Raw genomic sequence first — 72,089 nt, 5'->3', positions numbered from 1 at the left:
ACACATGACGGTAGCAGCTTCAATAAACCTCAGGATCGTTGTCTTGGTGTGACAATGTTTGTGTCATGTTTTAGTATTATTAGTTTGTCAACGTTTTGAAGATATTTAAAAAAAAAAAATATGTATATGTGTTCAACCTTCATCTTTGTTTAATAAAAACCATTCCTTGTAAAAAAATACATATTTAAGATAAAAATGTAATGGTTTAATATATAATGCTTCCTGGCATTGAACATGATTGTCCGCAAAAGCACATTTTCCATCATTTCGAAAGGAACACAAATTGGGTGGTATTGGAAGGCCTTATATTAAAAATATAATTTCTAGCTTCTGTCTATACTTATATAGAATGCTGAAAATTCATTTCAGATAATCATATAAATAAACCATCCTGTATTAGCGGTACTGTTACACAATGTTGATGAAAATTTTATTGGAGAAAATCTTTGCAAATACTTCATTATGGGACGATGTAGTTAAATACTTGTTAGAGTCAAATATAATAATGGTCTCAAATCATTACCCTTGATCCCTGTCTAACCCCTATACCTTCATAGCTCAATACAGATTTACTTATCAATTGTCTTAACTGATGTCGAATTAATTGAAACAGTAAAGTTTTAGTGATTTATTTCAAAATAAAGACGTTTAGAGAATTACAACGTCAACACATAGGTCAGTGTAAAGTCTGCAATTTGATGATAGTAAGGACCTAGATTTGTAGAAATATGAATTATGTCACATATCTGAGAAATGAACACATATTTGAAATAATTAACACTGTAAAACAAGACTTGAAAAGACATTTTATTTTGTCAATATATGGACAACGAAAATCAAGGGACGACAAAAGTGATATCTGACCTACTACCAAACTGATGTACATTTAAGGCATTAATATTTCCATCTAACTTAACAGTACTTGTATCACATTATATGTAAAAAGAAAAGAAAAACACAAAAAAACATAAGAAACTTTACTGTAAAAGGAAAAAGGAAAAACAGAAAGAAAAAAAAAAGGGTGGATTATACATTGTTTAAACTAAAATCCATAGAATGTTTTAAAAGTTTGTCAAAATGGAGTTCATAGCATGTTTTTTAACAAAATATTAATTAAAATGATAGGTCATTTATCGTGCTTATTTTCACGCTATAGAATGTGCAAAATTGACAGATTTTTTTATAATAAAAAAAAAAATATAATTATATTTTATAATAAATTTCAAATATCAGCTTCCGACTTTTGACGTTTTTACTTTCAGCCAAACAAAGGTTTTCATTATATCAAGATAACAATGCCTCGATTCACAAAGTTAAATCTGTAAATGAGTATATTTCAACAGGAAAATTTATTTTAATATCAGATACCAAGAACATGGTGAAGACAAAAGCAAATTTTGTGCTATTTATACATATGATCTTCCCTTCGTAAAATCCGATCGATAGAAGTAAAATAAGGAGTATTAAAAAATAGTAGAAAACGAAAAAAAAATACTATTCTTATAGTTACGATAAAGTAAATGAAGGTTATGGATTGCTGATCTACGTCAAGCTGTGAATTATATTTATATTCAAGACAATAACATGTAAATATTCAATGAATATTAACCCTGTATTGTACTAGACCTGCACGCTGACTGGATGTTAAAATTTTCACAAGGTACTAGTTGGCAGGAAGAAAATGTATACGTAACATGATTGGGATTTATACAATTATTTTATTATGAGTTGTAGACATGCAAATCTAATTTGTCAATTAAATGTTATATTTTGATATAAAATCATATTTGACTCAATATATGGACAACGAAAATCAAGGGACGACAAATGTGATATCTGACCTACTACCAAACTGATGTACATTTAAGGCATTAATATTTCCATCTAACTTAACAGTACTTGTATCACATTATATGTAAAAAGAAAAGAAAAACACAAAAAAACATAAGAAACTTTACTGTAAAAAGAAAAAGGAAAAACAGAAAGAAAAAAAAAGGGGTGGTTTATACATTGTTTAAACTAAAATCCATAGAATGTTTTAAAAGTTTGTCAAAATGTAGTTCATAGCATGTTTTTTAACAAAATATTAATTAAAATGATAGGTAATTTATCGTGCTTATTTTCACACTATAGAATGTGCAAAATTGACAAATTTTTTATATAGGATTCATGGAAAACACAATTTTTTGCCATTAAACCAAAACTACAACATATAATTTCGAGATAAAACATGTGAAGATAGCTCTAAAGTTGTGCGCTCAGATAAGAAAAAAAATGGAGTCACGGGACTCGCTTTCTTGCTACATAACAAAATAGGTAAATTCCTAACTCATACTATTGCAAACAAACCTTTATCTGCATTAGCTTCGTTTGCGTTTGAGTTGCGTCTCCTTATGTGGCAAAGTTGAAAAAAACGATTTAAACAAAATTATTCCCTATTTGTCAAATATAAATATAATAAAACATGTCAATTTTTATTTTTAAATGAAAATTCTTACACATGATTTAACTCCTACTCTCAACATTTGCACATTTTGATAAAGATCTAGACCATCTAGGAAGAAAATAGGATCAGATCTGAGAAAGTACACATTTTTGACGTTGGACATATCATGTTAAGACCTGTCCACTAAAATTTAAAAAATACAAGAAAAGACTTTTCATGTTTTTTAAATTTCACATATCAACTTCCAACTTTGACATTCCTTACTTTCAGCCAATCGAATGTTTGACATATACCAAGATGACAATGCATCGGTTCAGAGAGCTAAATCTGTAAATGGGTATATATCAACAGGGACATTAATTTTGATATCATATGGCATCAAATATATACAAGAACGTGAATAAGTCACAATAAAATTTTATGCGATTTTCACATATGCCCTTCACTTTGTAAAATCCCATTCATGGAAAATAAAGAAGACGTAAAAGAAAACATTCAAAAATAGAAAATGTTCTATTATATAGTTACGGTCATATACATGATAATAATAGAATACTGCTCAACATCAAGCGGCTAAATAAATGTAAAATCAGGACAAGACCATGTAAATACACTAGCAATATTAACCCTGTCTTGTACTATACCAACGCGCTTACCGGATGTTTTCGTGTTCACATGATACAAGGAAGAAGTTTTCGTGTTCACATGATACAAGGAAGAAAGAAAACACAGTAGGGTTTAGAAAAAAAGAAAATGAATTATTTCTTAACGGTAAAATGTATGATTCTAATGGATTGCTGCTCAACGTCAAACGGCAAAACAAATGAATATTTAAGAATATGTAACTATGAAATTAATATTAATCATGTCATTTACTATACCCACACGCTTACCAGTTTTTTCGTGTTCACAAGGTACAAGTTGGCAGGAAGAAAGTAACACAATAGGGATTCATACAAACTTTAATCATAGCAGACAGACATACGAGAGTGTACTTCTCAAATAAACTTTTACATTTTGATATGTAATCATATTTGACATTAGTACACCGTTGACCACAGTTTCGCTGAAACATGTATCCTGAAGCATATACACTAACATGTACAAACGAGGAAGATGAAAACTTCGTGATTTAAACCTTGAATCGATCCGTAAACAATACTTTTGGATCTACCTAATGCATGAAAAGCCTTACTTGTAACTATAAAATTGGACGGACATGAGCCAGAATACAAATTCAAACCAATTCTGATCAAGTTTTGATACAGCTCACTTGAGTCAAGTCTAAAAATTCCGCCACGTCCACCAGGAAACCTAAGCCTGGCCTGAAAAAGATTGGAAGCAGCCTTCTTCATGGAGACGCAACGCTCGGCGTTTCGGTGACTGGATTCAAATTCTCCAAACAGCGGCCAGCATAGACTACAACAATTAGGCGGAAACCAACTGTGTACAGAGGTAAACCAGTCGAAGTTGTTATTAACATTGACACCCGTCCGTGTAACTCTTAACATCGCCTCAATTACAAGACTTCGAAAACATGACGTTGCAAGAGTAGTAGAGTTGACCTTGATGACCACTCTGGCCTACTTATCACACTGCATATGTCGCCCTTGAACATAAAAAAGAAAGTGTCTTTAGAAGCTGCAAAACTATCACAACTACTTAACAACCGTACCAGCATCAACCCCGCAGTCGGAACAAAAAATAGCGAAAAGACAAGGAAATACGATAGTCCAAACTATTTTTAAGGATCCTAGAATCCCATTCAACATCATCATCAACATCATCATCATCAGGAAGATGGAAGATGGAACAGTATATAAGAAATAAGAAATAAACAGGAAGAAGAGATACCATCCGACCTTCTTCTCTCGTGGCTAGGCTAAGGAATACAATTCATACCAGATAACGTGTCCGTGTGACAATAAGTGAACTTTCGATTAATGGAACAATTAAACCTTTGAAACATTCTTTAAATAATTTAACGTATTTGATTATTCAATTCCTTAATCGACGTCGTTATATGTTGCAAGTTTGGTGTATGTTAGACCTTGGATAAACTTGGAAGCTAAACAAGGTAAAAGAATATAAAACGTAAGAACTTTTATTCTTTTCTTAATGAACAATCAAGATATTTTCACGTCAAAGTAAAAAAAACGCCTTTTGAAAGGATGGCACTTATTTAAGAAAAATGTAAATTTTAAAGCAAATGTGTCGGCTGAATCAAAATGTTTGATATCTGCCTTCTGTTTACAAGAAATGATTCGAACAACAACAGTTAGAAACATTTAAATCGGGATTTTGATAGTATCAGTTTAAGTGTTAAACATACAAAATATGACTATAATTACAGATTAATTCTTATATTTTTAGAAATAACATTAATACTTAAAAGTTTAAATATGCTAGTGTGTCGTTGAAGAGTACATATTGTAAAAGTAAAATATATGATGATACAACATTTTCTGTACACGAAAATGCAGGTGTAATGTAACACCATACAACAACATTTCGATAAAGGTAAAGCTGTATAAAAGAGAAAAAAACTCTTATTTTTAAAACTCCAAAAGTAACTTATACCTCTATTTTCAAAACTCCTGAGATGAACAATTTATTTTTCGATACACTAAGAAAAAGAACAAAAATCGAACTATAGTCTGTGTATCTTTGTTCTGTTATAGAACTTAGTGTTTTACATAAGTGAAGGTTGTAACCTTGAACAAATATCACTGACAATAGTATACCAAATAACCGCAATTGTTTTAGTTGTCGTTATTTTATCATTTCACGCAACATTCTTTGCATGTAAGAAGGTGTTATCATATATATGAGTTGCATCAATATTCAGTGATATAAACAAAATAATTTTATAATAATTTTTTCATGGCCGAAACAAGAGGACAAGATGGACTCTTTACCTGTCTTGTGGTTTTGTTTCCGTTGTGGGCAAGTTACTTATGACCTGTTTTGATTCACCTTTTTACGCAAAGTTTGTCGAGTTTCACCAACACAAATTACATTTAGTTCCAAAAAAATGCATTGTCCGTTGAACAACCCAGAGGCTTAACCCGTTTACAATAAATAGTTGTTCCTTTTAAGTTGCTAGAAAGATCAGAAAATGTATATAATTTAGATTTGTTTAATACTTCTTGTAATGCCTTTCATAACAAAACATGCCTACTGCTACCAATTATCGTAACTCGCAGGATAAAATTCGAATATTATTGCCCACTCCATGCGTAAATTTTCAACAAATATATGGCTTTCACAACTTAGTTTTTAATTAACTCCAGCAAAATTATCATTAACACTGCACATAAATAGTATAATAGGTTAGGATTTAGCGCCTACAATTTTCAAGTTGTCGTTATCTGTGTATACTGATTAAAGTAACATTATACATGTAATTTACATTTGAAGTACAATGAAGTATTATTTCATCCTATTGTGTATACTGTATACACAATAGGATGAAATCATACTTCATTGTACTTCAAATGTAAATTAAATGTATAGCGTTACTTTAATCAAAGATTAAAAATCATGGAATGTCTCTCGATAAACAGACACATCTTTTTGTTATCCTTGTTTTGCTTACAGATTAATTTACTGTATATAATAGTTTGTTACTCCTGTTAGGTTATGGACTCGTGTTTATAAATTGTGATTTATTCACATTCTCCATTGGGTTTGATTTTTCATTCTATTATAAGGAAAACCAGGACCATTATCGAATTAACAATTAGTACTACTTGCTTGGTTTTGTAACAGCGTGTATCTCTTTGTGCAAGTTTCCGAAACACATGACGTTAGCAGCTTCAAGAAACCTCAGGATCGTTGTCTTGGTGTGACAATGTTTGTGTCATGTTTTAGTGATATTAGTTTGTAAACGTTTTGAAGATATTTAAAAAAAAATATGTATATGTGATCAACCTTCATCTTTGTAAAAAATTACATATTTAAGATAAAAATGTAATGGTTTAATATGTTATGCTTCCTTGCATTGAATATGATTGTCCGCAAAAGCACATTTTCCATCATTTCGAAAGAAATACAAATTGGGTGGTATTGAAAGGCCTTATATTAAAAATATAATTCTAGCTTCTACATTTTATTCATCACTTTACTGATATGGAATACTGAAAAATAATTTCGGACAATCAGATAAATAACCCATCATATATTAGCGGTACTGTTACACCATGTTGATGATAATTTTATCGGACAAAAGCTTTGCGTATGCTTCATTATGGGACGATGTAGTTAAAAACTTGTAAGAGTCAAATATAATACTGGTCTCAAATCTTAAACCTTGATCCCTGTTTAACCCCTATACCTTCATAGCTCAATACAGATTAAGTTATAAATTGTCTTAACTGATGTCGAATTAATTGAAAAAAGTATAGTTTTAGTGAAGTATTTGACAACAAAACTAAAAAATAAAGACGTTTAGAGAATGACAACGTCCACACATAGGTCAGTGTAAAGTCTGAAATTTGATGATACTAAGAACCTAGATTTGCAGAAGTATGAATTAGGTCACATATCTGAGAAATGAACACAGATTTGAAATAATTAACACAGTAAAAAAAAAAACTTGAAAAGACAATATATTTGTCTTAAATTTCAAATATCAGCTTCCGACTTCTGACATTTCTTTCCTTCATCCAAACAAAAGTTTTACATATATCAAGATAAAAATGCCTCGATTCACAGGGTTAAATCTGTATTTGAGTGTATCTCAACAGGCACATTTATTTTAATATCAGATACCAATAACATGGTTAAGGCACAAGCAAATGTTGTGCTATTTATACATATCCCCTTCCCTTTGTACAATCTTATCGATGGAAGTCAAGTAAGGTGTATAAAAAAATAGTTGAAAAACGAAAAAAAATACTATTCATATAGATAATATAAAATGAATGAAGGATATTGATTGGTGATCTACGTCAAGCTGCAAATTATATATATATATTCAAGACGAGAACATATATAAAATATATTTAATGAATATTAACCCTGTATTGTATAAACCCGCACGATGACCGGATGTTAACATTTTCACAAGGTACTTGTTGACAGGAAGAACATGTATACGTAATACGATGGGGATTTGTACAATTATTTTATCATTACTTGAAGATATGCATATCTAATTTGTCAATAAAATGTTATATTTTGATATATAATCATATTTGACATAAGTGCACCTGTGACCACAGTTTCCATAAAACATGTATCCCGAAGCATGTAAACTAACTTGTACAGACAAGGAAGATGGAAAATTCGTGATTTTATCCTTGAATCGATCATTTTTGTAAACAATCATTATGGATCTACCAAATAAATAAAAAGCTTTACTTGTTACCATGCAATGGGATGGAAAAGGATACAAATGAATATTTGGACCAGTTCTTACCCAGTTGCAGTACAGCTCACTAGGAACAAGGCTGAATAATCTGATACGTTTTCCAGGACACCTGAGTCGTCCCTGCAAAAGTAAACAAGCAACCATCTTTCAGGTGACACAAACTTCCAGCAAACAACAAAAATTAAAGGCTAGAGTAAACTATAGTAGTCATACAGGAACCAGGAACTCAACTCACAAAAACTAGGTACAGTCAGGAACCAGTCGAATTTGTCGACAAGGAGATTTTCACCCGTTAGTAAAATCCCCAAAAAGCATATCAGCGCATAATTACTAGGATTGACTTTTAATTTTTACATCGACGACTTTGACCTACTAAACAAACCACCGCATATGTTGACCTCGAACCAAATTCGAGAAAGAGACTCAAGATGCTGAAAAACTATCACCAAGGCTAAACATTCCGTACCAGCAATAGAACATAATCAGTGCAAAATGAAAATGAACAATTTAAGCAGGTCCAGCTCTGCTCCGATACTGGTATATACGACAGTCAGCTCTAAATTAAAGGATATACTGACCCTAAAAACCCAATCATAATCATCACCAGTAAGATTAAAAGGAACATAAGAAGAAAGAAAGATATAGAAAGAAGACATGTATTCCTCTTTTAGTTAGTAGGAGAAGGAATACATTTATCATAATAATCCATTCTTGTCAAGACCGGAAAGACCATTATACCATAATGTGTCCGTGACAATTTGTGAACTTTCGAACAATGGACCATGTGGACATTAGAATCATTTTTCAAATTATTTTACGTACTCAATGATTTTTTGGTACTTTGTAGACCAAGAATAAAATTGGAGTTCGAGCTCAAACAACGCAAAGGAATACATAACGTAAGAACTTTCATCTTTTTCTGAATAAATAATTTCGAGATATTTCAACGTTAATTTAAATAGAAGAAATAGCTTTTCAATGGTCGGAAACTATATAACGAACAGTTGTAAATTTAAAGGGAAGTTTGGCTGCTAAATTAAAAAGCAGAACATTTGCCGCTTCTGCACAAGAGATTGTCAGAATATTAACACCGGAATAGATTTTATTTGGGTGTTCTCAATATTGGTTATAACATTATGCATATAAAATCTGTATTAGAATTATTGATAGTTTTCGGGTTTATTCTTATATGTTGTTTACTAATAGAAAAGATCTCAAAGTTATGTTATAAAGTCGAAAACTCATATTTTGCTTTTATAAATTTCACATGAGAATCTATGTATTAAAAATTCTTTACTATTCCTAAAAAATATGAACTTTGCTCCGAATATGTCTTGTACAATTGCTACTGATATTGCGAAAGAATCTAAATTTAATCGAACTAAAGTCTGTGTATCCTTGTTGTATCATTAGAACCTAGTGTCTTACACATGTGAAGGTTGTTGTTTTGAACAAAGATCACTGACTATAGTATACCAAATAACCACAACTGTTTAAGTTGTCGTTATTTTGTCATTTCACGAAATATTTTATGAATAGGGAGAAAAGTGAAGTCATGATCTTTTACAAAACATTTTGTTCAAAAAGTGCTTTATATAAACGTTAATGCTGTCATTTTAATTGAATATTTCTTATTTTAAATCTTTATCCGTTTGACATATGTTTAATAATCAAGCTTTTGTTGTGATTTTTTTCTACAACTCAGTGAAATATACAGCCTGATATTGATTGATGAATGTCAATGGTTTTCTAGAAATAATTTTATCTTAGGGGCAACATTTATGTGAGGCAAAATGCGTAATTTTTTTTCTGGAAAAAGGGATAGTTGTATGAAGTTATAGGTTTTTAAACGAGTGATGATTAAATATCACTTGATATCAACTCAATTAAATTTCAATATACTGATAAACTCGCTGTGATTTTTTTTCCCCCAGTTTTGTGTTTTGTATTGTTAGTATATTTTTTATATTAATTAAACGTACGGTTTATACTAATTTTGCTAATTATCTAATATAACAGTTAATACATTCAATTTATGGGAAAGACATCTACATTTACATAAATCGATGTTAATATTTAAAAGATTATAGAACTTGCGACAGATTAAGGATATCTTTGTATATATAATCTTAAGACAGCTTCATAGCGAGGTCTGATGCATCACATAAAAAAGTCAAACAAGGATCATAAGTCATGTCCTAATATATATATATCTTATAACAGGGGTTAGGACAGCTTAGTGAAACTAGCCAATGTATGATGAAACAAATGTGTATTACTAAATATTTATAATTATTTAAAAGAAATTTATTGATATTTTATGCATAAAAAGAAATATCAGTTGTTCGTTTTATCACAGTAAATTATTTACAGCTGTCTTCGATCCTACAACTGTAACCTTATCTAATGACACAGATAAACAATCTACATGCTATACATGTTATACTACTAGCATTGTAATATGGAGGATAACAATATCAAATTAATGGCAATTTTTTTTTTAATTTATTGAACTATTAAATTAACTTTTGACTCTTCACGTTGAATGATCCGCAAAAGAGTCAAAAATTAATTTTATGTTTCATTAAATACAAAATAAATTATTGCCATTCATTATTAACAAATTTCTAGCAAAAATAACACTAAAGGAATATATCATATTAAATGTATGTATACATGTATTACCAGTAACAACGTACACACATGTTGGCGTATGAATATACAACGTCAGAGTGGGCATGTCGCCATAAAAATTGACAAAATTGAAAACAAAAGTAATACTTTTAACCAATCAGAAGAGAGTAAAAACACCATATTCATTTATTTGCAATTGATTCGTGTACTTCATGTTTTATACTGTTAAACCGTGATTATATAGGTTGGTATGTGGTAGCCGAAAACATTCTTTTTCTTCATCTGAATTTTTCTGTTATTTCATTTTTTTTGGTCTCAGAATTAAGGTGGACCATTTAAATGCATATAACAATTTCGGGAAATCTCACCTTCTAACTATATTGCTCTCGTTCCAAACTTTCATGTTCTCATTAATTAAAAGTCGAACGAATGAACTTTCCACCTAGCGGAATATATATATATATATTTGTCTCGAAAAAAAAATCATATATGGACCAACATTTGAATATGAAATTACACGATTTAATAAGCATCCCCCTCCCCCCAAAAAAAACACGACAACAATCATGAATAATCAAAAATAAAGCTAACAATCGTTTGAAATCTTACCTGGTAATGTTTAGCCATCCCGCTAACTATGTTGCTCTCTTTCCAAATTTTGATATTCACATGTAGTATTTAAAAAGTCGAACAAATTCCACAACTTAGCGGCAAATGTTTTTTTAACCAATCACTTCCTTGTATTTTTTTATTAAACTTTATGAAAAATGAATCCTGTTATTGATTGATACATCCTGTAATTGGTTGATACATATTTTAACCTCCATTTCAAAGGCCTTCAATAACAAAAAAAATCTTCTGCCATTTCTTGTCCCTGTATGATATATGCTTTATATGCACTTATATATAGGAATATATGATCAAAACTATCAGCAATAGCTGTAAAAAATAAAAGTCCGTAAAATATTAAGAGGCTGTCCAAATAAATATCAGGCAAATCCTATGATATGGGTGGCACAACATAATTTTTAGTTCCAATGCAACGTTTGCATCATACAAAGGATATTTATATCAAAGATATTTTTGAAAAAACAGTGGATGACTCAGAAAATGATTTTAAAGTCCACTAACAACGCAACAAAATTTTGTACAAAATGAAGAGTTATCTCCCCTTTTCAATGAATTTTCAGTGCTTTATATTATTTTTTTTCTCTTTATTTGTTGCAGTTGATAAAAAAAAACAAAATTTAACTTGAGAAAGAATAAATTTGTGATATGAAATAGATAAAAAAAAATTGAAAACAAAATATGTCATGTGCCATCCACTTCCTGGTTTTTCCATGGACACCCTCTTAAGTAAAAAAGCAATTTTAAGTCATAAGCCATATACATGTCAATAGGTCAGTAATATATTTTTTTTATTAAGACACTTTGAAATGGTTCAAGAATTTTTATCTTCAAACCGTAAAAGTATGAGTATGATTGTGTACATTTTTCTTCATTTACCGTAGACTTTTCTGCAAATTCTCTATTTGCCTTAAACTTGTGGTGGATTATAGTTTTTCTGTTTACATGTAGAATTACCTTAATCTTAATGAGAATGTAGATGTTTGAAAAATATATTGTGGTCGCCTAGCTATTTTTCAAGTAAGAGGTCAAAAATGGTTAAATGTGCATAGATTCATTAACAAACACGGTATTTGTGATTTCAAAGAAATCTATGATATATAATTTTGAAATGAAATACATGAATGAGAAGATAGGTTTTAGAAGAAATTAAAAAAAAAAAAATGGTGTCACTGACCTGGTGTTCTTGCTACAAGTTAAAATTGAAACTTTCTCTATCATTTTGTTATCAAATAATTTGAGTAATCTCCATTTAAATGTCTCAGTTGAAGAAACGCAAATATTAAGCATTCAATTACCTCTATTTCCAAGGCGTTCATAACATTTGCAAATGAATAATTTCAAATTTATCAGTTGGAACTCTTGGTTCAATAGCTCCAAAGCAAGTATCGACCCTTTCTAAATAGGAAATTCCAGCTAAGGAATTTGGTATCTATTTATTATCTTTGTCTATGTCTTGTATGCAGGCAGCATAAATATGATTAAAAGAATTTGAACCTAGATATTTATAACATTATTATTCAACTTAATGATATTTTTTTACATTGATCGGAACAAAAATGAAATTGTAATGTGTTTGTCATAATGATGTGAATCACAAAAATGAATAGAAACAGATGCTTGTCGATAATGGGTGTAAACTATTATGATAATTGGATTTCCTACACAACAGTGGTATTTATTTTTTGAAAGATAATTTGTTTTTATCACTGTCAAAAGGCACTTAACCATACTACATAGAAACAAGCGCAACATTCATTTATCTAATATTCATATCTCATTCCGTTCGGATTAAAATTAGTTAAGATTAAGCTAAGAATTTCGTAAAATTATAAAAGAACACAAGTTTAATTGAATTCATGTTTCAATTTTAGAGACAATAACTTATAAATGTTATAATTTAAATGATCCCTAAATACCATCAGCCCCTGTATATACACGTCACACATGTAAATTCATTTATTTTTAACCCTAAAATGTATGTACAATATAATTCAGTTGAATCAATATTGACTATTGATGGATTTGTAAATAAAAAAATAAAATAAAAAATAAAAACATATTGTGAAAAATGTCTTGAGTCGTTTAAGATTTAAAATATCATTATAAATACAGGTAGTATGTTAACAATTTATTGAGCAACCGTAATTAAAAAAAAACAATTGAAATGCAGAAAAAAAAATAAAGAAATATAAAATATCTATTAAATAGTCTTTTCATATCTTACTTGGTAATGTTGATATATTCCTCTCACTCTATTGCTCTCTTTCCAAACTTTGATGTAGATATGCAGTATTTTAAAGGTCGACAAACTTTTAAATCAGTGACATATGTTTTATAAATCAATCACTTCCTGATAATTTTTCTACAACTCAGTGAAAAATACATCCTGTTATTGATTGATAAACATCAAGTTGTTCCAGAAATAATTTTATCCTAGGGCAACATTCATGTAGTTCAGCATAATGCTTTAATTGTTTGTCTGGTAAAAACTGAAACGTGTAAATAAAAAAAAATGTTTCACAACGATATCAACCTGAGTTTTTTAATACTGTGTCAATTAAGCTGACGATTACCTCTATTGCCAAGGCACTCAATATCAAAAATTATAGTCTGACGTGGCTGGTTCTGGTATGCTCTAAGTTAAGCTTAAACTGTGGAAGGAAAACCATGATCAAAACTATCAGAAATAGCTGTCATAATAAACGTTTTAGTTATATGCAAGGTTAAGTTTCTTATATCATTTTTTGAAACGTCTTCAAAAGGTTCGTATATTTATATCGTCAAACCAAATGCATATAAATGTGAATATGTAACTTTAAATTAAATGGGTTCAAAAGCATATGGTAAGGCAACAATTTCAAAAACTTGTAAACAATAAAAATGTTTAAAAAAATATTTTAAGTCTTATATGCAATATACAATTGTATAAGTCAGACATTTTGTTTTCTTCCTTTATTTGTTTGACACTTTTTTTAACTGATTCATTTATGTATATGTTTCAAACGTTTGCATACGAGAGGGTTGATGTACGTTGTTTTTATTTACCGTAGATACAACCTCCTTTGCTTTTATTTGTTGACAATTTTCCTGTTTGCCATAGAATAAATGTGTTTTATCGGATATCATATTTTTATTCTTTTCAAGAATGTTGATTTTGTTTTAATGTAGTAAAAATTAATGGTCACCTAGCTATTTTTCAACCAAGAAGTCTTATTAAATATACATACTTTGCGAAGAAATCAAAGAAACTATGATATATAGAATTTTGAAAACAAATATGAGAAGATAGGTTTAAATAACCTTTACGAAAAGAAATGATTGGTGTCAGCGACCTTGTTGTCTTGTTATAAGAAACATTGAAACTTTTCGTTATAAAAAAAGTAATTTGAGTTAACTTGCTTCGAATACATAAATTGATAATTTGATTCTAATGAACACAATTATTTGATATTTGACAAATCAGCCTGAATAATGCAGTTTCTTTTTACATTTATAACTGTGTTTTTTTTTCTCAAATAGTTCTTTTCTTTATTGGTCAATTTGAGGATTAAAGCAAACACTAGACTTATTATGAACTGATATTTTCCAATCCAAGATGGCGATGTACAGTTATCTACCTTAATTAAGACAACCAAACCGGTTAGTTAATTTATAAATGTATCTTACCATGTTAAGGATAGCAGTCAATGTATTAGGCAGATTCACAATACTTCTCTTATTACACATAAATTTATATCAATTTATAGATATGTTTAATAAAATCATAAGTAGAAGTGATCATCTGTATTTAAAGGTATAATGTTACTCGTTCTTTTTTCTGTGGATACTTTATATTTTATTTTTTGGACTGCATTCGTTGTCATCTGTAAACCATACATCAACATAGGTCACCCAACGCAAAATGGTGTCAGTATCATTTGAAAATGGATTATTTCACTTCACCACTTCGAATTCTTGGTGCAATAGCTTCCTTCCAAGCGGAGAGTATGAAACAGGTAAATCCTGTACGAAAATTAGGCTTAAGAATTTCGTATCAATGTAAACTTCATTTGAAGCTTCAGTATGAGAACAGTCTTATATGAATTAAGAATCAGTCCCTAGATATGTGTTTATTTATTATTAAATTTTTATTTAACATGTTTAATCTCGTTTTGTTAACGTAGAACGGAACTTTTAGAAAAAAAGATATTTACGTTTTGCCAAATTCACGTGAATACAAAGCGTAAAAAAATTGACTTTCATTTACAATGTTTGGTGACTGTCATTATGAAATTCTGTCGATACGTTTTTATCGATATGCATTTTTCGTAAGACCGTACTTTGACTTAAAATGGTTTCTTTTTTTTTCTTAATTGAATGTAGAGTCATCGCATTTGCAATCATACTACATCTTCATATATCTATGTAGGTTACAGAGATTTTGTGAAAAAGGTTTCATAATGATAATTAAGCTCCCTACGTGAAAATGGTATTCATTTTTAGAGTGGGAATGTTTGTGTGTGCTTGTCAAACGGCACTGTTGCACACCTAGAAACAAACACAACATTCGTTTATTTCTCTTTGTATCTGCTATCTCGTGCATAGTTATCGCGATATCCCAATAGCACGATTTCAATTCTGGCTAGGGAAGAAGAAAAAATAATAACATTATTAAAATTCCGAGTAGTTATTTATTTTACATGTTTGGTGTATAGAATGAAGTTGCTTTATTTCGCACAGCAAGTTGTGTAAAGCAGTCCTCGGTTGTACATCTGTATTAGTGTTGAAAGAATTTCAGTTATAAGTGTCATTATTCACACAACTGTGCGATCTTTATTTTGTTTAATCATGTGTCAATTCAAAATCTAATTACCTCCATGTCGAATGCCTTCAATAACAACAAATCTTGCTTGTCGTGTCCTAGTGTGAACTGTGCATAGCATACATTTCCAGAATAGCTAACTACAATCAAAACAATCAGAAAAAGTTGATAATATGTAGCCATTATGTTGCTTATATTGCTCTCTTTACGAACTTTGATGCAGAATTTAAAAGGTCGTGAAAAATGTTCAACTAAGAGCCATATGTGTTATTCTAATTTTTCTATACTTCAATAAAAAATACATCCTGTTATTGATCGATGCATTCACTAACTTCTATTTCCAAAGCCTTCGATAACAAAACAAAATTCTAGTGTGTCTTGTCCCAGTATGACCTGTGTTTAAGATGCACTTTTATATAAGAATAGCACGATCAAAGCTATCAGATATAGCTATAAAACAACCGTACTTAAAATATATAATTATGTAAATACAATAGTTTTAAATGATATGCAATGTATATTACCCAGACACATTTTTATCTATTTATTTTCAACGTAAATTGTAACTAAAAAACTTGTTGATGCTATGTTTTTTGACAATTATGTTTGTTTGAAATGTGTAAAAAAACGAACGCTTGTTGACAAATGTCGGTGACTATCATAGTGAAATGCTTTTGATACGTTTACATCGAATATCAATATAGTGTGTACAGCGAAAGTTTTATGAAAAATGTTTGGTACTTATCACTGGGTTTCCTCCACATTAGTGGTATTCAATTTTTGGAAAGAAAACATGTGCTTGTCAGACTAACGTCACCTTTCCACACTTGAAAACAACTACCACTTTCGTTGATCTGCTATTGATATTTCATACATTTAAGATTAAGAGCAAGCAAATCTTTTGAAATAGTTATAAAAGAAAAAATATGGAAAGATGATCAAATCCATGTATGAAATAAATTACCTTTTGGCGACAAACACTTATAAGTTTTATAATTGAGATAAACCCAAACAACAGCACCCGTATGTTCATACATGTACACATGTAAAGTCATCATTGTGTGTAAATCAGTTGAATAGCTGTTGTTGATGGATTTGTTAATTACAAAACAAAGTATTATAAAAAATGGTGTTGAGTCTTACAAGATGTAAAATGTCATTTTGAATATATTTAACGATTTATTGAGCAACCATGATAAAAAGAAAACATGGCGAACATGCACAATGATTAAGGAAAAAAAGTTGAAAAATATTAATTAATACATTCTTTTAAAATAATTCTTGGTAATGCTGAGCAATCCTGCTCACTCTATTGCTATCATTCCGGACATTGATATTCACGTGTAGTATTAAAAAGGTCGAACGATTTTTCAACCAAACAGCATATACGTTATTAAGCAATCACTTCCTGTAAATTTTTCTACAACTAAATGAAAAATGCATCCTGTTGTTTATTGATTCCTTCCTTAACCTCCATTTCCAAGGCCTTCAATAAAAAACATTTCTTCTGGCAATTCTGGTCCCGGTATGAACTGTGCTTTATACACACTGATATAAAGGAATATATTATCAAAACTTTCAGAAATAGTTGTAAAAAAATAAACGTCCGTAAAATAATTTTAAGTCATATGCAATATTCTTGTTGATAGATCAGTAATATTTTCCTTATTTATTTGTTAAGACCATTTTTAAATTGTTCGTGAATTTTTATCTTTAAACCTGTGAAATATAAATGTGTTGATGTTAATTTTTCTTTATTTACCGTAGACTTTTCTGTAAATTGTCCCTTTGGCCTTGAATTCAGATGAATCATTAGTTTATCTGTTCACTGGTAGAATTATTTTAATCTTAACCATAATGTAGATTTTTGCTTGTATTTGAAAAATAATATTATGAGAAATAATGGTCGCCTAGCTATCTTTCAAGTAAGAAGCCCACAAATACTAAATTAACATAGATGTTTCATGAAAGAATAGTTTCATTGTGATTTCAAAGAAATTTATTATATACTATTTTGAAAATAAATATAAGAAGATAAGTTTTAGAATAATCTAAACAAAAACAAAATGGTGTCACTGACCTTGTTTTCTGGCTACAAGTTAAAGTTGTAACTTTCTCTATCATTTTGTTATAACAAAAATGCCTTTGAGTTATTCCTTTTTCGACAAATAAGTTGATAACATGATTCGAACAAACACAAATTGTTGATAGTTGACAAACTTGTTATTCGGACGGAGAGTTGTCTAATTGGAACTCATACCGCATATTCCTATATATAGTCTTAATAAAACAGTAACCATGGTAACTCATTTGTAATTGTTGTTTATTTCAATAAACAATTTTACCCTTTAATGTATCTATAAAGCATTCACATACATCTAATCCCAAGGCTTCCAGTAACAAAAACAATCTAATTGCGTGTCCTATCCTGTTATTATCTTTACAAATCATAGCAATTGATAAGAATACTACAATCAAAACTATTAGAACAAGCTGTAAAAACGTACGTAAAATAAACATGTATCTATAATCATTTTATAAATCATACGCATCTATGAGTTATTTCTAATACGTATACATTTTCCATCGTTTTCATATGGTTCGTGTAGTTTTATGATCAAACCGTATGTATTTGAGTGTAATTAGAAAAGCTGGTATTGATAAACCGTAGATTCAGCTTCAGATAGATTGTTCTGCAATTTCATTTTTGCCTCAGTATAAGGATAGATCATTTGTTTATATTGCCGTAGATAGAATGTTCTTATTCTTTACACGAATCCAGATGTTTGCTTTTTTTTAAAACAAAAATATTAAGTGCTATTAAAGCGAATACTATGCCTATTAATATTTTTTGAAAACAAATATGAGAAGATAGGTTTAAATAACATTTACGAAAAGAAATGATTGGTGTCAGCGACCTTGTTGTCTTGCTATGAGAAAACATTGAAATTTTTCGTTTTAAAAAAAGTAATTTGAGTTAACTTCCTTCGAAAACATAAGTTGATTATTTGATTCTAATGAACACAATTATTTGATATTTGACAAATCGGCCTGAGTAATGCAGTTACTTTTTACATTTGTAATTGTGTTTTTTTTTCAAATAGTTCTTTTCTTTATTGGTCAATTTGAGGATTAAAGCATAAACTAGACTTATTATGAACTGATATTTTCCAATCAAAGATGGCGATGTACAGTTATCTACCTTAATTAAGACAATCAAACCGGTTAGTCAATTTATAAATGTATCTAATCATGTTAAGGATAGCAGTCAAGTTATTAGGCAGATTCACAATATTTCTCTTATTACAAAAAATGTATATAAATATATAGATATGTTTAATAAAATCATAAGTAGAAGAGATAATCTGTATTTAAAAGTATAATGTTACTCGTTCTTTTTTCTGAAGATACTTTATATTTTATTTTTTTGAAAAATGCAACACTGCATTCGTATCTGTGAACCATACATCAAAATAGGTCACCCAACGCAAAATGGTGTCAGTAACATTTGAAAATAGATTATTTTACTTCACCACTTCGGATTCTTGGTGCAATAGCTTCCTTCCAAGCGGAGACTATAAAACAGGTAAATCCTGTACGAAAATCAGGCTAAAGAATTTCGTATCAATGTAAACTTCATTTGAAGCTTCAGTATGAGCACAGTCTTATATGAATTAGGAAAGCAGTCCCTAGATATGTGTTTATTTATTATTAAATTTTGTTTAACATGTTTAATCTCGTTTTGTTAACGTAGATCGGAACTTTAAGAAAAAAAAAAGATATTTTCGTTTTGCAAAATTAACGTGAATACAAAGCGTAAAAAATTGACGTTCATTTACAGTATTTGGTGACTGTCATTATGGAATTCTGTTGATACGTTTTTATCGATATGCATTTTTCATAAGATCGTACTTTGACTTAAAATGTGTTTTTTTTTAATTTGGACCTGAATGTAGAGTCATAACATTTGCAATCATACTACATCTTCATATATCTATGTAGGTTACAGAGATTTTGTGAAAAATGTTTCATAATGATAATTAAGCTCCCTACATAATAATGGTATTCATTTTTAGAGTGGGAATGTTTGTGTGTGTTTGTCAAACGGTACTTTTCCACACCTAGAAACAAACACAACATTCATTTATTTCTCTTTTTATCTGCTATCACGTGCATAGTTGTCGCGATATCTCAACAGCACGATTTCGATTTCTGGCGAAGGAAGGAAAAAGAAAAAAAAACATTATTAAAATTCCGAGTAGTTATATATTTTACATGTTTTATGTATAGAACGAAATCAAGTTGCTATATTTCTCACAGCAGTTGTGTAAAGCAGTCTTCGGTTGTACATCTGTAATAGTGTCGTTATTTACACAAGTATGCGATCTTTATTTTGTTGAATCATGTATCAATTCAGAATTAAATTACCTCCATTTCAAAGGCCTGCAATAACAACAAATCTTGTTTGTCCTGTCCTAGTGTGAACTGTGCATATCATACATTTCCAGAATAACATACTACGACCTAAACGATCAGAAAAAGTTGATAATGTCTAGCCATTCTGTTTACTATATTGCTCTCTCTCTCCGAACTGTGACGCAAAATTTAAAAGTTCGTTAAAAATATTCAACTAAGAGCCATATGTTTTATTTTAACTTTTCCACACTTCAAAAAAAAATACATTCCAACAATACAACACTTGGAAATGTTTATATATTTTTGTCACTCTATTGCTCTATTTCCAAACTTTGATGTTCATATGCAGTACATATTTAAATGGTCGACTAACTTTTACTCCAAATGACATATATTTTTTTAATCAATCAATAATTTGCTGTTAATTTTTCTACAACTCAGATAAATATACATCCTGTTATTGATAGATAAACGTCAAGTCGTTCCAGAAATAATTTTATCTTAGAGGCAACATTCATGAAGTCCAGCATATTGCTTTATTTGTTTGCCTGGTCAAAAGTGATTATTGTAAAGGTAAACATAATTCACATTGATATCAACTTGACTTTTTAATCCTGTATCAATTCAGTATCGATTACCTCTATTTCAAAGGTATTTAATCACGAAAAATATAGTCTGACGTGTCTGGTTCTGGTATGCACTTAGCGAAGCATAATTTGTGGAAAGAAAAATATGATCAAAACTATCAGGAATAGCTGTAAAAAATTAACGTTAGCCATTTATATATAGTAAGTAATTAAAATTGTTTTAAGTCATATGCATAGTAAAGTATGTTATATCGGTATTTGAAACGTTTTCAAATGGTTTGTGTATTCCATATCAATCCAAATGCATATGATTGTGTTTATGTAACTTATAACTTAAATGATCCAAAATAACATGCATATACATGCTAAACACGGAAAGTCATCAAATTTTAACACTTATTTAAAAAATTTAAATATTTAAAATGAATCTCAGTTGAATGCATTTCCACTGTTGATGGCTTAGTTAGTTCCCAAATAAAAAAAAGTACATAAAACAATCATTTGTTGAAAATGTGGTCCTTCTTTTTTCATGTAAAATTTAAAATATCGTAACAAATATATTCTTGTAATGTTGATCCATCCTGCTCACTCTATTGCTCTTTACTCGAAATTTGATATTCACATGCAGTTTTTAAAAAGTAAAACAAACTTTCGATCACATATGTTTTATTAACTTATCACTCTCTGTTAATGTCTTTACATGTTAGTGCAACATACTTCCTGTTATTGATTGATAACTGTCATTTTGGTTATTGAAATTGTTTTCCTATTTTTACATTATTCAATTTACTGTGTGCTTGTTCATATTCTTGACGCCAGTCTTTGCTTCTTTCTGATAAAATTCACATACCCAAAAAAAAGAAGCTTAGACATGGAAAAATATTATTAAACTCGTTTAAAGAGTATCTACACGTCTCAATCTTCAAAATCGCTAATCTAAAAATACCACCATCGCTATCGATTTTTAACAATAAAAATCGTGGTTACCCTTCTATCGATAAGTGTCATGCCAAAACATGACTTACATGTCCCCGTGTTTCCACCAACAAAAAGGTAAGGTTTCACATTTGATGGTCGCACATTTTTTTTTAAATTTTGAAACTCATATTACTTAAAAAACAAACAGTATTATTCATTTACTCACATGAAAGCCAAATATATAAAAATGTAAATATCATTAAAAATACACCTATGTCATATAATAGCTGTAATTCCGAATACACTTATTGCCCGATTTTCCATGTCATAACAGGAGACCTTCACATCGTTCACGACCGAGAGTTAAAATCATTCCTCAGTACAGAAACGAAATATCGTCCCCCATCAATTATTAATTGGAATGAGTGTCGTAATATCATCCAAGACTCACTCCGAACACACTGTGTGAAATGGGTAAAACGAGAAAAAGCTGACAAAAATATTTAGACTTTTAATTCAGTAATGAATATAGTTGATATTCGAATACAACATTTTAAAGAACATTTTACTCTAAACAACAACTATAAAAACCCTCTTTCGTGTATCAAACACAAACTTAATGAACTAGCCAAGTTATTTATTTTTGTCCCCGCTGATAAAGCTGCTTATAATATCATTATTGTTAAACGTAAAGTTTATAATGAGGTTCTGCAAAAGGAAATCACGAATTCACCAAGATTCCAACTGACTTTATTTTCAGAAAACGACATTTGTAACACACACAAACTTTTAGCTACTTCTTTACAAGCAGAACCAAGTACAGCGAAAATCCCAATTATGTACTTGCTAACAAAGCTACAAAAAAAAATCTTACATATATAAATTAATTTCATCTTCAAGCCATTGCTTCACTTCTAAAGTGTCTATTCTACTTACTAGTACACTTGGTACAATAAAAAAATCTGATAAAAGATTGTTTAAATAAGGCCTTTGAAATTGCATGCATATATTGGTGATTTTGAATCTGTTCAAAGTTTTGATTTTTATACCCTATATACCATTTTGCCTCATATTCTTTTTACGAAAAAAAATCACATCCCAAATTAACTGTGCATTTAAAAGTCAGAATGCGATTACATATGTTCAAACTCTTTTAGGTCATTTCTTAGAAGCAATAAACAAAATAAATATGTCAATTGGACATGCTTTGATACTATACATTATGCCTTTGAATTTTAAAGAGATTCCATGTATCGTCAAGTTATTAGAATTCCAATGGAAACTAACTGTGCACCACTTATTGCGGACCTGTTTTTGTATTGTTATGAGTTTCCATTTATGCTAAAATTAGCAAATACCTATCGAAACAACATTTGATACAAAACATTAAAAATACTTTTAGATATTTGGATGATATATTGGCTCTCAATAATGACGACTTCAGTACAAATGTATGTATACTTAAGAAATTTATCCTATTGAACTTACTTTAAATAAAGCTAATACTTACAATTACCACTGCCCTTTACTCGATCTTGATATATCATTAATGGAAATATTAATATAAAAATGTATGATAAAAGAGATGATTTTTCATTTCCTATTGTTAATTATCTATTTTTAGATGGTGACGTTCCTTTGTCACCATCTTATGGTGTTTATATATTTCAACTTGTACGATTCACTCGTGTTTGTAACAACGTATTAGATTTTAGCGTCAGAATTTTATGAATTACTGAAAAATTGTTACAGCAGAGTTTTCGATACCAAAAACTAGTCAAAACATTTACTAAATTTTATCATCGGTATAAGGAATTAATTCGTAAATATAGCATGCACACATTTTGTACGTTCAGGTATTTCACATCCAATCTTTTAGGGTAATATTCTTTACCAAACACAAAAATGTCAGTTTTCATCTCAAAAGCTTGAAAACCTTTGAACAGACTTATTAAGCAGGGATATAGCTACAAACTGTTGCGTATTTTGGCTTTAATATTGAACCACTTAGATTTTGCATCGGAACTAGACACATTTACTTAAAAAGCAGTTGTTGGCATGACACGGGTTATGTTCTTCTCATATATTTTATGATAGTATGATACTAAACCACTAACGGGAGGGATTGTGCCTGATATTCATATGATGAAGACATAATCTTTCAATCTGATTAATTGAGGTCTGGAGCTTGCATGTCAGTTAACTGCTAGTAGTCTGTTGTTATTCATGTTTTATTGTCATTTAATTTATTTTCTTTTGGTTTTTTTCTTCTGACATCGGACACGGACTTCTTTTGAACTGAATTTTAAATCTGCGTATTGTTATGCGTTTACTTTTTTACATTGGCTAAATGTATAAGGGGAGGGTTGAGATTTCATAAACATGTTTAACAGCGCCGTAATTTTGCGCCTGTCCCAAGTCATGAGCCTCTGACCTTTGTTAGTCTTGTATGATTTTTGATTTTAGTTTCTTGTGTACAATTGAGAAATTTGTATGACGTCTATTATCGCTGTACTAGTATACATATTTTTAGGGCCAGGCTGAAGGACACCTATGGGTACGGGAGTTTTTCGCTACATTGAAGACCCATTGTGACCTTCGGCTATTGTCTCCTATATGGTGGGGTTGTTGTCGCTTTGACACATTCCCCTTTTTCTTTCTTAATTTTATGTTGATTTATTATCAAATTTAATTGAACATGTTGAATCTCGTTTTGTTAGATCGAAACTAAAAAAAATCAATAAAGATAGTTACGTTTTTGCCACATTAGTGTGAGTAGAAAGAGTTAAGAAATTGACACTTGTTTACAATGATTGGTGACTGTCATTGTTGAATTCTGTTGATACGTTTTTATTTGTCGTTAGGCCGTACTTCGATTTATAATGGTTTATTTTTTATAAATTTTCAAATGAATGGAGAGTCATAGCATTTGCAATAAAACCACATCTTCATATATCTATGTAGCATGTGTAGGTTACAGAGATTTTATGAAAAATGTTTCTTGACGATAATTAAGCTCCCTACATGATAATGGGTTCAATTGTCAGAAAGAAAATTTATGTTTGTGTTTGTCAAACGGCATTGTTCCATACATAAAATCAAAAACAACATTCATTTACTTCTCTTCATATTTGCTTTCTTGTGAAAAGCTTTCTCCTTATCCCACGATATAGCACGATTTCGAATTCTGACAAGGGAAGAATAACAAATACCATTATTAAGCTGCAAATTTGAGTAGTAATATATTTTAAATATTTTATGTATAAAATGAAAAAAAAGGTTGCTTTATTTCTCACAGCAAGTTGTGTAATATAAAAAAGAAAATGTGGTATGAATGCCAATGAGACAACTATCCACAAAAGACTAAAATTATACAAACATTAACAACTATAGTTCACCGTACAGCCTTCAAAACCGTCTTCGATCGTAATTCTACAATATTGTTCAAGAATTTAAGTTGATACTTATAAGTGTCATTATTCACACAAATGTGTGATATTTATTGTGTTTAATCATGTATTGATTCAGAAACCAATTACCTCCATTTCAAAGGACTTACATAAGAATACACATATTGAGTGTCCTGTCCTAGTGTGAACTGTGCAAAACATACATTTCTAGATAGGCATACTACAATCAAAACGTTCAGAAAAAGTTGGTACTGTTTAGCCATTCTGTTGACTATAATTCTTTTTTTCGAACGTTGACGCATATGCAAAAGGTCACGAAGAATATTCAACTAAGAGCCATATGTTTTATTAACCAATCACTTGCTGTAAGATTTTCCATGCTTCAATGACAAATACCTCCTGTTATTGATTAATGCATTCACTAACCTCTATTTCCAATGCCTTCAATAACAAAACAAAATTCTGGGTTGTCTTGTCCCGCTATGATATGTGGTTTAGATGCACTAATAAATATACATAACACGATCAAAACTATCAGATATAACTATACAAAAATAAACATATTTTTTTCTTATCCATTTATTCAGAACGTAAATTGTAACATACGAAAAATGTTTTTGTTATGTTCTTTAACAAAATGTTTTATTTAGAAAGTGTAATAAAACAAACACTTGTTGACATTGTTCGGGGACTATCATAATAAAATGATTTTGATACGTTTTAATCGGATATCCATATAGAATGGACAGCGGATGTTTTATAAAAAAAATGTTTCGTTCTAATAACTGGTTTTCCTTCACATAAGGAATATTTATTTTTTAGAAAGAAAAATGTGTTTGTCAGGCTAACGTCACCTTTCCACACTTGGAAACAACTACCACGATCTGCTATTGATATCTCAAACATTTAAGACAAAGATCAGGCCAAACATTTTAAATAGTTATTAACATTAACATTAGATGGAACGATAATAAAAACATGTTTGAAATGATTTCAAGGTACAGTTTTGCAACAAATACTTATAAGTTCGATAATCAAGATAGATTCGAACGAACCATCTGCACCTGTATGTACATCACTCATGTATATTCATTGATTTCCAGCACAAGAATACATTTACAATGAAATTGAGTTGAATGGCTTTCGAAAGTTGATGGTTTTTTAAATTACAAAGCAAAATCATTTGTAAAAATTATGTTGTGTCTTATAAGCTATAAGATATCGTTAAACATTATAATGTTAAATGTTTATTGAGCAACTATTACAAAACTTAACATGACGACATTGCACAATAATAAAGGCAAAAAGTTGAAAAATATATATTGAAACAAACCCATAATATTTTCCTGTTCCTGTTGATCCATCCTGCTTACTCTATTGCGGTCTCTCCGGAAGTTGATTTTTACAAGAAATGTTTAAAAGGTGGAACGAATTTGCAACCATGCATATGATTTTTTCTAGCCTGTCTATTTCAGTGTTCCGATATACTGTGTACTGTCAAAGTAACAACTAGAACTAGCAGTTTGGTCATTTAATGACATATATCCTACAGATCAATATCTGGTAGGAACACATGGTGTTACTTATTTAACACAATTAGTGTTAGATAATAAAGATACAACAACAACACCGAGTTAAAATGATTTTCCATTTCGTGAAGATTACTCTGTGAAAACAAAGCTGAACGTTTTATCTCGTTCTATTGTTATTGAAAAATTAAGCTTCTCAATATGAGAATCAAGTCTTGCACTTCAAACTCGAGCAAATTGATTTGCTGTGGCTCTTGTCCTTTGCGAGTATGGTCTTGAGTAAACGATGATAGTCCGTCGAAAGGAATGATAAATGGCTGATCCGTGTTATGAGAGAGCCATATCTCTTGCACGTTAAAGACACCCTTGTAGATTTCGTAAAAGAGCAGGCTTATGCCGCTACAAGGCAACGCTTGCACCCACAAAGTGGAAATGGAGTATATAAGTTTCAAAACTTGTTTCCCAATCCACTTTCAATAAATATGTTTAAACTATCCTGTCGCAGATCATGTTTTTCTAAAAGCTTAAAAATTGTACATATATTGTGTAACGTGCAAACAAAATATGTTCCTTCAATATATTTCATTCATATGTACATTTGTACTTATAGAATGCAGTCATATCTTTTTAGTAGTATTGAGAAAATGTATGGACAGGTTAAAAACCCAATATAATTCAATCGATGAACACTAATCATTGAAACACCCTTTGGACAAATTGCATACTTATGAATGACTAAACATTTTTTGAATGAATTGCAGTAATATATCAATGTAATGTTAAAAAGAGCCGAACATTAAGGCAGTGAACGATATAGATTAAAATCCCAAAAATAACTGGCATATGATTATTCTCCAATTAATTCAATTATTTTCAAATAATCATCAAACAAATCAGTTTATAGAAATTGATATTACAAATCAACGATTTATTAACATAGTACATGTAGTATCACAGAAGATATAAACCATTGCTACGCTCCATATTACAGCTGTTTGTTAATTTAAGTAAATTTAGTATGTCAAACCGTTAAAGATATCGATATAGGGAGGACAAAAAACATCCTATCAAGATAATCTAAGATTGTGTCATATGTACCTTTATTTAGGTCTGGTCAAGAACAGACCTGTCTTAAGGTCTGGTCTTGTCTGTCGCAGCCCTGTCCAAATGTCTTTTTAGAAGTAGACATCTCCACGGGACTGGTTCATAACAGACGTGTACACATGTCTGAACCGAAGATGACCTACTGCAGTCCTAAAATAACTTGACTCATTTAAGTTAACTTGGAAAGCGGTCAACGAGTCTGCTCAAAGGGTGTTGTGCAGTTCAGGACTGCATCGGTAAAACACCACTTCAGCTTGCAATTGATGAACTACGTTTTTGCAGTATAATGTCGTCGCCATAGTAGCTGAAATAAAATTACAATTGACCACTTTGACTGTATTAGCATAAAACTTTGCCTTACAAATATTCTTTAAGTGTTCAAAAATGTTTAGTTGGTACATGTTCACTGTATATAACAAGTGTCAGTCCTTCATTTTCCATATGCCTCAACAAACATATTTCAGAGTTTTGGGAATGATTTCAAACATTAATTTGTTCATATTTTGACAGATTGAGACATATTGAACTGCAAAGTGTTTAAAAGTAAATTACAACTATGCAGTGCTACTTGTTACATGTACTTTGATGATAAAATGTCGTTACAAACGGTATGTCCTTTAATGTTTCAATAACGGGTAAAACTTATGCATGTTGTTTGAAATACCATAAGAATACCAACATTTTTTTTTTTTAAATCATCTTAATTGTGTTCAAAACATTTTTTTTTGTATGTTTTAGACCAAGTGTTCTATCATGGACAAAAAAGTTGAAAGCTTTAAAAATGTATTTTGATTCTTTCTATAATAAAACGTAACATCTCGTAAAAGTCGTTATAGAAATTATAATATTCTAACTGTATTACATTTGTTGAATTCCCTCGTGTACAGTTATGTACACTGGAATAAAACCATTCAAATAATTATATTAATCATTATTACACGTCTTGATCAGGGTTTTTTTAACGCTAAACGGGTGATTTTAACAAGATGTTGTTCAAAAAGTCTCTATTTCAAAGTGTATTTTCTTATTCAAGCTATTTTTCAATTTCTGACATGTAATTGTTTGACAATTATGACATAGAACTGTTACAGATTGATCCATGAACCATGTTTGTCAATATATTGATTGTTCACATGTAGTCAAAGGCTTGTGGAAGGGGGGTTGCTGCAGACTCATATATAACATGCATCTAAACAACCTTTTAATTTAGCAAGTACATCCACTATGTAAAAGATCTCAATCATCAGTCATCAAAGACATTTCAGAAAGTCTGTCAACAATTTGAGACTCTGATCATCAATCGCCATGCATATGTTAAAAAGTGTGATCCACAAAATGTTCAATACGTGTGTATATGTTAAGTAGTGCTGAAGTAAAACACTTATAATAATAATAACTACAAAAATAGAACAACATTTGACTAAACAAAATATTTTCATAAGCGTACACCAAAACGTTGTGATTGTTTTAAAAGTGATAAACAATAAAAATGCAACTAATGACGTAACGTTTCATTTGGTGTACGAACAATGAGATTACCCGTTATCATTTATGTTATGAAGAGGTGAATTGTTTAAGCACTGAAAATGATTATTTTGATAGTACAGTTGTATGTAAATACTAGTCAATTCTATTCATAAATGCAATATAGACATCAAATTATGTAGATCTCAGTTTACCAAAAGTGTAAGTCAATTTACATCTGTAAGTTTATCAAGTTATCATAAACATTTTGGTGAATACCAGTAATATTATTAAAAATGTAAATAATATTAGGTTAAAATTTCAAGAATTATGAATATGAAAATGAAGTAAGACAACAATTTATTAAAAACCCAACAAAACATATTATTAAAAAATATTCTAACTTCCTTATGATATTTAATTCTAGACATTCTGTCTGACAGAACATTGTAAAACTGCCCGAAGTAAGTGTTCGCTGTCACGATTGCGTGATGTATGATTAATTAATTATAGAGGCCCAACATGGGGATGTCCTAGTGATCATCAAATAATCACAAATGTTTTGCCAATATATTCACATTATAATTAATTATTTTTTTAACAAGATCAACAAATAATCAAAAATACAGACCTAGATTGTCAAATAATCATAAAATATTTGGTCAGGTAATAAAATGATATAACTACAAACCCCATGAAGAGGCTCATCATAGAAGATTAAACTTAAACTTCCCTTAAGAAAGGTAGGAATCGTGATATAATAAATACTGTCGACATGTCGTGGTTGCATATAGGAAGAGAAAAGATCAACAGGTGTGTTTCCGAACATACTGTTCGAATGTTAGAAGGTTTAACATTACATGAACAAGAATAAGTTATTCCAAGACTCGTATCCTGTTGTTGTTTACACGCTTAATACTTGTATATTACGAAGGCATACTTAATATTTAACGGAAGTCATTTTTTGTGATTTCAGATTTCCAACTGCTGCTCAGTTGCCACCTTGTGAATACCTCTCTTAGGATTAACAAATCAAAGTAATAAAAATCAAGAGATAGTAATAATAATTAACTAAGAAGCATCAGGTGGGTTCTTAAAAAATGTAACTTGTATCTGTAGTTTATATTACCGTCAAAAATCTATATTCAAATAGTTTCCGCTGAACGTTTAACAAACACTATATTTTTAATCTCATTAGTTTGTCAAGCTTTGACGCTGGTCTGCTGGTCTAGTTATTGTTACATGTATCGTTGAGATTAAGATTGATGTTCATACTTATTATTACGGAAAAGCGGTAAAAGACACTAGATTTGTTTGTTCAACTTCTCCATAAGGAATACGCTTGTTTTTCCGTATACAATAATTCAATAGGTTATTTAGTTCGATAGGCAATGACTCGTTCTTGTTACGTTGCAATATTTGGGTTCACAATGTACCATACAAATAACAAATCAAATTCTGTGACATGTTATGATCTACGAGGAACATGTATAGTACAATGGTCATTGAAGAACGGAGCTAACATATAACATGTATAAGTTATAGAAGATGCCGAAGGGTAGACAACCCCGCCACATTTTTTTATGTGTCCGCAGAAATTGAGGAGCTTGGATTTCAGTTGTTGCTGTTTGTCCATGTTTGTTATATTTAATTTTCGTAATTCACATTTTTATAAATTAGTCCGTTAGTTTTCTCATTTGATTTGTTTTATATGTTTTATGTCGGATTCTTTTATAGGCTTCTGTGCGATATTGAGTTGTTCCTATTGTTGGAGGCCTTACCGTTGCTTTAATTACTTACATCCACTTATTTTGCACTTTGGTGGATAGTTGCATCATTGGAAATTGTACCATATTCTCGTATTTCTATAATAGGTATTATTTCAAATTTCCGCAAAGCAACCACATGAATCACTAGAATACCTTATTGTGTATCTACTTGTAGAACCATTCTAAGAATTTTGTTTATATTTAATTAAGATTTTTTTCACCATTCCGATAGGGCATATCTATATATAGAAAATTCGTCCGAGTTAATAACAACAATTCTGATTAGTAATCTTAGTAAAGTTGTAATCATCATCTCTTAGATATTACTCATTCACGAGTTGGTTGACCGTGGACCGTTGTGGACTTTCGGTTTAACAGATGATATCGAATATATTCCTTATTCCGTTACTACATTTCCGTTCCCTTTTCATGAATCTGAGCTACCGAATTATCCTATTTACTGTTTTGTAATTGCATGAACAACACGACTGGTTGCTTGCCCTTCAGGGGGCCTGATATCACCCCCAGTTATTGGTGGGGTTCTTGTTTTTGATGTTCCCCTATTAATGTCATTTTTACCGATTATGTCTGTTTGTTTGTATACATATCGCTGTCGAAATAATGAAATTTGATGCGTCTGCCATTTAAGTGAGAGAAAAAAGCATTAAAACCAGGTTTAATCCACAATTTTTAACATAGGAAAGGGCATGTACCAAGTTAGGAATATGACAGTTGTTATCCATTCGTTTGATGTGTTTGAACTTTTGATTTGGGGCTTCACGTTTTAATTTTCCTCGGAGTTCAGTATGTTAGCGATTTCACTTTTGCAAGTAGTTCTGTGCGTGACAGAGGCGGAACATACAGGGTACATTTTTTGTAGGTAATTTTGTCACATGCACGAATACGATTGTTTCGAAATTTAGACTCTTTTTTATATAGATCAGACCGTTGGTTTTCCTGGTTTGATTGTTTTACATTAATCATGTTTGGGTACTCTATAGCTGCTGTCCGCTGTGAGCCAAGGCTACGTGTTAAAGGCTGTAATTTGACCTATAATGGGTTTTTTTTCACATTGTAACTTGGATTGAGAGTTGTCTCATTGTCACTCATACCAAAAACCAATAACCTTTAGAGACATTTGATGTGAGAAGGGAGACTACTCTGACAAATCAGCGGATTAAAGACAAATAACAAATGAATGAATTGCGCTAGTTCGAAGACATTTCGGCTAAAAATGGTTATGAATGGACAGTTCTGCTGTCTATAGACATAAATTATATTTTTTTTTACACAAACCGACTTAACGCAAGATGTCTATAAATCAAGTGTACATGTCAACAAGTGGTTAAAACTCTCTTGTCTTCTAAAAAAAGATTGAACAAAGGATTGATAATGAAAACGGGTGATATGTCAAATAGACAACAACTCTTCCAAATCCCAGAGCAATAGATTTTCAACTCAGCAAATAAAAAAGGCGGGCTTCAGCTGTCTTCTAAACAATTATTATACTGACCGCCTTTAGAAACGTAACATTAGATTATTCTTTTAAATTCCATTTTCAAAGATGCATTTTTCTTGAAACAAAAGATGAACATAATTCATTCTTTATTTCATTTTCTAACAAATATAACAGTTCGAAACTTGAATTAGAGACGTCATTTTAATGTTCAAATCATATGCATATGGTATGCAATGAAACCCTGTTCTCCCCTTATCAATAAATGTGTCACCGTCGAATGTAATGACTCTCTGTAACTAACGTCAAATTGATTGTCAGAAATTTTACATCAATTCTGTTGGGCATCTTTTCAGTTCTGTTTGTACCTACTGATTTTGCCTTTTTCCCACCAATTTCAATATCTTTTGTCAATTTTGCAGTTTAAACTCAATGCTTTGGATGTTTTTGCTGAAGTCGAATCTTTGGGATTTAAGGATTTGGAAACATGTTTGACATGAATATGTCTGTTTGGAAGTTCGAGTTGCAACCGTCTTGTTCAGGATTCAAATTCTATTGACATTGCTTTATCACTTCATATTGATCTGGTCATTGATGGTCATCAAAAAATCCTGTCTACTTGTATCGCTGTTGGAAGAACAGTAAAACGAGTTTCTGTCGTCAAATTGTCTGGTTACACCGCGTTCACGTTTTCCAGCCGGCAATATTCTTATGGACTGAATTAGATTTGTGTTGCTCAGTCTCGGTAATATGGAGTTGCAACATTGTTTCACTGATTTTGGAGGGAGTATGGATTCAAAGAATTGTTTAACAAAGAAAAACCTTTAAAAAAGTCATTTATTGGTTTCAAATCTCACTTTAGGAAATTCGCACATCTTCAATGATCCAGTATGTTCAATGATCCCTGGTAAGTCAGATATTGTATTTTCCTAACGAGATGTATGGTAAAAATGAGTAGACTTTATCTGCGGATCAATCAAGATTTTGCGTTTTAAAGTCCGTCAGTATACATACGTTCAGCGAAATGGACTTCATCGTAAACTCCAAAACATATATATGAACCAAAATTTTTAAAACAAAATCACAAGTTTAAAAGGTAGACGTTTAATCCCAAAAAGATATTTTTTTTCTGATTTCGTTATACTCATAATATTCATATGTACAAACAGACGATTGTATATAGGTCTTAATTGTAACCATAGTATTCCTGACTAAGGACTAGCACAAATATGCACAGGCTTAATCATGTTTTTAGGTAGGATTTCAAACCTTCTCTTATACTAACACGACTATTTGTGTAAAATTGTCAACATACACACCATACAAAAACAAAAAAATGACACAATAAGTCAAGGGACGATACAAGGCACTATCTTGGATCCAGTATTTTTTTTAATTTAGGTTCAAACATATGCGAGTCATATAAAAAGGTGGTCACACCATATGTTCCAATACAAAAGCATTAGTTGTCAAGCAAAAAGGGTTTCCATTCACCGGAACCCCTCCCCCTTTTTTTGCATTTTCCACTGTGACATAACATGGAATATAGTTTGCAATGTTTAGAATAATAATGATAAACCATCGACGATACAAGTGTGTAGTTGTTATGCTATTCGAACCATAATCTACACAGACTCTTCCCATAATAACTCAATTTTCGATTATACTTATGATATAAAAATGAATGATAAATACAATTGCTTCAACCTAATAAATCAAATTATGGACTATTTTTGTATTTCAAATACGATAGAAACAATTTCAGCATTAGTTTTAAACATACACACACAGAACGTACATGTACATTGTACATATAGGAGTCACATATTTGACAACATTATGCTTTAAAAGATTGAAAAGTTAAAATAGAGCAAGAAAATAAACTTCATCGAAACCCTTGAACTGATGTTAACCTTTCATCTAATCATATAAATAAATATGGACTTTATCCTCTCACTATAGTTGCACAAAACACAATTCTTAGATCGAACTCAGCAAAGAGGGGGGGGGGGGTACACCAAAGAGAAATTCAAACGCTTATGTCAAAAACAAACTGATAATGCCATGAGAAACGAAATTCGACGAAAAGACAAACACCTGTAATGTGCAGTACACAAACCTCAGAAAACGAAAGACTGATCCGAACAAGATGTCATAGTTAAGGAATGACTGCAATATGTTTTCATATCAACACTGGTGCACACTGAATACCACGAGTCTTTAAGACTTTACAAGCAGCGTTTGTAAATTGTCTATCACTGCAACTCCACAATTGAAATACCGGATTCGTATTTGCCATAATAAAAAAAGGAAGCTACACTTTTAGCTACACCTTAATTAAGTTGAGCATGATCTGATTACTTTTCGTGAGTTAGGGTTTTTGTTACAATCCTTGAGTTTGATTACCCAAAATTTGAATTTTAACCACAAAATGGAAAGTGTTTATAAAAAAAATAATATCATATTATTATAGCTGTATTCAATTCATTCAAGGCCTTGATCTGAAGGTGATTACAATTGAGATTATTTATTGTTAAACACTATTTTTCCCTTACATTTAATTTGACACCAAAAATCGGTCTCCATTTCAAAATTAAACCGATATATTATTAATACTCTGTATTTCGTTAGAAATCCTAGCACATATAGATGTTTCTCAAGACGAAACTTAGTTTTAAGCAGATTTTTTCGAATGTTCTCAAGCCGAAGATTTGACATACCCGGAAACAATTTGGAATAGCATATCATATATAAAATATCTCAAAAGTTGACATATACCTTCCTTTTAAAGATATAAACATTTTATTTATAAAGACTTTGTAAAAATAGAAATGAAATGTAACAATTCTGAATTATCATGCGTTATAAAATGTTGACAGCGGGACAGACAGACAGTGATAATTATATGGCACCACCGACTAGCCAGTTATTATTCAATGAAACAGAAATAGATTCAATGTCATTTAAACTTTATTGCCCTGAATGTAAATCGAACTAAGGTGATCCAGAATAAGTCGTCTAAGTCAATTTGTTTGCGTAACAAATAACTATCATGACAAAAAACATTTCATTTAGATAGATTAGAACGCTTAAAAGAATTGTGGCAAAACGAGGCATCTGAACATTAACGGAGTTGATATTGTAAGAGCTATGATTTGGTTCTGAAATTTACTAAAAAAAAAAAAAAGAAAATAATATTGATAATAATATTACACCGTTTTAATTGATAAAGGAACAGGATAACATAACGTAACCCCTTTGTAAAGTTCAATTATAATTGATGTTAATAAGGTATCATATACATGTTGCAATTGAATAAATTTAGACAGAAAAGAGCAGCAACCTCACCAAGAATTGTAGTGTAACATAGAAAAAAAGGAGAAGATGTTGGATAATCAATGATACAGATATCCACCAAAGGTCAAGTGAAGTGGATGTAAGCAATTAAAGGCAACTTTACGCTTTCAATGATGAGGAAAACAACACATTGTAATCGACTATAAAAGGCCAAGACATAAATTTGAAAGTATTCGATTGAGAAAAACTAACAGCCAAAAAAAATGAACGGCTTGCTCACCGAATAGTCATTCGTATGATGATATATTCATTTTTTATTACAATATTAATGACTTCGATATCTTGATAAGACATCTGCTAGTTCTCAGAAACTAAACATTTTTTTTTTACATCCACATTTTTATTTTCATTTGCTTTTCGATAATACAATAGAATTCTCTCATATTCTGAATTTTTATTTGCATTTTCGGTACTGTAGCTGCAGACATTAATTACTAAAGTGTATTAAAACGATACTTGTTGTGTTATAGTTTAGATTAAATTAGCTGTACGTGTATCAATGCTAGTTGGTTAGTTTTGTTGAATAAGTTTTATTAATTCTAATTCAATGGTTACAATGGATTGTCCACTGTTATAAGTTAACATAATATTTTTGTTAATATAACAGGAGCAGTGTTATGTATAATTAACTGTCAAAATTGAAGAATTTTTGTTACGGTTCTAATATGTTTTTTTTTGTCTGTTTACTCTCCAGCATCTAAAAAAGATGAAGAAAAAAATTAGAATATAACAAGGATTTTTTTGCATTTTTAGATAGTAAACTATATGTCATAACATTATGAAAAGAAAAAGTAGGGATTAGCGAGGAAAATATTTTAATGGCACTTAATCATTTAAATGGATACAACGAGAGGATTTTGTAAATATCTGGCAAAACATCAAAAGCAAGAAGAGCAAACATCATTAAATTAATATATACGTCATGGTAGTAGAAGTTTTTTTTCAATCCTGGTTTGGACGTTTGTTATCGATTTTTTTATGATAGCGAGAGGTAGAATACAAATATATACGAATATTACCAACCTATCGTTGGATGAAAAAATCTACGGCCGCCAGACAGGAATTACTCCAATTTTATAGGTCAAAGAAGTATTTTATCAAGTTTGTATTTGTTTACAAACATCTGAACACAGTAATATAATGAACAAACTCTTCATGTCTAGATTTCAATTTAATTCCTTCGTGAAATTTCGGAAGAATCAGATATTTTGATAGATTAATGTTTGCCAAATGTAAAACACATTTCAAACTTATGAACAATAAATGTTATTAAGAATTGGTCATCGATCGATTTGAAATGCTAAATCTGGAGAAATTTGTTTTTCATCTAACATCCTGTCTTCGAATAGTTGTACATGAAAAACATGCGCGATAAAATTTTCAATTTTGAAGGTTACAATCTTAACTTATAGACCCATAATTGAACTATGGTCGCCTATCGTTATTAAAAAGTAATGAGATATTTGTTTGGCTGTTGTAAGCTTAATATTCATTGGGAAATACCTCACAAATAGGCATAATGATGGCAATAATAAAATAACACTTACTACATGCACCAGTTTTTAGGAGAATATCATCAATGGCAATATCACCCCTCGGTCCAAAACCACAGGACCCCACTATGGTGACCTGAAAAAGAAAAGAAAACATTTTAAAATAGTATTGACATGCATCTTCATTTTTTTTTGTTATCCTTTTTTCACCTATATTATTTATACTTGAAAGTGTTTTGCATGTTGTATTTTAGTAGTAGTGTAGTTTAGTATTCTTCTCTGATAAGTTGTAAACCCTATCGCAAAAAAAGATACCCCGTGAATTGAAATTTAAATAAAAAAAAGTGGGAACACCTGTGCCTCCTTGTATTTTTTAGAAGGACCATAATTAATAGAGTAAATACAAAAAGCTTTCTTAACTTAATATAGTGGATAAAATGTACTTATTTAATATACTAAGTAGATATATGAAGATGTGTGATAAGTGCCAATGAGATAACTCTTTATTAAAGTCACTATTTGTACAAAGTTAACCGTAATTGGTCAAAGTATGGATTTCAAAATAGAGGTTTGGCTCACACCAAACAGCACGACTAAAAGGACCCCAAATTGACAAGTATATATCAAATTTAAGCAGGAAAACTAATTGTCGAATCTATATTAAAAAAAACGAGAAACAAGAATTACTTATGAACCATATCAATAAACGAAAACCACTGAACAACAGGTTACTGACTTTATTATGTAGGAAATCTAGACAGTACAGAGGGAAACATTAATTTCAATTAATTCTGTAAATATTCATTTATAAATCAGTTGTTTACAAATAAGAGGAATGCCCCTAACTTATTCAATCTTTACTTAAATTACGTACTGTAACTTTTTCTGCACTTTTATAGAACAGTAAATAATTGCAATATTAGTATACCGCTGTTCAATAGTCATTACTCGATTTAACTAAAACTAATCTGGGTCACAAACCAAACGGCGGGAAACACATCAATTATAAGAGGAAACCAAACGGAACAACATAAACATTCAACTGCTACAAAAACAAAGGTCAAAATACATAAACGCGAACCATGTGATAACAATTGCCATATTCCTGACTTTTCCATATAAATTTTATCGTCGGAAAACTATTATAATTGCAAAACAGTCAACACTGAGGTTGTGAGTTTGAACCCGCTCGTGCTGATGCACTCGACTCCAATCGTAATTGACTAGGATTGTCAGTTTTCCTATCGAAGGTCGGTGGTTTTCTCCGGGCACTCCTGCTTCCTGCAAAAATAAAAACTGGCCGCCACGAAATAGCATAAATGCGGTGCTTAAAAGAGGCGTTAAAACACAAGAAATCAATCAAATCAATAATTGCAAAAACAAATAAAGAAGAGTACAATTTTGAAGTTTTCATTTATCTTATACGTTACTGACCCCGATCCAGTTTACACAGTAAGAACTACTATGTCCATGTACATTAAGTGACCTATTGGTTACATCTTTATTCTCATGAATGTAATTTGATTCCAAATCAATAACTAAACATCAGGCATGGACCTTTCATCGAAAATTATTTGTTTTACAAATAGTTAGGATCAGTTAATTTTAATAATTTAGTTTTGCTCATTCAAATTAAAGTATCAACCATAGATCAACAACACATAACTGAGAGGGTGATAGAGCTGACCGTTACCTCGAGCAAAAAAAAAACTGAGGCACAGCCAAATTTGATAAAGTTTTTGTTAGGGGTGCAAATTTTTCAGTTATCTTTCCTAATTGTAGACATTTGGAAAGCATGATTTTGGATTTATTTTTGTGTGTTGCATATTGCGTAATCTTGTGCTTTTTTTACCATTACGCAATATCCGTTCTGAATTAAGACCATGATTTAGAATTACAAATTTTCCATTGGTTTGAATGCAGACTTTAGGAAAACCAAGGAATTAAATAATTTTCCCCAATCCACGAAAATTAGTACCCAAGAAAATGAATGAATCCACAGTCATACTTACAACAAGATTACTATATTGTGGTATGTCTATAGTTCCAGTGTCCCATTTAGCGGGATCTGTGGTTTGTTGTCCCCTTTTTTCCCAGATACTTGTCAGAAATGGCAGAGATGTTTTATCCCCAGCAAATACTTCTAATGTTCTAATGTTACTCCCTCTCATATGGTACTTGAAGGACAGACAATAAGGGCATGCTGCAATAAAAAAGCTTATAATCAAAATACTATAAATAGATCTATTATAGTTGATACTGAGATGTCTGCTGTCTGCTGTCAAGAATACAAAAATAACTTAGAATTTTGGTGTTCTTATTTGTGTCTTCCTTTTTATTCAATTTTTTATTTAAAGATTAAGTCACATTTTAGGGCACAATATGGCTTTTTGAGGGCTGATATCGATATTGGCCCAGAAGTCAAATAACCAACCTTGACTCCCGGCTTTAATTGACACTGCAAAACGTACAAATGAGTACAAAATGTGTGATAAATATGTCAAACAATATTAAGACATTATCTGTGATACGATTCATTGTGAATAGTTCAGTTTTGGAATTTTAAGAACATCCTCGATTAATTCATTGTAGGTTAAGCGTGAGATCAAAGATTTGGTGCTGACTTGCTCTGGACACAAACTGTTTTGGTAGTTGCTCTCTTAAACACCACACTGAAGGAATTAAGAAGTTAGATAACATACTTGACAGCATAGAGTTCAAACAAATATATCTGGCTAAGATTGAAAGAAATGGCACAGTTTTCAATGTCATTGTCATCAGTATCTAATCAAAGTAGCTGGCTTAAAAGCATTCATACATCAATGGAGGATTACACCTGTTTTAAATAGCTGAACCTCGCATTTCTTTGACAGTTGTTAAATTAATAATATATAGAAACAAGAGTCATCAGAACCAAAACAACACGGTTTCCTTACTCATACCACAGAACTCAACAGAACGCCGACAGTCACAGTTAAAGTTATGCGCCAAAAAGGAAAACAATTTTTATGCAAAATTCGTTATTTTAAAAAATAAATCTTTTTAATAATCTTTTTTCCGCAGTAAACAAAAGAATAAAACATAGCATTTCTCTTATTTTGTACATTAAATGTGGTTAATTATCTACATAGTGGCTTGTATGTTTCATACACCATGACAATTTGTTTGTTTCTCGCTTCCGGATATGACAGAAATAATTATTTCTAATATTATAAAACAGTGGTAACTAACGTGTATATCTCAAATTATGAGTCACCTTATAAGTTTAGCCCTTACAAGTGGTTAATACTTAAGGTGTACTATCACCAAATCGTAGTACGTCACATCCGGTTGCATACGAAAAAAGGTAAACAAATTCCCTTAAATTGACAGTTGTAGGAAAATTAATCCAACATATCATTACATAAACAAATGTCTGGGTCATAAAAATATAACTTAGGTGTTTTAAAGCACCATTATTTTTTTAATTTTGGGTTTATATATAATATTTTGGAAACCTGAGTTTGTACACAGATAAAAAAAAAACACAGGTGAAAATTAGATTTGTTAACCTCCAATGATAGTTATTTTCTTATATGCCATTACAAGGTATGTGAAATTTTGTTTCTACTACTGGTTAGGATAAAACTGTACTCATGCTGAGTATTTTTTTTTTTATTAAAATCAAAGATAAATTATGCGTATTTTGTTTGAAAATTGCAAATTTAACAAAAACTAATAGGGGAAATCATAATGGTATTACACCTAAAGACTTCAAGAAAGAATATTTCATACTATGAGAACGGTAAAATAGGATACTTACTGTATGAAATGGATAAAACGGGAAAAAGCTGACAAAAAATCTTTGGACTCTTTTTTTAATTCAGTAATGAAGATAGTTGATATACGTATTCAACATTTTAAAGAACATTTTACTATTAACAATAACCACAATAAACCTATTTCTCGTATCAAACATAAACTAAAAGAACTAACCAAGGAATTTGTTTTTGTCCCGGCCGATAAAGCTGCTAATAATATTATTATTGTTTGACGTAAATTTTACATTGGGTTCTGAAAAAGGAAATCACCAATTCACCAACATTCCAACTGACTCCATTTTCAGAAAACGAAATCTGTAACAAACATAAACTTTTAGCCACCGCTTTACAAGCAGAGCCAAATACAATGAAAGTCCCAACTATGTATTGGCTTCCGAAGCTACACAAAACCCCTTACAAATATAGATTTATTTCGTCTTCAAGCCATTGTTCAACTACTAAATTGTCTATTATTCTCACCAGCACACTTGGTACAATTAAAAACCTTATAATAAATTGTTCAAATAAGGCCTTCGAAAATAGTGGAATAAATTACTTTTGGAGTGTCAAGAACTCGTTGGAAGTACTTGATAAATTGCATGCATATATTGGTGATTTTGAATCTGTTCAAAGTTTTGATTTTTCTACCCTGTATACCACATTGCCTCACATTCTCATTAAGAAAAAATTCACACACCTAATTAAATGGGCATTCAAAAAATCAGAATATGAATATATATGTTCAAACTCTTTTAGGTCATTTTTTAGTAGCAATAAACAAAAAAACTATGTTAATTGGACATGCTTTGATACTATATATGCCCTGGAATTTTTACTAGATAACATTTTTGTTCGCTTTGGGGATTCCGTATATCGTCAGATTATCGGAATTCCAATGGGGACTAACTGTGTACCACTTATTGCGGACCTCTTTTTGTATTGTTACGAGTTACAATTTATGACAAAAATAAGCAAAGACCCATCAAAACAACATCTGATAAACAAATGTAATAATACTTTTAGATATTTGGATGATATTTTGGCTCTCAATAATGACGACTTCAGTATGTATATTAATGAAATTTATCCTGGTGAACTTACTTTAAATAAAGCTAATACTAACAATGACCACTGCCCTTTCCTCGATCTTGATATCTATATCACTAACGGAAAGCTGAATACTAAAATTTATGATAAAAGGCATGATTTTTCATTTCCTATCGTTAATTATCCGTTTTTAGATGGTGACGTTCCCTTGTCACCATCTTACGGTGTTTATATATCTCAACTTGTACGATTCGCTCGTGTATGTAACAATGTTTTAGATTTTAACGAGAGAAATTTATGTATTACTGAAAAATTATTACACCAGGGTTTTCGATATCACAAACTAGTCAAAACATTTACTAAATTTTATCATCGGTATAAAGACATCATTCGTAAATATAGCTCAACATGCAGACTTTTTATACGTTCAGGTATTTCACATCCAATTTTTTATGGAAATATTCTTTATAAAGCACAAAGGTGTCAGTATTCACCTCATAAACTTACAAAACCTTTGAATAGACTTATTAAGAAGGGATATAATTACGATACTGTTCTCAAGTCATTAAAGATTGCATATTTTGGCGTTAATATTGAGTCACTGATAAGGTCTTTGCGTCGGAACTAAACACATTTATTCTAAAAACAGTTGTTGGTATGACACGGGTTATGTTCTTCTCATATATGTTATGATGGTATGATACTAAACCCCTTACGGGAAGGATTGTGCCTGATGTTCATATGATGAAATCATAATCTTTCAGTCAGTTTAATTGAAGTCTGGAGCTGGCATGTCAGTTAACTGCTAGTAGTCTGTTGTTATTTATGTATTATTGTCATTTTGTTTATTTTCTTTGGTTACATCTTCTGACATCAGACTCGGACTTCTCTTGAACTGAATTTTAATGTGCGTATTGTTATGCTTTTACTTTTCTACACTGGTTAGAGGTATAGGGGGAGGGTTGAGATCTCACAAACATGTTTAACCCCGCCGCATTTTTGCGCCTGTCCCAAGTCAGGAGCCTCTGGCCTTTGTTAGTCTTGTATTATTTAAATTTTAGTTTCTTGTGTACAATTTGGAAATTAGTATGGCGTTCATTATCACTGAACTAGTATATATTTGTTTAGGGGCAAGCTGAAGGACGCCTCCGGGTGCGGGAATTTCTCGCTACATTGAAGACCTGTTGGTGACCTTCTGCTGTTGTGTTTTGTTTTTTTTTATTTTGGTCGGGTTGTTGTCTCTTTGACACATTCCCCATTTCCATTCTCAATTTTACATAATACTGCAAATCTGCATGTTTTACCGGAAAAATAATATTATTTATGGTATATGAGTGAAATAATGCAAATTTTACAGTTTTCCTTGTCATTTAACACACCTTGGGATGTAAAAATTGCCAAAAGAAATAGACCAATCTAGACAAACCCTTGTTGAATTATGTAATTGGGGATAATTTGTTTTGTTACTTCCAGTTACGACATGACCTTCGCAATGAAAAACGTATTTTCAGATAATTCAAAATGTGTTTATTCATGTTATTATTATTCTACAAATTTAGATCATCTGGAACCAACAATATTTTTCACATATCACGAAAGTAGGTAGCCACAAAGTAAATAACTTCAACTAGAACCAACCTTGAAAATCATGAGCTTAATGTTTATATTGTCTCAGTTCTGACATTCCGGATGACATATATTTACTATCAAGTCTGGTAATAACCTTCTCACAGTACGTCCTTTGTTTTATAAAAATAAATTTAAAATGAACGCCATTACTGGAGAAATTAATTTAAATGCCAACATCGTACTTATGAAGATACCTTGTAAGTTTGTAGCTTCAGTTGTAAGTATAGCTTTATCCAAAGGTACTTTGGAATTGACCTCTGTGTATATATAATATGTCCCCTCGGCCGCTGCTGAGGGCCCAGTATACAGAGTGCTTGTATCTCCCTAAAAAATCAGAAGTTGATCAACAGTTAGCTTTCCGTTGATTATTTTCATGATGTTTAAGATTTAAACCTGAACTAAAGATAAAAATATACATATTTTATTCATATGCATTAAAAAATGAACTCGTCTTATCATTTCTGGAAAAGTCTTATTTTAATAAAAGGATATGAAGGAAATATTTAAAGTAACATCAACAAAGGAAAAGACATACAGATGTCATTATATAGTCAGTTTAGGGAGCAAATATTTAACTTCAAAAGGGGGAGGGTATGGTTAATTTTTTATCAATCATTTTTTTTCTTTCAAAATTTAACACTATAACATGTATAAGGTATGGGGGAATACGCATTCATAATAAAAAAAATGTCATCTACTTGAACAGAATACTTTCCGTCATCAAATTTGGGATCAGAATTTTTATTTTAGGAAAAAAACATAATCCCGACCCCCTTTGACGTTAAATGATCGTTCCCTTATATTCTTTGTATTTCATTGTCTTTTTTTTTTGTCTCATATAGATACTTCACAGTTTCTTTCTATTTGAATAGTGTTATATAAAAGATAAAACGATCCGTCGTCATCCCCTATAATTCAAAAACAAAATAATAATTAATCCATTAAATAACATCCTTTTCATAATGACAATAAGCAGCTTGGAATTTGTGGTTTCAAAACCTTTAATCTATATTGAACCCCCTTAGAAATATCCTGATCATGTGTAATTACCCATAACTTTATATTTAATGCAGACGACATGTTAGTGGTCCATATTTGAAGAATAATGGCAAAACCAAAAGCTCAAACACATCAAACAAATGAATAACAACTGTCTTATTCCTTGGTACAGGCATTTTATTATGTAGGATTAAACCTGGTTTATAGCTAGTTAAACCTCTCACTTGTATGACAGTCGCATAAAATTCCATTGTATTAACAACAATGTGTGAACAAAACAAACAGATATTATAAGTAGAAAGGGCAAAAATAGGGGTACATCAGTCAACATTGTGTTATAATCTTAATTACTATAAAAACAAACAAATATGTAATAAAGAAAGAAACTAAAAAACGCATAAGTACATTAGCAAAAATTAAAGACAAGAATACAATATTTACCTTGCACAATGCACAATAACAGAATGTACAAGTACAGAGCCACGTTATATGTAGCAAAGAAACACAAAATGGCCTCTAGACAAAGCAAAAATTAAAAAAATACAACATGTTTACAACAGAACAACAACACAATGACTGAATGTTTGAGTACAGAGCCATGACAAATAAATATCACAAAAAAACAGACTTAACAGCAAAGGCAATGTTAATAACGACAAATGAAAGAATACTATAAAACGTTATTAAGATGATAGACAACTTTAGTAACCCTACTCAGGACTATTTCACTAGAAGTTAACCATTCATCTGTCAGTATTTATTTTGATAGTTATACAAATTTGTCTTAAGTCTATGTGTCACATTATTAAGGGAGAGAAGAAAAAAATTAACACAGACAAATGTCTCACCTGAATGTAGTTTTGACAAAAAATGCAAATAATGGAATTAAAGTGGTGCACAAAGAAAACAAATATTCAAAGAAATAATCACTTATGTAGACCTGAATACGGGCCATTTAAATACAATTATTGTTCGACTTATGAGTTTAAATATCCAATTTTATATCGTCCGCCTCTCTTAACAAACTATACGTATCATCCGTATAATGAACAGCTTTTTTTGTAAATTGCAGACTAGTAATTTGAAAAAACTTACAGAATTTCGTGACCAATCAAATTGATCATTGGCTGATTGTTTAAAAGCACATACTTCAGAATTTAGCTCAAATCCACAGCTGTAGCTTGTACTTCTACATAAATCTGTGCATAAAAAGTTTATAGATTATGAATTTAAATACACCAATTATATAAAACTTCTAAATTAAGTCGTGTTTTTGGTTATAATAGCTTTTCTCTTCACTGTTATCTTATTGTTTTGTTCTGGTTTTTATCTATTTCGATAAAAATGAAACTAATAATTCATTAATAAAAAGAACAAATGATATGGGATATCTTTTAATGACAAAAGGTAAACACATGCACAGCAACACCAAACAAACAAATGAACAGCCTTTTTATTGCTGATTGCTGTTCTTCGTCTTAACATCACAATGAGGCCTTGAACACGGATCTAAAAAATACGCTCATCTCACTGGGATTTTTAAACGGCTCCTATCACCGGCTTGAGCGGAATTCTTTGCAACAATTATTTTGCTAGATTAACATTTTTTCAAAGTGTATTTTGATTGATTGATTGATTAGTTACTTGATTAATTGATTGATTGGTGTCTGTTTCACGCCATTCTGAACACAATTGTGCTTTTTCATGGCGGTTACTGTTTGTTAATGGGGAACGCCTCTGGGAATCTTATTCTATTTATAAGATATCAAACAAACTATTACAAATATGACAGCATATGCTCTTGTACATTGTTGTACGTGTCTGGTTAAACAATTTATTTTCTACTCTGAAACCTAGCTCACAAAATTAAGAATAAGAGCTGTGTAGGTTTTCATTTAAATAAATGTATTTGAGTGAGATGATGAGTTCTAAAAAAGGAGTTCCTAAATTATTTTTCTTTGTCGTTAATCTAGAACAGCTGATTAACGGCCAAATAAAATAAATTGTTAATTGGTGCCAGATAAATTCCTTACAGACATGTTTCATAAGTAATCAAAATGAACACAAATTAAAAGTATATGACACATGGAGGTATAGGAAAGTGGGTTGACCAAGGTAAAAGGACGGGAATTCAAATACAACTTGAAAAAGGCATATGCAGACACTGGGCAGTCTACCTAATCCTAAAACCCTCAATGACTACGTAAGCGGGAACATGGAGTTCAGATCGAACCCAAAAGCATCCGACAAAAAAATTAAATTCTGGAATCTGCAGCATCAAGAATGAAAATAAGACTTTACAAATGTCACCTTAAATAAACCTTCACAAGGGAGGCTCAACGCCAGATGTTTGGAAGCCTTTGGTGTATATAGACAGCAATCGAAAAGCTATATTTTTGAGAGAAAAAATACATACAAAAATTAGCCAAATCAGTCTAAGTTCAACTTTGCATTATAAAGTTTCTCTTAGTGCAAACTAAATTCAAACACGGAATATCTTAGAAAGATTTACAATAAACCATGTCAGTACCGAATCAATGCAACAATGTCATAGACATGGTCGCATCATAAACATCTTGTTTTAAATTTGAAATTTTACGGGAACTTTTCAAACAGGGCACTTCATATGTTATTTTAAGACTTGAAATGGGACTGTCGTCGTGATAGGGAAAAAACTATTCGCTTTCATTGGTGTTATTTGAAGTTAAGACAACACCATCTAAAGGAAAGGAAACCAACAAGATACTCTTTAATTTGCTAACAACATAACATTGTTTAATTTCATTTACTATATGATCTTTTATTCAAACACATGCCTTTGTTTTACTCTATTTGAATAGCAGGGACAAGAACCATCGCATGATTTATATGTTTACTTACATTTACAACATGGTTGTCCATAACAACATTTTCCTATATCTATCCATCCTTCACCAAACGCATTATCGCAAGCAACACCTTTTCTTGCACATGTACCATTTTTAGCCAGACAATATCTAGTAAGTCCTAAAGAGTACAGTTTTTAAATGCAATGTGACATTATGAGCTCCAAACTTTGCATTGATAAATGAGAAAATAGATTTCTAAACACAACAACACTCAGCACATAGAAATATATAAACATTACTACATGTTAACCACAGAATAAAAACTCCAATGAATTTAAGACAGCACACCAGGACACCAAAAACAAAATATAAAACGCGAGTTTAAACTATCGCTTATTGCATTTTCGTACTGTATCTTTCAAACATCAACATTGTCGACTTTGGTTTTTATTCTACTTTAAATGTCCCCTTGCCTCTTTGTATACACTCGCTGTATACTTTGACATTTTAAATGTTTCATTTATTGATTTAAAGTGGTCACGTAAATACAATTATGCATTGATGTGAAATCAGGTTCAAACTTAACGTTTATACGGAAATGATTATGAAAAGCAGTCCGAAAAATCTTGTTTAGTCCTTCAGTCAACATAGTGTATAAGTAATGAGAGCACCTTTCTGTATACGATATAACATAAAGAATACTTACTTCCGCCATTAGAAACACGAATTATGCAGATGATGATTACAAACAAACAACCAAATTTCATCATGCTACTGTAATACTAAAACGAAAATTTGTAAACATCGATTATGACTGTTACCTTCAAGCTCATAAAATATGCTTATACAACAGTTCGAACTCACAATCAACAGCCGAACAGACGGGTTTGGTTTTTTAACAATGCAACTTATACTTGAGGATGGAGTTGATTTTGACATTTTATACGTTCAGGTATTTCACATGCAACTTTTTACGGTTATATTCTTTATAAAGCACAAAATGTCGGCATAAACCTCAAAAACGAACGAAACCTTTAAACAGACTTATTAAGAAAGGAAAATTACGACACTGTTTTTCAGGTCATTAAAGATTGCACATTTTTGCTTTAATATTATTTCACCTATTCTGGTTATTTGCATTGCAAATAAACACATTTTTTCTTGAACCAGTTGTTGGCATGAAACGAATTATGTTCTTCTCATATATTTTATGATGGTATAATTCTAAACCCATAACGAGAGGGATTGTGCTTGCTATTCATATGATAAAGAAATAATATTTCAACCAATTAAATTGAGGTCTGGAGCTGGCATGTCAGTAACTACTAGTTTTCCTATGTTAATGTATGTATCATTGTCATTTTGTTTAGTTTCTTTTGTTACTTATCCTGACATTGGATTCGGACTTTTTTAAACTGAATTTTAAGATGCGTATGGATGTGTGTTTGTTTTTTCTACATTGAAAAGAGGTATAGGTAGAGGGTTGAGATTTTCAGAAAAAAATACATGTTTAACCCTTCGCCACATTTTTGCACCTGTTCCAAGTCAGCAGCCTCTGGCGTTGTTAGTGTTGCATGATTTTTGATTAAGTTGCGTTTATATATTTCAGAGTTTAGAATGACGTCCGTTATCACGTAACTAGTATACATTTTTGTTTAGGGTAACCTAAAGCAAGCCTCAGGGTGCGGGATTATCTCGCTGCATTGAAGACCCATTGATTGCCTTCGGCTGTTGTCTGCTCTTTGCTCTGGTTGTTGTCTCTTTGACACATTTCCTATTTCTATTCTCAATGTTACGGTTTTCATGGATGCCAACTAAAGTGTTATATGGTATAGAGATGTGCATTTGACTTTCCGTAAACCTAATTTCAGCTCATTTAAAAAAATCCATTGCATTATATGTTTTCTGTCCGATATTCAAATAAACTCATCATAGATATCAGGATTAAAACTCCATATTTACGCCAGACGCGCGTTTCGTCTACAAAAGACTCATCAGTGACACTCGAATCAAGAAATGTTTAAAAGGCCAAATAAAGTACAAAGTTGAAGAGCATTGAAAACCAAAAATTCTTTAGGTAGAAAAGCCTTAGTTTTTCCAAAATTCAAAGTTTTGTAAACAGTATATTTATAATTATGAACATATCAATTATAACTCGTGTCAACACAAATGTCTGTATGTGGTTTTAAATAAAGGCAAAGTATATTTCAAAATCACATTTCCTGCGTTCTCTTCCAACTCTTGTTCATTTATTTCAACCATAGGTTATTTTATTTTTATTTGTATGTTTGATGTGAGTAATATATGTATAATGTATCTGACTTATTTTAGGGTTGGTTAATTAAGGTGTTCGGTTGTTTATAATTTGATCTCCCCCTTCATTGAACTTTGGTGGATATATGTCTCATTGGCAGTCATACCACATCTCCTTATTTGAATATAAATTAAATAACTCATTAAACGTTTAGAAAATGATTCACTGTTTCCCAAGGTGTTAAAAAGAGAGGAGAAAAACCTACCACGTCAGCTTTCTATTTCAACAAATAACAACAGATAACATTGGTACATAAACTAAAAACAAGGAAAGTACAAAAACAGAAGTTGTAAACAATATAAATAAACTTTAGATTGGACAACATTTCATAAACAGGATAGGTAAAGTATCAAATTTTTCAATCATTTTACGTTCATTGACAAATTGAATATTTTGTGTTTTTGTTTCTAAATATCTTAGCAAACAACAAACATGACATGAGCTGACAATTTCAGATCAGACGCATTTTTGTTTCTTAGAAAATAAACGAACACTCACCACAATGCGTAATAGCAGGCAAAATGATAATAAGATAACAGTTTAGATGAATTAGCTACTTAAAAAGCACATGCAATTAAAGTTTTTTATAGAGGAATGTTGTACACGTAGGTGTAAAACATTTATTAATTGATTTTTGTTGTTTAGCTTGTTCAATTTTACTGAATATGCAAAATGAGCTTGGCATGCGACATCTTTCATCTTTTTTTTAAACATTTGTATTTCTTCAAATATATTTCACATTAGCGAAATGTAACCTGTACGTGTATGCTTTCAAACCAGAAAGATAATATTAAATTATGTATCATTTTAATATCTACAAAATGTGAACACAATTGTACTCAATGTTACGTTTTTTGGGGTCATTGTTTAAAAATTGTCAAAGTCTCTACATAATAGTTTGATTGATTGATTGTTATTTAACGCCACTATTTTGTTATTTTGTGGCTGTCAACCATTGACATTCGGTAGGGAAGCTGACAAGAATTCTAGTCACTTAAGATTGAGATCAAGTGCAGCTGGCACGTGAGGGATTCAAATCACAACGTTATCGTCAGTGTTAAAGGTCTAGTGAAGCTGTAGTTGCACTACCTAATCACTTGGCAAACGGTGACTCAAAGATTGTGATATAATATTAGACTATATTAATCCTAGTTATGATATCGGTCTTCTTTTACTTCAGAGGTCACAACCAATACAGATCTATACTAAACTATTATTAACCCCAAAACTTACCCTAACACATACCTAACCCTAACACTAGCCCTAACCCTAAAACCTAAACCTTACATAAAAACATCACATTACTTAACCATATCTATGAATGAACCTTAACTCTAATGTATAGGGACCCATATAGAAGGTTAAGTAAAATATTAATTGTGTCAATCAACTAACGTTCATTGACAGATTGGATATTGTTGATTGTCTTGATATCTTAGCAAACAACAAAAGCTGACAATTTTTTATCAGACGGATTTTCGTTCCTTAGAAAATAAATTAACACTTACCCCAATCTATGATAGCAAACCTAATGATAATACGATAGGACTTTAAAATGAAGAGGCTACTTATATAGCACATGCAATTAAAATATTGAAACGAAGAGGAATGTAGGTGTGACAGAATCATTAGTGACATATGTTGTGTGGCTTTGTTCAAAGTTACTGAACATGAAAAGTGGGCTTGGCGTGCGACATCTTTCAACTTCTGTTAAACATTCGCAATTAATCAAATATATTTCACATCAGCGAATTTTTACCTATACGTGTAGTCTTTCAAACTAGAAAGACATTAATAAATTATATATTATTGTAATTCCAAATCATGAAAATGTAAACACAAGTGATCCCAATTTTACGCTTTTAAGGTCGCTGATTAAAAAACGGTTAAGTATCTACTTAATTTGTTTGATTAATTGATTGGTACTCAACGCAACTTTTAGGCATTTTTTTTATATTGTGGCTGTCAACCATTGACATTCAGTAGGGAAGCTGACAAGAATTCTAGTCAATTAAGATTGGAGTGGAGCGCAGTTTACACGTGAGGGATTCAATTTCACAACGTTGATTTCAGTGTTAAAAGGCCAGTGATGCTGTAGTTGCACTACCTAGCCACTTGGCAAACGGTGACTCAAAAATAGTTTTATAATATTAGACTATATTAATCCTAATTATGATATCCAATAAATCAATGCAATGGTATAATTTTTTCTATGGAGTCAATTGTAAAAAAGTATGAAAACTGTATGCTGCATTGAAGGTTTGTTGGGGTTTGGTCTATTTTACTTCAGAATGTTGTTGTTTTGTTGTTTTCCCCTCATGGTTAAAGTGTTTCCCTCGGTTTTGGTTTGTAACCCGGATTTATTTTCTCAATCAATTTATGACTTCTTTTTAACACCGGCATACTACCTTTATTTGAGTGTATGATACACTGGTATTTTTAAGACGTACATTCATTAGGATACGGTTAAAGAAAACGTGATCACTCTTTTAACAGTTTCATTATATACATTAGTTCGTTGGTTTTCACGTAATAATGGTTTTACACTAGGCATTTTGGAGACCCTTTATATCTTGCTGTTCGGATTGTCAAAACAGATTGTTATGGCTGGTATATATATACAGAATAGTTTTCGGAAACTTTAATCCTTCTATTATCTAATTGATAGATATAATATGTTTTTCCTGATATTTGTTAGTATGGTTTACAGAAACTGTTTTTTTCTTCATTAGTTTGTTAGTATATGATTTGTATCCTGATATTGAAATTAAGGATGATTAAAGTTCTTAAATGATACTGACGAGTCATGCAACAATGATTCGTACGTTTTCTTCGTTTGTCAAATTGATTATGCAAATTGCGCAAATTATGTACATTTGGTATTCAAACTTTCTTAAATACTTCTTGAGCAACATAATCATTGTGATTTCATCAGCAGAACTGTACATGTCTCTGTTTATGCTTTAAAATAGTAAATAGAATAAATGTATATGTAAAGTGCAACGATATATTTTAAGTCACATTGATTATGCCTATTATGATTTTTTTTATATTGCAATTACAACTGAAAGGATCGTTGAATAATACATACCAGATGTAACATAAAAAAAAATCTTAATTTGCATAATCAATTTTACTAACAAAGAAACAAAAAGTCTGCTTCAATTCATTGATGCATACCTTGTCATTAACATTGAAGTAATTTAATTTCTTTTTACATGCGAGTATATACCACAGTGACTTTTTATAATAAAAACCTGGACAAAACAGTTATGTGTTCAACTAGCACTTTATTATCATGTTATTGAAATCGGCCCAAAGTGTATCTCGAATAGACCTGGTCTATGATTTTCATGCCCACATTAAATTTGCAAAGATGTGGAAGCCTTTTCGAATAGTTCTCTAGAAAATATAAATGCAAAGGAACAATTTATTTTTGCCCATGCCTTTTTTCCAAAATCTCTTCTTGGTTAACATAATCGTTAGGATTTCAGCAGCAAATTTTCTTACTTTTCTATAAAAGATCACAGAAAATAAATAAATACATATAGTACACTGTTGTAGCCAATAGTTGAATGTGAAAATCTGAAATAATAGGTTTAATGGTATTTCTCTCAACTCTGCATTATAGACATCAACCCGCCCAAGGAACATAAAACAGCCGAAAGCCACAAATAGGTCTCCAACAAATCAAGAAAAACTAATATACCTTATGTTCAAAATTTGATGATTTTACTTTGTTGAACGCATCTATCCCATTGAACTAGAGATAAAAGATACAAAAAGATACAGTCAAGTCGGCCTCATTTATTGACCCTCATCTATTAATTGGCAATGGCTGTCGTTGTAAAAATATATATATATTTTACGACACAAGAGATTCTTTCAGCTTTCCAATTGTGAACTTTTCATTTTAAGTAGCAATATTCCAGCAGCACCTGCATACGGGTTATATATCCCAAAATTGATACGATATTCCCGTGCTTTTATTTCATATCATGATTTTCTTGATAGAGGGTTGCTGATCACAATGAAGCTATTAAACCAAGAGTTATAAATGGTGAAGTTGAAATCATTCCTTCGTTAATTTTACGGACGCCATCACGAGTTGGTTAACCGTTATTGAATAACCGTTTCACAGATGATATCGGATATGTTCCTTACGTCGTAACTACAATCCCCTTTCATGAATGTGACCTACCGAATAAGACTATTTACCGGATTTGTTATAACATGAGAAACACGATGGGTGACACATGTGGAGCATTCTATACTTGCCCTTCCGGTTCACCTGAGATCACTCATAGTTTTTGGTGGGGTTTGTGTTGCCTATATTTTAGTTTTCTATGTTGTGTCATGTGTACTATTGTTTGTCTGTCTGTCTGTTTTGTTTTTTTTTATTTTCAGACATGGTGTTGTCAGTTTATTTTCTATTATGAGTTTGACTGTACCTCTGGCATATTTTGTACCTCTTTTATGATATTATGAAATATCTTATATAATTTATAAAATATCTCAGACATGAATATCAATTATATGGTCATTATATAAATTTTCTGTTTACAAAACTTTGAATTTTTCGAAAAACTAAGGATGTTCTTACCCCAGGAGTAGATTACCTTAGCCATATTTGGCACAACTTTTAGGAATTTTTGATTCTTAATGCTCTTCAACTTTGTATTTATTTGGCTTTTTAACTATTTTGATCTGAGCGTCACTGATGAGTCTTATGTAGATGAAACGCGCGTCTGGCGTATAAAATTATAATCCTGGTACTTTTGATAACTATCAGGTATTTTATTGAATTTCTTGTATAGAAATTTATGTATATCTTATAAACTACAGATATCTTATAGTTTGACTCCCTCTGGTATCTGTCGTTCCTCTTTTATATATAAATTATAAACTATATAAGATATCACATTAACTATATTAGATATAACATTAATTTATAAGATATCGCATTAACTATATAAGATATCACATTAACTATATAATTTATCTTACAAACTAGATATTATAAACTATATAAGATATCTAATAAACTATATAAGATATCTAATAAACTATATAAGATATCTAATAAACTATATAAGATATCTCATAAAGTATATAATATATCTTATGAAGTTATTATGTATCTTGAAGGTGAAATAAATAATAAAACGGCTTGCCATCCCAAAAGATGAATTGGGTGGAGTTATGTAATCCAAAAGGGTCGGATCCTGCAGCACTAGTTACATCGTTGTTTAATCTCGAAACCCTGCAATTGAGTATCATAGTATTCTAAGTTTGTTGGTATTGTTGACTAACTGTTAAAAATGCATTTGTTATATATGTGTAAATTAAGATGGTATGAATACGCCACAAGACAGTTATCCAACACTAAGTAACTAATTTGACAGTTTATTCTCCATTTACAATAATTCATATTTCTAATTACAAAAAGAGAAACCTTTTTTTAGTTATCAAAGAGACTTGACTACTGAATATCTTTCATTGAACAGTAAAATATCAAGTACAACTGATGAGACCCGAGTGATTTGGTGATGTTGAACATCTTGAATTAGGTCTGAATCGATTACTTACATGACTTCTGTTGGGTTACAGATATCTTTATTTTGCATCTGATAGCCAAAGCATACAAGTTTGAGCTTTCTTAAAAGCTGAGGACTTATTCGCTCTATCCTAATTGAAGGTAATATGTGTGCGTGTGGCTGTTGATTAAGTATTGGGAATGTGGTATTTTTAGAAATTGATTAATATTAAATGGATGTTATTGACTTGGAATATCAGATTGTGTATGTTGTATTAGTTGTCAATGTGCTTTTATGGAGTGTGGTTTTCTAGTTCTTTCAGCTGGTGCTTAACTTACGATTTTGATTGATAACTCTGTATATAATTTATTTAGATATATATGCATGTTTAGGTATGTTGACTAAGAGTAACATAACTTAGACTGATGAAGATAATACCAATCAAGTATTATTGTAAACAGCAATAAATAGTAGGTTTCAGTGAATATGAATAAAGAGCGTGTGCTATACATCCATACCTTTAAAAATTGTGTTCACTTTACTTGTTGAAAATTAAAACATTTATTTTTTTACGAATAGACCAAACTCTGAAGGTGTGCCTAGATTTGCACCTCGAGTACACGATAACCAGTCATGCATGAAGAAACTTTATTTATCTATACACATAAATCTCACTTGTTTGTAATGCCTTTTTAATACGATAATTATCTGAAAAAAAATATTATATATTCCATTATATCAATAATTACAATTAACATGATTAATATTCAAAGAAACTTACAAAACTTACCAGGGTTGTTTCTATGAAATCGAATCTGCAACGTTGTAAAAATAAAATTGTCATTGAACAAAAGTCGAAATTTTGACATTTCAAATATTAAAATCTCTGTGAGTAATAAATTGTTTTTATTAATTGCAATAATTTCAAGGTCAATTTCACATTTTATTCCAGATCCGATGATATAAAATTATAAAACCGAAGTCGTGTACGCGTAGCCTTCGAAGACACATTTGGCTACGTGTCCCGCATGCGGGAACGCGCAGACACTGCTATTAAGGATACATTGTGACGTCACCCTTTCCATTTAAAAAATGCATGCTTATCACGAAATCATATGACGTTTGCTTTGCCGATATATGTAAAACATAAAATTTATTTGTACGAGTGTTAGAAACAGAACGAAAAGCAGGGCTTGCCGAATTTTCTCCTGTTTCGCAGCGTATACAAATACATTTTATATATCCGACAATGTACATATATCGTTTTTATCCTGCAATTTACACCTGGTATTTGAGCATTATTTTTTTTAAATCCAAGTCATTGTCTCTGATTTTTTCTATAATTGAAACGCAGACCGCGAAGAGGTCCTAAAAAATGAACCAAAAAAGAAATATCCATATTACCGATTGCTCAACATGTAAGCGGGTAACAGTAGACTTTATTTACTTGTATAAATAAAGCAAAAGATATTTTGTGTTGCTGCTATTAGTAAACAATAACTAGCTGATTGCAGGATAGTTATAGTTTATCGTTGGTCATCTCAACTCGGTTGAATTTCTCGCTTGAGCCGGGACGGGAGTGAGAAAAGCAACGAAGTTGAGATGACCAATTTCTGTTCATCGTTATTTTAGCTATGACGACGTTGTCAATTTCATGTTAATTTTCTTGACAACGCCACACACACTCTTAGTTTCTAGCGATAATTGTTCATTACTATCATTCGTCTCCGCTAAGAAAGGAGATTATCAGTCAGCAACATCAAAGGACAATTTAGTAAAATAGCGATCGATAAAAGCGATTTTTTTAAATGCTTTTTTTTTATCTTATATTTTGTTAGTCAATAGTCAGGACTTAACATACATGTACCCCTAAACTAACACCTGACAAAGGTATCAAGGGGTTAACTGTAGAAAATAATTCAGTGTAGAATTTATATCACTGACCAATTGATTTTTACAATTATAATATTTAAGGTAACATAAAAGTTTTATTTGGTAATATTCTCTCGCTCTCCGACTTTCTCTCATACAATACAAACACTCTTCACTCATTTATTTTGCTAGAAAATGTATCTTGACTTACATTGTACATTTTAAAAACAAGTATTTTAAAGACAAAAAAAAAAAAAAGCTCAAGGATAAATTTTTGCTCGTAATAAAATTTCCCTTTTATATGAAACAATAATTAATTAAATATAACATGTAAAGGAGACCAAAACTGTTCACACATTCTCTATTATCTTTTTCTGCAATATAATATTCCAAAAACTAGTATTTCTTTATTCTATTCTTTAAACCAACCATATTTGGTTTTGTTTCATTTAATTTAATTTGTAGATATAATTCTTTGTAATTATGACTAACAGCTTCAGTAATACACTTTCGTGTTTTCAACCAAGAAACACATTCGCTTTGTTAAGAATAAAGTTAAAAAAATTTTTTTTTTTACTACATTTGAAAAAGACTGCCACAATTCAACATTTATTGGAAAGGTGTTCAATGGTTTCTTCACCAAGTTAACAAAAGGTACAAATCTTCGTGTCTTTTATTATAATTTTGTATAAAAGGTATTAGTTGCTATGATTCTATGCAAAAATTTATATTGAAAGGTTCTTAAATAATCATCTCTACAGGATTTTTTGGTTATCCTGACATATTTTGACCACTCTGTTGTATCAATAATCAACAGTTCTTCCCATTTCGAAAATTTGACTGTTGGTAGTTAGACTAATTTTTTTATATACAAATTTTGCTTTCACATTATCTATATATCTCTTTAAAAAATATCACCATTATCAGGCTTATCCAAATCTTGCTTTAAACAGTTTTCTTAAAGGCATTTTTTCATAGTCTGAGGGATTCTTAAAATCAGACCATTATATTTGATAAAATTGTTGATTTTTACTCTTTCTTGAAATTGCTCAAATTTATAAAAATTCATATTTTCTTTATTGATTAGGTCACTTACTGACTGCACACCTCCTTGTTTCCATTGAATATAATATGGGAAATCATCCAAAGAAGAAAAGTTCAAAATATCTAATGATAAAATGTCACTAATAGAATTCTCAGTATTAGTTTTTTCGATAGAAAAGCAAAGTAAAACATCCTTCCAGAAAGGATTTTTACATCTTTTAGAAATCTCAATCAGCTTTTCTTTCTGTAGATATAAACCCCTTTCACCCCCATACTATATGAGGTCTGCCAGTAACAATTGCTGCCAGTTACCGACTCGGTTTGACATCAGTCTTTTTATCCAACTAATTCTTAAATATTAATTCCACCTTGTGAAAAATCAACAATAAGTGTTACGCTTAATTCTGTCTGGTTTTCCATTCCATATTAAATTAGAAAATATTGAAGTGAGCTCTGTTAACCTTGACTGTGATAGGTTTCGCAATCAGTCATTAAGTGTACCAATTTCGAAAGAGCAAGTGATTTAACTACTATAATTTTCCCTAATAATGTTAGTTTCAATGTTGGCAGCTCTCGAGGATTGCAGAGACTTTTTCAATCTTCTTGGCAAAATTAATTTCTGACATACAGTATAAATCTAAAGAAAATTCAATCCCCAAAAGTTTAAAATTTGAATGTGACCAATAACGTTTTTTAGTCAGGACAAAGAATCATATCTGAATACTTTTTGTTTCCTATCCATAGTGCTTTTGTCTTTGAAGCATTTATTCTTAAACCTGAAATTTTATAAAAAGATTTCAAACATGAAAGTGTTTCCCTCAACGATATATCCTTTCCATCTAATATAAGGAATGTGTCATCTGCAAACCGGCTTAAAAGTGATTCATTATTATTTACAGTTATTCCCCGTGTTTCAGGATTATATTTTAATTATAAAGATAGTAATTCAACACCAATTATAAATAAATAGGATGAATGAGGTTGTCTGCAGCCTCTTTCCAGTTGAAAAAAATTAGAAGTATGTCCATTATTTATAACACAACTTGATGCCCTTGAATATAAAGTGTCAAGCCATTTACAAACTGAAGGCCCAAAATTAAAGCTTTTTAAAGAATTTAAAAAAAATTACCATTCTAAGGAATCATAGGCCTTTTCAAAATCAACAATTAATAAAATACCTGTCTTATTATTTCCTAAAGATAGTACATTTAATCATATAAAAGGCGTGTGTCCTCACCCATAAATCTATCTTAGATGAAACCTTTTTGTGTGTCACTTATGACAAATAGTAAAGCTGGTTTAAGTCTATTAGCTATAATAGCAGAGTCTATTTTCATATCAGTATTCAAAAGACTAATAGGACGCCAGTTACTTATATACTGTCAGTCTTTCTCCTCCTGAGGAATGTTATTACACTTTTACTGAAAATCAGAAAATTTTCCAACCTCGTATCCAAAATGAAGAGACCGAATTATGAAAGGACCAATATCTTTCCATTTTTTTTTTATAAAAGTCTATTGTGTACCCATCAGAACCTGGACTTTTACCACTTGTCATAAATTTTAACGAATCAGCACACTCTTTAAAAGTTAAATTTCCCTCGCAAAAATCTCTTTGTTCTTCTGTGAACTTAATGTTATGATTAGAAAATGATGAATTATTTTTTGCTTGAGTATAAATTTCTATAAAAATTTTGTTGTTCTGTTAGAATTTTTGATTGCTCTGATAAATGTTGACCTTTATCATCTATAAGTTCTGTTATTGTTTTTTTATAAAAAAATTCTTTTCTAATTTACAAAAATAATTTGAACATTTTTCATCATTCTCATGCCATTTAGAGCGGGATCTAAGCAGCAAACCTTCAACCGTTTTTTGTCGAAAATTTTCTAGTTCAAGTTTTTTATCAAGTAAAGATTTGTGAACCTCCTCATTTGGAGAATGGTTCATAATAGTTTCTAAATGTTAAATATTATTTTCAAGTTTCAGGGTGAAATTCTTTTCCTCCTTGAATTTATGTATGCTGTTATTTATGGACAAAGATCTAATCTTCATTTTCAATATTTCAAAAAATGTTTATCATTACATGACAAATCAACAGAAAGAAGATCTTCCATATCACCTGACAGATAGTATTCCAAAATAGTATCCTTAATGCATAATTTAACCTTTTGTATATAATCTGCATCTCTGAGCAACTGAGAGTTTAATTTCCAGTAACTTTTGTCCCGTTTCTCTAAGCAAGCTGAGAAGATGAACATAATTGCTGAGTGGTCAGTTCTATAACCTGGTATAATTTTACATGCGAGTATATGAAAAGCTGTAGTATCTATTCTTTCATAGATGACTATACTTATATTTTCTAAATCTACCACTGACACGGTGATCTTTTTTATAATAACAACCTGGACAAAAAAAAGTTATGTGTTGAACTAGTACTTTTTTAGTATGTTATTTAAATTAAAGCCAAATTGTATCACGAACGGAGCTTGTATATGATATCCATGTCCCCCTCAAATTTGCTAAAATGTGGAAGCCTTTTTGATTAATTTAAAGAAATATTTCAAAACGTTCCAAATGCATAGGTACTTGGGAACAGGACAATTTAATTAGGTCTTTCCACTTTTCTGTGGAAAGACCTATTGTTTTTCTTCTGATTATTTTTTTTTTTCTTCCGCCTAATTTTGTTCTTGCGATAAACATTTGTTTCGCAATATGTCGCTTAGATATTTGGTATATGATATCGAACAGTTTATGCGCTTTTGAAATTTACCCTGCGTAAACGAATACTTTTCTTTGTAGGAGTTATCTCCCCAAACACTGTTTTCCTTGTTATCGCATCTCCTTCGCAACCGTAAAATATTATGACAAATTTATTTTACAAAATTGCTCGTTATATCCTTCGCATGATTTGTCCTATTTTGACCGAAGTGATATGATCGCTCCATATGAGAGTTATTTCCCCTTATGCATTTGATATAAGTGATATGCATTTCTATCTTGTAAACCATAAGTGCTAGAGACCAAGGATCTTTTGATTTGAGGTCCTTGGTTAAAAAAAATAAAAAATAGGTCAAGGTCGAAGGTCAAGGTCATATTCTAATTTTTGAATTTGGCTTATTTCCACTAATTTCCAGAAACCGTATAAGATATCGACATATTATTTTTTTCTAAATTGTTAGTTGAGACATGTCGTAACACATACATTTTGATTGCAAGAGTACGTTAAACGTAAAAGTGAGTTTTCTCCCCTCTTGTATTTAAAAATACGCGTTTGATGATATAACTGATTAACCAAATATTATTAAGACCTATGGTCTTTTGATTTGAGGTCCTTGGTTTATGACCTTGAAATTGATCTCAAGGTCATAGATTAATTTGACGTTCTAGTTTTTGACCTTTGCTTTCAGCTCATATGTATACATGATATAGCCATGAGACATTTGGCAAAAGGTATCAAACCATTTAACCTTGAAAAAACAACCGGAAGTGACCTTGTGTAAACCGGAAGTAGCTATTTTTTGTACTTTATTAATAAAAAAGTATATAGAACCAGATCATTTTGGAATCAGTTTCAATTAAATATTCAAATATTATCGGAAGTAACATTTTTCAAACCGGAAGTAACATTTTTCAAACCGGAAGTAACAAATTATCTCCCTTATTTAAAAAAATATTGTATAGAAACCATATATTTCTGGAATCAGCGTACAATAACCTATCAGTTGACGATTAAAATGACATTTTAAACTTAATTTTACAACTTTCATATTAAAATACATTGTTTTCTATGGAAAGACCTTCAATTGTTCTCTGAACAATTGGTTTTTAATTTTTCTTATATTTCTTTAGAAGAGCACAGAAAATAAATGAATGCCTAAAGTGGAATGTTAATATCTTAAGTAATAGGTGTTTCTCTCAACTCTGCATTATATACCAGACCAAAGAACAGAAAATCACCATGCATCGTTGTTTTTATTGGTATTAAAATTGATTGTATTGTCAGTAAATTAAAAGCTAACTAAATAATACAATTATATATACACATTCATGGATCTATAATCTGTCGATACCTGTATCTTGAAGTTTTATGTTTATGACGTCTTTACACGAAATTCATTGGACGTTGGATGTGTACGGATTGACAATTTAGTCTTATTAGTTGTAAAAGGCTTTGAATCAGCTGTCAATTAACCGCGAGTACTCTCAGACTTGTACCTAGTGTCTTATTGTCGTTAGGATGTACAATTACCTGTCCACGTCCACTTGTATTTGTATCCATCTGATGAGTTAAGCCTTTTTCAACTGATTATTATAGTTCGTTCTTATGTTGTACTGTTAAACCACTGTCCCAGGTTAGGGATAGGGTTGAGATCCAGCTAACATGTGTAACCCCTCCCCCCAAAAACATGTGTTTTTATGTATGTGCCTGTCCCAAGTCAGGAGCCTATAAATCAGTGTGTCGTTTGTGTGTTTTATATTTTTTATGTCTTTTCATTTGTTGTACTTAAATTAGGCCGTTAGTTTCTTGTTTGAATTGTTTTACATTGTCATTTCGGGGTATTGGTTTTGCTTATTGTTGAAGGCCGTGCGGTGACCTATAACTGTTAATTTCTGTGTCATTTTGGTTTCTTGTGGAGTGTTGTCTCATTGGTAATTATACCACCTCATATAATTTATTTTATATCTTATATAGAAAATCATATAAATATCTTATGAACTATATAAGACATCTTCAAAACTGTATATTATAAAATATATCAGATATCTTATAAACATGATAACCTATATACGATATCTCATAAGCTATATAAGATATTGTAGATATCCCCAACTCGTTTTGTTTATGTAAAGAGTATGTTATTTGTAGGTGTAATACTGTTATATGACAAAAGTTATATACTGTGGTCTAGACAGCTGGCCAAACAATAATTGGCTTTATAAAGATCTTATAATTGTTTATATATGAGATTCTGCAACGTTTCTGAAGTTTTCATTGTTGACATTTTTTTATTATATTTTGGACATGTTCAACAATTTCTTTTGAGAACTTGTGGTTCTCACATATTGCTTTTAAGAAATTCTGAGTATAATAACTGTGAATAACTATAGTAGTCTGGGTATTCTTTTATAATATGGATTTTCAGACCGTCTATATATTTTGAGATTTTCCCTCATTGTAAAAGTTTCAGAGGACGTTAATTTTCACGGACTTTTAGTCATAATTGAGCCATGTCAGTTAAACTTAATAACACACACATTTTCCTGAAGTCGGATTGACTTTCAGAATTAATTTTATATCAGTGATAAGTTGTAAATTACGGCTTAATCTGTCTCACCTAGTGTCACTGCAACTTTTGCCATCCTCGCAATCCACCATTGTTGATAAAGTTATGTGATTGACACCATGTAATGGGTCCTTCACAACTCTCAATTGTAACAAGATGGCAGATTATCAGCGTGAGAGCAGCAGGTATCTCGCTGCTACAAATTGCACGTATTGTTGGTCATTACCCTTCCACTGTCAATCGTTTTGTTCCTGTTAACAAAATAATTTAAAAAACTAGGGATGTTCATATCCCAGCAATAATTTACCTTAGCCATATTTGGCACAACTTTATTGAAATTTTCAGTCCTCAATGCTTCTCAACTTTGTACTTCTTTGGCTTTCTAACTATTTGATCTTAGCGTCACTGATGAGTCTTATGTAGTATGTAGACGAAACGCGCGTATGGCGTATTAAATTATAATCCTAGTACTTTTCATAACTATTTGCACCACTGGGTCGATACCACTGATGGTGGACGTTTCGTCCCCGAAGATTTCACCAGGCCAGTTGTCAGCACTTCGGTGTTGACATCAATATCAATCATATGGTCATTTTGATAAGTTTCCTGTTGACAAAACTTTATTTTTTCAAAATACTAAGGATGTTCTTATCCCAGGAATCTATTACCTTAGCCATAATTGGCCCAAACTTTTGGATTTTTGGGTCCTCAATGCTCCTCAACCTTGTACTTGTTTGGCTTTATACCTATTTTCAACTGAGCGTCACTGATAAGTCTTATGTAGACGAAACGCGCGTCTGGCGTATTAAATTATAATCCTGGTACCTTTGATAACTATTTACACCACTGGGTCGATGCCACTGCTGGTGGACTTATCTTCCCCGATGGTATCACCAGCCCAAGAGTCAGCACTTCGGTGTTAATATGAATATCAATTATATGGACATTTAAATAAATTTCCAGTTGACAAATCTTTGAATTTTTCAAAATATTAGGGATGTTTTTATCCCGGGAATATATTTTTTTTTTTTGTAATGTGTTTATTGGCAAAGAACTTCATATATGCAATATAATTATAGTAAATAAGTTCATAGTACATCAGCAAAATCGAGACTAGTACATAAAGTTGATATTTTGAATCCTTCTATAAACGTATATTGATATTATTAATAATTTTAAAAAGGAATAGAAAATCTAAATCAAAGGTAGCATGGATTGGGTAGATATTTTTATTACATGAGAGTTTGCTTATAAAATCATTCTATTAGTTGGAGCCAGGGGTTCCAGCAGGCGTACGCTCTTTGCAATGGTTTATTTTTATAAAATATTATTTTTTCAATGAACAAATTTTCTTTAAGGTAATTTTTTAAGGCTACACTATTTACTTGTCCACATTGCATTTTTGTTTTGTATATATAATATTTGGTTAATAGTATTATGAGATTTCTTATGTAGTTTTTTTCTGTTTTTTCTAATATCCCAAATAAGACAATATCTAAATTAAGTGGTAGTTCAATTTGGACTTTTGCAAATATCCATTTATTAAGTTCTTCCCAAACATCAAAAACTTTTGGACATGTCCAGAATATGTGTTCAATAGTTTCTATTGAGTCTGAACAGAAAGTGCATTTATTGTTTTGTGAGATTTTAATTTTGTAGAGAAATTTATTTGTTCCCAAAATTCTGTGATTAATTCTGTATTGGAGCCACTGTAATTTTGAGTTTTTAGTAATGTAAAATGGAAGTCTGTATATTTTATTCCAAATAATATTATGTCTATTTAGGATTAAAGACCACTTTTCCTGTGATGTGATATTGGTTATTTTTTTATTTAAAACATTATACATGTCTTTTGATCCTTTTGTAGATTTCATAAATATAGAAATAGTAGTTGGTATAATTGGCCCATAAGGCTTCATAAGCTGATTATTTTTAATATTAAGACTTTTCATATAGGAATGAACAGCTGACATTACTCCTTGAAATATAAGAAAGTTGGTATCAACATCATATGTTTTTTTAAATTCCTGCCAATTCATTAAATGTCCATCATTATCAATTAAATCATTTATTAACCAGACGCCCTTTTCGGTCCATTTTTTATACAGAGGGGTTTGATTACCAATTTTAATTTCTTTATTATTCCAAAGATTAGATGCGATAAAATCATATTCGTTCTTAATAACTACTTTGGTTTGTAGTTCAGTCCAAGCATTAAAAACCTCCAGCCAAAAAGGATTTTTAACTTGTGTTCTTGGACCTACCAAGAATAATTCATTTAATTCAATTTTTTCAGTACAAGTTAGTAATTTACAATAGTTATTAGTTTGTTTGATTATTCTTCTTATCCAAGTTAGTTTTAATCCTTTGATGTATTGTTTTAGATTTAACATGTTAAGTCCACCCAGTTCATATATTTGAGCAATTGTTTCCCTTTTAATTTTGTCTGGTTTACCATCCCAAATAAAATCAAATAATTTTTTTATGAATTGATTAAGCAATCCATTATTAAGATTTGGTAAAGTTAAAAATAGGTGATTGAGCTTTGAAATTATAAGACTTTTAATTATTGTAATTTTTCCAATTGGGGATAAGTATTTGTTAGACCAGCTTTTCATTGTTCTTTCTATCTCTTTAAATTTGGGTTCAAAATTTAGTGTTTAGATTTCTTGTAAGTCTACTGAATATTTAATACCCAAGAGCGTAAATCTGTTGGAACCCCACTCCAATCCCCACTTTACACACATTGTATCTTGGCTATATTTCTTTTTCCCAATCCAGACTACCTTTGTTTTCTCTAAATTCATCTTGAGACTTCCCGGGAATATATTACCTTAGCCATATTTGGCACAACCTTTGGGATTTTTGGGTCCTCAATGCTCCTCAACCTCGTACTTGTTTGGCCTAATACCTATTTAATCTCGGTACCTTTGATAACTATTTACACCACTGGGTAGATAACTCTCCTGGTGGATGTCTCGTCCCCGAGGGTCTCCCCAGCCCAGTAGTCAGCACTTTGGTGTTGACATGAATATCAATTATATGGTCATAATGATAAATTTCGTTTTTACAAAACGTTAAATTTTTCGAAAACTAAGGATGTTCTTATCCCAGGATATATATTACCTTAGCCGTATTTGGCACAACTTTTATGAATTTTGAGCCCTCAATGCTCTTCACCTTTGTACTTTTTTGGCTTTATAAATATTTTGATCTGAGCGTCACTGATGAGTCTTATGTAGACGAAACGCGCAGCTGACGTAGACAATTATAATCCTGGTACCTTTGTTTCACTACTTGTGAATTAAATTAGCTGACAACTAATGATCTTGAAGGCCTACTGGGTTCAGGAAGACCCCTTTAACAATATCTTGAGGAAACCAAGTCTAATGAAGGTTAGTCAGAAGGAAACCCTTTGTTAAAGGAAAATCTTTAAAATGGATGTATTGCCATACAGGAGACTTTAATCAGGAACTGTTTGAAATCGACTCTCTTAGCTACTAGTAATCGTGCAAGAAGACCATTTCGGGGACCGTTGTTTACGAACGGACATAAAGTGGCCTGTATCCAATGATGTGCAGAGCTCACCAACGTTGGAAATTATCCTCTTAAAGGAATATGCATTGGGCCAATGAATGTTGGCCTGATCGTAGCCCGGATTTGAATTACACCAGGCTTATATGGGACACTATTGTGCCTAATGCTCGCGACAGGACACCCAGTTCAAACACGTCATGAAATAAACAATGCCTTCATCAGGAATCGTTGCGGTTACCTCAGCAACAAATTCGTCGATTGGTGGCAGACATGAAAAGACGTTAGGAGGCGGTTTTCCAGGTGAATGGATGCTGGACCAAGTATTGATCCCTTTGGCGTGTAACGATCAACAATGATGTGAACAATCATTAATTTTGAATTGTCTGACATTGTTTTCTTACGATAAAAGTAGTCAAATGAAACATTTTTTTTCATACATTTTTTATTCTTTTTAATGCCAATGTTATTATCAGCAATGTTTCAATATTATTATACAAATTTGAATCATATTCTCTCAGAAAAAGGATGCTGATTTTCCAAGATTGAAAAAAATCAAGCTGCTGTAATACTTGTTTCCAGTGCTTATATATATAACATACCATATATTTTAAAAGCTAAAATAAGCAACAACAAATTAAGAAAAATTACTAGGTCACACTTTTTATCAGTCTTTGCTTTTTCATGTATGATAGTGTGTCTTTAATATAAATTAGTGAACGTATTATATAACACAACTAGTAATACTACTTAATATGTGCTTATACTAAATAGTGTTCCTCTCAAGATAAAGCGTACAGGATTCTGAAGCAGTGATATTTCCTTTATTCCTCTTTATTATACGTTGTCCTTACATTCATAGCGTTATGATTTATAGAAGTTGTGATAATGCTTTTATCATGTTTAGTCATCAATACAAATAATGTTGCTTGGTATAGATATGATAATGATTTCAAGAAACTTTGATCTTTCTATGATTTCCCCAATATTTGAGTGTGTCCTGATATTTTTTAATTTTATATTTTGGTATATTCGTAAATTAAAGCTCATTTAAGTACCTCAATGGTACTGACCAGTAATGCAAATATGATTTGTAACAGACTTTGTTTTTCTTCGTTTATCTGATTGATTATGCAAATTATGCATGTTATGTATATCTGACTGCATACATATCAAATTTATTATGCACATTTTACATGTTATGTATATCTGAATGTTGCACTTGTTACAACTCAAATATTTTAGTCAAACTTTCTTAAATACTTCTTGATCAACATAATCATTGCGTGATCAGCAATTTTTTAGATGTTTTTTTTAAAGAATAAATAGAATAAATGTATTATGTAAAGTGTATTTATATAGAAAATTTTGTAGTCAAGACTGAAATTTAAAAATCTTAATACGTGTGTCCACGTAGTGCTTTATACGATTTTTAATACTCCTTTATTTGATTATGAAAAAAATGTCTTTTGATGATACTTAGTATGAAAGACAGATTTTTGAACCTGTGATGCTTTTTATAATTGGTATTATTATATGTTGTCCTTACATTCATTGGACACGTGGTTTATAGAAGTTGAGATCATTCTTTTCACGAGTTTAACTATTGATATAAATATTTAAGCCTGCTATAGACAAAGTTTGTTTACAGAAAATATGATCTTTCCTTTATTCATTAATATAACATTTTGTCCAGACGAAGATATTTATAAGGTTTACAGCACTTGTGATTATTTTTTAACATGTTTAAACATCAAAACAAATAGTCTTGCCTGGTACAATGTATAGGTATAGGAATAGTTCACAGAAACTGTAATTTTTCTTTTATTTATCAATATGTCATTTGGTCTTGATATTTTGTAATACTCGCAAATTAAAGTGCTTTAACGATACTGACAAGGTATGCCACATGATTTGTTACAGACTTTGTTTGTCTTCGTTAATCGAATTGATTGTGCAAATTATATACTTCTTGATGTTGTTACATCTTGTTGATCACACTTTCTTGATTGACTTCATCATCGGAATTTCACATGTCTCTTTCAGAGCACAGAAAATATTTATACATATTTATTTCAATGGTATACATTTTCTCTGCAGTCTATTGTAAAATATGAATTACAGGGATACAGTTACTGTTGTCCATTACTTTTTCATATGTCCCATTAGTACCTTTTTTTGTGTACGAATATATTTTCAATCAGTGGAATTTTGTTTGCCATGATCTATATATCACATACCATTGATTTTCAAACCTTCAATCAGTGACAACAAAATACGTAATATTACTCTATACTTGAGAATGGAACTTTGGAATATGTCAAAGAAACAAAAACCCGACAAAACAGCAGAAAACAGCCAAAGGCCACCAATGGGTCTTCAACACAGCGACAAAAACCCGCACTCAGAGGTGGGCTTCAGCTAGCCTCTTGAGAAATTTGTGTCATAGTTCAATAGAAATTGACGTCACACTAAACTCCGAAACATATAAATGAAGCCTGTAATTCAGTGGTTGTCGTTTGTTTATGTGTTACATATTTGTTTTTCGTTCATTTTTTGTACATAAATAAGGCCGTTGGTTTTCTCGTTTGAATTGTTTTACATTGTCATTTCGGGCCTCTTTATAGCTGACTATGCGGTATGGGCTTTGTTCATTGTTGAAGGCCGTACGGTGAACTATAGTTGTTAATTTCTGTGTCATTTTGGTCTCTTGTGGAGAGTTGTCTCATTGGCAATCATACCACATCTTCTTTTTTTATATTAATTACTATTAATGTTATTCAACACCACGATGAGGTACCAGAGTTCCCCATAACAGTTTAAAGTATAAATAAACTAGAGGAGGTTTACAGTTTATTTTCTTTATACTGTAATGGGGAACTCTCGTACCTTATGATGTTGTTCAGTAACATTCGGAACATTTTATGGCAAATTTGTTCATATACGAAAAAAATGTAGTACTTATGCGATCAATAACTTGTCTAAAACAAGTGGAAATACACGACAATGGGGGGATGTCTATAAATAGTTATCAAAGGTACCAGGATTATAATTTAATACGCCAGACGCGCGTTTCGTCTATATAAGACTCATCAGTGACGCTCATATCAAAATATTTATAAAGCCAAACAAGTACAAAGTTGAAGAGCATTGAGTATCCAAAATTCCAAAAAGTTGTGCCAAATACGGCTAAGGTAATCTATGCCTGGGATAAGAAAATCCTTAGTTTTTCGAAAAATTCAAAATTTTGTGACAGGAAATTTATAAAAATGACCACATTATTGATATTCATGTCAACACCGAAGTGTTGACTACTGGGCTGGTGATACCCTCGGGGACGAAACGTCCACCAGCAGTGGCATCGACCCAGTGGTGTAAATAGTTATCAAAGGTACCAGGATTATAATTTAATACGCCAGACGCGCGTTTCGTCTATATAAGACTCATCAGTGACGCTCATATCAAAATATTTATAAAGCCAAACAAGTACAAAGTTGAAGAGCATTGAGTATCCAAAATTCCAAAAAGTTGTGCCAAATACGGCTAAGGTAATCTATGCCTGGGATAAGAAAATCCTTAGTTTTTCGAAAAATTCAAAATTTTGTGACAGGAAATTTATAAAAATGACCACATTATTGATATTCATGTCAACACCGAAGTGTTGACTACTGGGCTGGTGATACCCTCGGGGACGAAACGTCCACCAGCAGTGGCATCGACCCAGTGGTGTAAATAGTTATCAAAGGTACCAGGATTATAATTTAATACGCCAGACGCGCGTTTCGTCTATATAAGACTCATCAGTGACGCTCATATCAAAATATTTATAAAGCCAAACAAGTACAAAGTTGAAGAGCATTGAGTATCCAAAATTCCAAAAAGTTGTGCCAAATACGGCTAAGGTAATCTATGCCTGGGATAAGAAAATCCTTAGTTTTTCGAAAAATTCAAAATTTTGTGACAGGAAATTTATAAAAATGACCACATTATTGATATTCATGTCAACACCGAAGTGTTGACTACTGGGCTGGTGATACCCTCGGGGACGAAACGTCCACCAGCAGTGGCATCGACCCAGTGGTGTAAATAGTTATCAAAGGTACCAGGATTATAATTTAATACGCCAGACGCGTAATACATTTGTGAAATAATGTGCACAATAAAAATAAGCATGTTCTAATCTGTGCATGATACCAGTTTAACGCATTCATTAAACCAACTAGTAAGCAGTCTTTTATAAAAAAAAAATCATAAAAAATTAACAGTTTTAATTTTCAAATAATATGAATTTCATCATTTATGCATCTTTTTTATTAAATGACGATTTAAATAAAATGGTTATCCGGTAATGTTTTCTTTCACTTTATATAAATTTTCCCAGCCAAAGACGCTAAAATATTTACTATAACTCTTTTTCTAAAATATTCAGTACTGAAAACAGTGGTGGGTGCCCTTATTCATCGTTGTATTCACCCTGTACATCACATGTTGTCCCTCTTTCGGATAATAGGTCACATCTTCCTTTAAACAATCCACAAAAAGTTGTCGAGTGAAATACCTCCATCTGGTATTGTGTTCAAATCTATGGGTTCCGCCTTTGTTAGCGGTGGCGACGATGTAATACCCGGTATGGCGCTATTCAATTATGAAGTTATATGTTACTCTTTTACCCGGAAAATTTAGCACTTTCAAGATCTGCCATAGATTTGGAGAACACAAAAATCAGCCATAGATTTGTTTTGTATTGCGATTGTAACGTCAAATTTGCCATCGATTAGGAATCTGGCATAGATTTGGAACCGACCATAGATT

The 72,089-nt window shown here is 31.0% G+C and overlaps 1 protein-coding gene across 1 annotated transcript; it reads right to left on the bottom strand.

Annotated features, from left to right (window-relative positions):
* Positions 1 to 36,578: 36,578 nt before the first annotated feature.
* LOC134684794 (MAM domain-containing glycosylphosphatidylinositol anchor protein 1-like) lies at positions 36,579 to 46,909 on the bottom strand. The gene is made up of 6 exons (XM_063544103.1): positions 46,897 to 46,909; positions 45,959 to 46,062; positions 44,059 to 44,188; positions 39,401 to 39,591; positions 37,443 to 37,524; positions 36,579 to 36,592 (listed from the first exon to the last, which is right to left on the bottom strand). The coding sequence occupies exons 1-6, from the start codon at positions 46,907 to 46,909 to the stop codon at positions 36,579 to 36,581; spliced, it is 534 nt and encodes a 177-aa protein (XP_063400173.1).
* Positions 46,910 to 72,089: the final 25,180 nt, after the last annotated feature.

Source organism: Mytilus trossulus, chromosome 9 (genome assembly GCF_036588685.1).
Source record: "Mytilus trossulus isolate FHL-02 chromosome 9, PNRI_Mtr1.1.1.hap1, whole genome shotgun sequence".
Lineage (NCBI taxonomy): Eukaryota > Metazoa > Mollusca > Bivalvia > Mytilida > Mytilidae > Mytilus > Mytilus trossulus.
This window is presented reverse-complemented; position numbering and strand designations above follow the sequence as displayed.

What these genes read in the sequence shown, in the direction of transcription:
- LOC134684794 (XM_063544103.1), bottom strand. An exon ending in TGAAGCTACAAACTTACAAG is followed by an intron (nt 39,592 to 44,058) that starts GTATCTTCATAA and finishes TTTTTATTGCAG; the next exon opens with CATGCCCTTATTGTCTGTCC. An exon ending in CACAATATAGTAATCTTGTT is followed by an intron (nt 37,525 to 39,400) that starts GTAAGTATGACT and finishes TTTCTTTTTCAG; the next exon opens with GTCACCATAGTGGGGTCCTG.